Source organism: Apium graveolens, chromosome 8, assembly GCF_009905375.1.
Source record: "Apium graveolens cultivar Ventura chromosome 8, ASM990537v1, whole genome shotgun sequence".
NCBI classification, from domain to species: Eukaryota; Viridiplantae; Streptophyta; class Magnoliopsida; order Apiales; family Apiaceae; genus Apium; species Apium graveolens.
In genome coordinates, this window is record NC_133654.1 from 234,783,387 (window position 1) to 234,855,475 (window position 72,089).

General features: G+C 36.9%; 3 protein-coding genes across 4 annotated transcripts in view; 2 read left to right on the top strand and 1 right to left on the bottom strand.

Moving 5' to 3' along the window:
- Window positions 1-4,308, bottom strand: part of LOC141678086 (uncharacterized) — a 4,369-nt gene extending 61 nt beyond the window's left edge. Inside the window, exons 1-8 of the mRNA XM_074484313.1 lie at window positions 4,063-4,308; window positions 3,805-3,966; window positions 3,604-3,707; window positions 2,907-2,999; window positions 1,680-1,782; window positions 1,531-1,605; window positions 707-802; window positions 1-232 (exon numbers count right to left, since the gene is read on the bottom strand). The exon at window positions 1-232 is cut by the window's left edge and continues 61 nt beyond it. Coding sequence (XP_074340414.1) covers window positions 173-232; window positions 707-802; window positions 1,531-1,605; window positions 1,680-1,782; window positions 2,907-2,999; window positions 3,604-3,707; window positions 3,805-3,966; window positions 4,063-4,209 — 840 coding nt within the window. The 5' untranslated portion in view covers window positions 4,210-4,308 and the 3' untranslated portion in view covers window positions 1-172. The remainder of the gene's footprint in view (window positions 233-706; window positions 803-1,530; window positions 1,606-1,679; window positions 1,783-2,906; window positions 3,000-3,603; window positions 3,708-3,804; window positions 3,967-4,062) is intronic.
- An 11,678-nt stretch (window positions 4,309-15,986) lies between these two features.
- On the top strand, window positions 15,987-19,308 carry LOC141679048 (uncharacterized). Of its 2 annotated transcripts, none has more exons than XM_074485530.1 (2): window positions 15,987-17,193; window positions 18,825-19,308. In XM_074485530.1, the coding sequence occupies exon 1, from the start codon at window positions 16,102-16,104 to the stop codon at window positions 17,053-17,055; it is 954 nt and encodes a 317-aa protein (XP_074341631.1). In that variant the 5' UTR covers window positions 15,987-16,101; the 3' UTR covers window positions 17,056-17,193; window positions 18,825-19,308. The 2 variants fall into 2 exon arrangements, with proteins under 2 accessions (XP_074341631.1, XP_074341632.1); XM_074485531.1 differs by having other exon boundaries at window positions 18,901-19,308.
- A 911-nt stretch (window positions 19,309-20,219) lies between these two features.
- Window positions 20,220-28,608, top strand: LOC141677411 (putative histone-arginine methyltransferase 1.3). Its single transcript, XM_074483338.1, has 15 exons — window positions 20,220-20,576; window positions 20,745-20,807; window positions 21,345-21,447; window positions 21,784-21,927; window positions 22,075-22,178; window positions 22,300-22,398; window positions 22,476-22,545; window positions 23,817-23,913; window positions 24,673-24,727; window positions 25,672-25,755; window positions 26,162-26,239; window positions 27,118-27,221; window positions 27,311-27,483; window positions 27,557-27,708; window positions 28,163-28,608. Exons 1-15 carry the CDS (start codon window positions 20,388-20,390, stop codon window positions 28,241-28,243), a joined length of 1,596 nt encoding a protein of 531 aa, XP_074339439.1. The 5' UTR covers window positions 20,220-20,387; the 3' UTR covers window positions 28,244-28,608.
- Window positions 28,609-72,089: the final 43,481 nt, after the last annotated feature.

Genomic DNA, 72,089 nt, shown 5'->3' on the forward strand with positions numbered 1-72,089 from the left:
AGTTTCAGCTCATATGCTTTCCACGGTGCTAAAAGCTACATTTGCTACATCTAATATGAATAAAATAAAAATTTGCAGGCATATGAAAGGATGAATTATCTGACAATGTACTTTCAACAAGATTTGGAACTTTTAAAGCTCAAGATTAAGGTTCAGAAGCAAGACACGTAATTTATGAGCCAACGTTGTAGAAAACCTTTGTAACTCCCTTTTTAGTCCGAATTTGAGAAACCTGAACACGAGTAAGAAGGCAACATTAAGTGAAGCAATAAACTTATACCTATCATATCTGGCCTGCAATTCACACATATAAGCAATTCAAAGTTTCAAACACACATCTGGCACAACTTGCATAAGAATACATTGCACAGCTATAAAAAATTTCAGATTACCGTTAAAACAAGAAATTTGCAATAGGTAATATTTGCAGAGTTCTCGAAACAAAAACATTCAAGTTCAGGATATAAACGATATCAATGGAACTATGTGCCGGTGCCAAATGCATATATAGCATATTTATGGTTGCTCCTATTCCGTTTATCATACATGGCCCACAGGAGTAACCAATTAACACATGATGTGTATTTAGGATCCAATTTGAGTACTCCAGCATTACTCCAATCAATTAACCCAAAAAAATGCAAAATGGAAATGCAAAAACCTTTGGAGTAAAGCAACAGGAAGCAAGATCCAAATAAAACATTACCGTGATGCTCAAAATCTCAGAAATATCAGAAACATGGGTACCCCCGCAAGGGCAACCGGGATTATCTCCAATTTTCACAATTCGAGGAGTGCTTTCCTGCATGAGTATCAGCAGTAAAGAAGGCAGTTAATCAAATTAAGCAAATGCACAGTTAGCATCTGGAACCTTCAGAGGCTTAATAACCAAAACTGAGACCAGGTCAAGTAGGGAGTAGGGACTTGAACTCAAAAAACAGTTTGTTTACAGACTCAACTTGTGACTTGTTTGTGTGTGAAATAGGTGACCATACTGATACAAGCATGCAATCTTTCGAATCGTTCTTAGATAATTGTTTGGCAATAAAAAGTACCTTTGCAACTAAACTAATAAAATCTCTGGTTTATAGGCTCTGTTGCATTAAACTTCCTATAATTACAAAATGTTCAATCATTTCCGGCTGCTTGAAGGAGTACATATTATTAAATTAGCACATCAGGAGGTGATTCTGTATCACTATCTCAAATTTATTTAGTAGATAGTCTCAACGTCCTGGGGTCTGGGGAACCTACTTAGACAACACATAGTTATGTCCAAAGAAAACTTCTAAAAACTGATACTTCAACAAAAGTCAAGATACCTTTAAGTAATTAGTAAGTTTTTACTAATACAAGATTGTCAGTGTACTTTCATACTGGTATGTGGACACATATGCATTATTTATATAAATACATATACATATGGGTGTCCAGTTTTGTAACTGTCTGGTTTCCCCTCGCCAAAATCCAAGTAATGCATGAGAAATGTAAGATAATAATCGATGATTTACTATTTTTTAAAGTAGAGACCTTGGAAATATAATCAGGAAGGCAGCCACCACACAACTCACAAGCTTCCTCGTATGGTAAGATAGCAGCAGATATCTGAAGGAATACCGGGTTACTAGGATAAACAAAAGAAATTTGTAATTTGAATGCTAAGAGATAGGAAAACATACTTCTCCTCCCCTGGATATACAATTATTAGCTTCCTGCTCTAGCTCCTTTTGCTTGCTTTGCAATTCATCCTGTGGAACTGAACCTTTATATTCTACATATGGCCTGGTAAGTAAATTTCATAGTTGTGAATCCCTTGTGATCAAAGGAGTAAATATTAGGTAACTAAATATCAACCCCCCCCCCCAAAAAAAAAAAAGAGAATAGTGAATTGATACAAATCCTGCAAATCAGACCACCAGAAGCATCAGATCATTTACTATCTTTTATTGGTGAAAAAATACAGAAGCGTCTTAGGATTATAGTATTATTGTAGATTGATAAATGAATAAAGACATGATGTCTACGAGTTTAACAACATAATTATATCATGACGCAAGTAATTAACTAAGCTTCAAGCTAAATAGATATGGATAAAACGAAAATAATCACCAAATTTAAGATGGATTTTTTATACTTAACACACATACTTCTAGATATTATTTCCTTAATTTTTCTTTAGAATTGAAGATTATTAAAAAAAATATTCAACTATTTAGCAATTGTTTATACTAAAAAACTAAATACTGCCTTCTAATTAGAAGAAGTAATATGTAGTAGATTTAGAACATATAAGCATCATTGTAAACCTTATCATCTCCAATATTAGAAAAAGGGCATACATACTGAAACAGTACAAAATAGATTTTCAAATCAGACTGCTTTTGTAGATTTACATTGTTAATATAATATTTAACTGGAAAAAAAAAGTGGCATTACTGGATGAATGCTCTCTTAGTATTTTATTATACACAGAGCTCAAAGTATCTCAACTCCTACAATACATCAAACTTCAAGCTAATTCCACAAAGACGATCCTTCTAAAAATTTATAGCATTACAATATTAGACAAGCATTACTATGAAAATCCATATGATCCTATTAATATGAGCAAGATTATTTAAACCACTCCTGGTCTCAAGTGTTCTACTTCATGAAACTAGTAAACAGAGTAATGTGATCTTCTGCTGCTAAACAAAGTTACAGATGCATTATATGAAGGGATATTAAATACTAACAGCCAGCAGTTTTGAAAGATATATATTGTATTATACAATTTATGACTGGTTTCTTTGCATTCCACAACTACAAGTAACCAGACCTTGGCAAACCATTGAAGGTTCAAAAATGAATCACAAACATTGTTACCTAATATATACGGTATAGTACAATCAGCAGCATAATCATACCCTTCCGGAAAGTGGTAAGCTTTCCCTGGCTCCAGATGACCTAACCCCACGTCTTTCAGGCATACATCCAGCAAATGTCCAGCTGAGTGTAGTCTGAAAGAAGCCAAAGCCATAGTATGGGTACGAAGCATAAGGGAAAACATTAACATAAATAAAAAATATAAAATTATGAATGCACATTTTAGTATATATGGTAATCAATACTTTATGAATGTTTACCATCTTTTTTTATATGCAGAAATAAAGTCACAGTAACCCCTTGAACAACAAGCTAGACAAATATAGTAATGCATGTATTACAGTATCAGAAAACAAAGTTCAGGCAAAGCTCGTAGCAAGAGTGAGTGAACATAATAATCTTAAAGTAATAGACAACCACACATAGGGCTGTATCATGGTTTACAAACAGTGTACAAGGAGGGTAACATGTACACAAATCTTAGTATAAGTAGAGAGGAAACAAATAACTATACATAAGCCAATCTTGCAGAATTTGTTAGTGTATGAGCGAGCATTACACAGTACTGCTAAAGCAATACCGAGTCTGAATGACCAATTTGAGTAACTATGAGGAGACAAATTTTGTAAAGACCCGAGTTTTACAATTCAATAATGGAGACAAAACAAATACACACTAAACACATACATTCAATAAACTAAACAAAAATCTAACTCAGTCTTCTCCAACATTGCATACCTAGAATTGAGTTTTCGCCGGGGCTCATCGACTGTCAAACTCACAGGACCCCCTAACTCAACATTAATCGGCTCCGAAATCTCAAAGAACCCATAATGGAAAACCTAGACACAACAATCCACAAAAACAGGAAAAGGGGGTCAGTAATCACCAATCAAAAACAAAAATAACGGCAACAAAAAAGGAAAAAAGGATGCATACAATTCCATTCTTGGATCGAACATCCTGCACAATAAATTTAAAACGAGGAGAATCGGGAGAAGAATGAATAGCTGAAATAATCCCAACATCACAAGGCTGGCCTCCACCTTGGGGATGAAAAATAGTGGAATCTAACACCAAAGCCCATCTATAATCATCATCCTAACATGTGATTAAAAATAACTATATTATTATCAAAAGATGTAATGAAATTAAAAAGAGGCAATATTAAAAAAAGAAAAGAAAAGGAAAAGTGACCAGGAAAGAGGAAACAAGGGTGGAGGTGGATTGGAAAGTGAACATGTGATCAAAATAGTCGAGCTTGGTGGGCTTAAGAGCGTGGACATTGTGGTAAAGATCCATTGTTGTTGGTGTAAGGTTGTCTGAGCTCAATGTTGATTGCATGGCTTTGGGTGTTTTTATAGACACACACTCATGTTGATCACTGCCGCCGGGTAGGTGGAGTTCTTCCTCGTTGCTTCTTCAAGTGGCGTTTGTCATTAAATTTGCATACCACTCTTTTCACATTTCCACAACTTGTTTTTTTGATATTTTTCAAAAAAAAATTGATTAAATATTTACAATTTATATTATTATTCACAAATACAGGAACTTAAAAAAATAATGAAAGTAGAACCATCCACTTTGACTTAGTTTTTATAATTTACACACTTTTATATTGCTGCTTCTTATTGTTATTTTTATGTTAATGCACTTTTCAATGATATAAATTATAAATGATATGTAAATAACATATTTTTGGTCTATTATAATAAAGATGTATCATAGGTATTTATAATTCATGTATCATAGATATTTATAATTCATTTTTTAGCACCGATTAAAATAAAAATAATATTTCATTACTAAAAGTTAAATTATTGAAAAAATATACACAATCAATACATTTTAAAACATGCAAAATTCAAAGTAAACAATTATTTGAAACAAAAGGAGTAAGAAAGTGATAGGGATAAATAAATTATGTTTGTATAATTAAATACTGCATTAATTGTACAAACTGTGGGCTGCTAGGCCCAATAAAAAGATATATGATACTCAGACCAGAAAGGTTAAGCCTGATGGACCAGATCCGGCCTGATGGAATAAAAAAGGCCCAAAAGCCCTGATTATTAATTAAATTCGTAATTAATTAATAAGGGACAAATCAGATGTTGAAAAGAGTCCCGATAAGGATATAAATCCTTGGAGATTAGCCTCAAGGGGACCTAAAAGGATAAGGAATCAGTTTCCTACTACCTAGGACTCCAAAGTCCATTCTAATTATGAGACTTGCCCACCAAGTCTCCTATACCAAGTCCAATTCAAGGACTCCCAACATCTATATAAGGGGTCTCACCCCCACCAATCAGAACTACGTTTTTTGGCTTGATTCTCTAATTCACAAAGATACGTAGGCATCTCGTAAAGGCAGATTGAGTCACGAAACACGAGAGCAGCCATTAAAGGCCTTGAGCTCCCGAATCTTAGTATTAAATACAGCAAGTAATAACCTTGGTTTTTTATCCATAACATTTGGCGCCGTCTGTGGGAACACAACAACAACCATGGCGAGAACACGGAGAACAATTGGAGCTCTAGAGGAAGGAACACCATTAGAGACAACCCAGGTGATTTCATCAACCGTGGAGGTTCCTCCCCATTCAACTTATGCATCTACTCAGGAGGAAGCCCAGACAGGGGCAACTCAACCCCAGCTACAAGGGACAACTCCCCCGATTCAAGGTACGAATCCTCAAGTTCAACAAATACATATACCTGTGAATTCTCGACCCGTCGGGTATGAATATTCAACTATTGTTACTACTAACCCCCCTTATGGGATGCCCCTTCACCCTGAGGTTGGAGGAAGCGGATATGCTGGGCGAAGCGAAGCACGAGGGCGGTCGCCCCCCTATATACGAGGTTTGGATCCTATCCCTGAGGATCGAGAATTTTCTGGTCCATACACTGAGAGAGACTCCGAATCTTCGGATGATGAAGTGGCCCCGAGAAGGAGGCGTCCTGGAAAAGAGCCAATGGCCGATGGAAGGCAACGCCCCCAAAGCACCCCAGGGGCGAATCCCCAAGAAGTGCAGGAAAAGATCAGGGCTCATGAGGCTGAAATCCAAAGGCCGGGGCGTGATTTGGAGGCTCACCAAGCCACCAGACCCCACATACCTCCTAGGGGGAGAAATCCTCCTCCTATCATAGACCTGGATGGTCCGGTAAGAAGAAGGGCTGCTGTCCCAAGAACTGATCCAAGCAATCTCCTTCCCCTTGGGATCCTGATGATCCAACTCCACCCTTCACAGAAGAGATAATGAATGCCCATATCTCAAGAAAATTCAAGATGCCCACTATCAAAGCCTATGATGGCACGGGAGACCCCGCTAATCATGTTAGGACATTCTCTAATGCACTGCTGCTGCAACCCGTGAATGATGCTATAAAATGTCGGGCCTTCCCTCAAACCCTGTCGGGTATGGCTCAAAGATGGTACAGTCGCCTACCCCCAAATTCTATTGGATCATTCAGAGAATTAAGTCAGGCTTTTATTAAGCAATTCATCAATGGAAGAGTCCATGAGAAAAGTTCAGCATCTCTTATGAGTCTTGTGCAGGGAGCTAAGGAATCCTTAAGAGATTACCTGAATCGTTTTACAAAGGAGGCTTTAAAAGTCCCAGACCTTGATGATAAGGTAGCCATGATAGCACTGCAACAAGGAACTAGGGATGAGTTTTTCAAGATGTCTTTGGCCAAACGACCCCCTGAGAGCATGTTGCAGCTCCAAGAGAGGGCAGGAAAGTATATCAAGGTTGAAGAAAGTATGAGGAAGACCGTAGTAAGTAATGAGCCCACTGGAGGCAAGAAACGAAAAACTGATTTGGAGTATATCGCTAAGGACAAATATCCTAGAACCGAACAAAACCCTGATTCAACCCCCAAGAAGGGAGGACCTGGGCAAAAGTTCACTAAATACGCTAAGCTGAATGCTCCCATAAGTCAGATTTTGATGGAGATTGAGAAAGACAGAGATATTCGCTGGCCTAAGCCCTTGAAGGCTGATCCCGCCAAGCTAGATAAGGGCAAGTATTGCAGGTTTCACAAAGATGTTGGCCATGACACCGATGAGTGTAGGCAATTGAAAGATGAAATTGAGTTTTTGATTCGAAAAGGAAGATTGAACAAGTATACTGGAGATGGAGGGGACAGAAATAATAATGGAAGGAAGAACTTTGAAGATCGTAGGAGGGACCAAAACGATCAGGGGCGAAACCCCCAACCTAGAGGACCAGTTATAAACACCATTTATGGAGGGCCGAGACCTCGAGGGCCTGTGATAAACACGATCTTTGGAGGTCCAACTGCTGCTGGATTGTCCAAAAATTCCAGAAAGGCATATACTAGAGAGGTTATGCATATTGTTGGAGAAGCCCCGAAGAGGGCCAGGACAGAAGTAACATTAGCTTTTGATGATTCCGACCTAGAGGGTGTGAAGTTTCCCCATGACGACCCACTGGTCATAACACCAATAATAGGAAATAGCCCGGTTAAGAGGGTCCTTGTGGATAATGGTGCTTCTGTGGATATCTTGCTCCACGACACCTTTCTAAGGATGGGGTATAACGACTCCCAGTTAACACCAACCGACATGCCGATATATGGATTTGCTGGAGTAGAATGTCATGTGGAAGGGATAATCAAATTGCCAACCACCATAGGTACGGAGCCAAGGCAAGCAACGCAGCTGGATTTCGTGGTGGTAAAGGCTAGTTCAACTTATAATGCTATCATGGGGAGAACAGGGATACATGCCTTCAAGGCAGTCCTCTCTTTCTACCATTCAGTCATGAAGTTTCCCACCCGAAACGGGATTGGAGAAGAGAGAGGAGATCAAAAAATGGCTAGAAGCTGTTATGTGGCCTCTTTGAGGGCAGATGGAGTCGGGGGGCAGGTTCTTCCTATTGAAGATATGGATGTTCGAGAAAATGATGAGAATAGAGGAAGGCCAGCAGAAGAATTGGTTTCGGTTCCTTTAGACCCCGAGAACCCTGAGAGGACGACTTTCGTTGGAGCCACATTAGAGGAGCCCCTTAGAGGGAAGTTAATGAAATTTTTGCAAGAAAATAGTGATGTGTTTGCATGGTCAGCAGCTGATATGCCAGGCATAGACCCGGAGTTAATAACTCACAAGCTAAACGTAGATCCAAGTCGGAAGACAGTGAAACAAAAGAAAAGAAATTTTGCCCCGGAAAGACAAGAGGCTATAAAGCAGGAAGTGGAAAAGCTCTTAGAGGCTGGTTTCATTGAGGAGATTCAATTTCCGGAGTGGTTAGCAAACCCTGTAATGGTAAAGAAGGCTAATGGAAAGTGGAGAATGTGTATAGACTTCACCGATCTGAATGATGCATGCCCCAAAGACTGTTTTCCGCTGCCTAGAATTGATACTTTGATTGATGCCACCGCTGGACATGAGATGCTGAGTTTCATGGATGGGTTTAGCGGATACAACCAGATCAAAATGCATAAGGATGACATTCCAAAGGAATCATTTATCACTGACTTTGGTGTTTATTGTTATCTTGTTATGGCGTTTGGTCTCAAGAATGCAGGAGCCACCTATCAAAGGTTGGTAAATAGAATTTTTAAGGATCTTATTGGTAAGACTATGGAAGTCTATGTTGATGACATGTTAGTCAAGAGTCTAGTAAAGACTGATCATATAGCCCATTTAAGGGAAGCTTTTGAGGTCCTGAGGTACCACAAGATGATGTTGAATCCGACGAAGTGTGCTTTCGGAGTAGGATCTGGAAAATTCTTGGGATTGATGGTCTCGAAGAGGGGAATTGAGGCAAACCCCGATAAAATAAAGGCAATCCTGGACATGGAACCCCCCAAAACTGTCAAGGATGTTCAGAAGCTCACAGGAAGGGTTGCTGCGTTAGGACGATTCATCTCCAAGTCAGGAGACAAATGCTTGTCATTTTTCAAGTCACTAAAGAACATCAAAGACTTTGTATGGAGTGAGGAAAATCAGAAGGCATTTGAAGAGTTAAAGAAGTATATGGGCCAGGCCCCGTTGTTGGCCAAGCCAGTTCTGAATGAAGTTTTATTCTTGTACTTGGCTGTTTCAGAGAGCGCCTTGAGCGCCGTGTTGGTTAAGGAGGAACTGAAAGTCCAGAAACCCGTATACTATGTCAGCAAAATTTTGCATGGTGCTGAGTTGAATTATTCAGCCATTGAGAAATTCGCTTTAGCCTTGGTAATGGCTTCAAGAAAGCTGCGTCCTTATTTTCAAGCTCACCAAATTGAAGTGCTAACAAATCAGCCACTGAGAAATATCATTCACAGTCCCAAGGCAAGTGGGAGACTGATTAAGTGGGCAATAGAGTTGGGAGAGTTCGATCTCAAGTATAAGCCACGTACGACCATAAAAGCCCAGGCACTAGCTGACTTCGTGGTGGAATGTACCATACCCAACCAAGAAGTCGGGGGGTAGGAAGATACCATACCTCAAGACAAGGGAGTCGACAATGGGGACAAGTATAAAGAATATTGGGTTCTCTATTTTGATGGAGCATCAAAAATAAATTCCAGTGGAGCAGGGTTGGTTTTGCAAAGCCCTGATGGATTCTTAATTGAGTATGCTATGAAGCTAGACTTCCCAACCACAAACAATGAGGCAGAGTATGAAGCCCTGATTGCTGGCCTTGGTCTAGCTGGGACACTTAGAGTCAAAAACTTAAAGGTCCGTGGAGACTCGAAGCTGATCATATCCCAGGTAAAGGGAGAATTTGAGGCAAGGGATGATACGATGGCTAAGTATGTTCGCCTAGTAAGGGCTGTGATGACCCAATTTGATGAATGCCATGTTGAACACATTCCAAGGGAAGAAAATGCTAAAGCAGATGCGCTATCAAAGTTTGCTTCATCTGAGATTGAAGAAAGTTCAGGAAGTGTGTACTTCCGTGTTTTGAAGACACGAAGCATAGATGTTAAGCTTGTGGCTCCCATAGGCTTGGGGACGTCATGGATTGATCCCATCAAGGCTCACATTCAGACCGATTGGTTGCCAAGCGATGCAATTGAGGCACGGAAGTTAACTGTTCGAGCACTAAGGTACTCTTTGATAGATGGGATTCTATATAAAAGATCTTTCGTGGTTCCTTACTTGAGGTGTCTCAGGCCCGATGAGGCACGCTTAGCTCTTGAGGAAGTGCATGATGGTATTTGTGGGCAACACTTGGGGGGCAGGGCCTTGGCTCATAAGATAACCCGTTTAGGCTTCTATTGGCCAGAAATGATGGCTGATGCCAAAGAATATGTAAAGAAGTGTGATCGCTGTCAGAAGCATGCACCAGTCGCCAGACAACCCCCCGAGATGCTGACCTCTATCAACTCACCTATTCCCTTTGCTATGTGGGGGATGGATATTCTAGGGCCTTTTCCTATGGCCACAGCACAAAGGAAGTTTCTGATTGTAGCCATTGATTATTTCACCAAGTGGATCGAAGCCAAACCTTTGGCCAAAATCACAACTAAGCAGGTTGCACAATTCCTGTGGGAAAACATTATGTGCCGATATGGAATTCCCCGTATCCTCGTCACTGACAATGGAACACAATTCAACAACGAGGAATTCAAGAAGTATTGCGAAGAAAATGAAATTGAGTTACGGTTCACCTCTGTGGCTCACCCGCAAGCCAATGGGCAAGCGGAGGTAGCAAATCGGATAATCCTGGATGGACTAAAGAAGAGGATCGAAAAGTCAAGAAATAATTGGGTGGATGAGATACTTCCCATATTATGGGCCTATAGGACTACCTGTAGAGTCACGACAGATGCAACTCCTTTCATGTTGGCATATGGGGCAGAAGCAGTAGTTCCCGTGGAGATATCACATTCCTCTCCAAGGATTCAGGCTTTTGATGAAAAAGAAAATGAAGAAGGGCAGAAGTTAGCCCTGGATTTAATCGATGAAGTGCGAGATAAAGTACATGCGAAGATAGTAGAATATCAGAAAAAAGCTTCATTCTACTACAACTTAAGGGTTAAAGAGAGGTTTTTTAAACAAGGTGATCTAGTTTTGAGAAAAATAGAGGCTTCTGGTGTTGGACAGAAAGGAAAGCTCGCCCCAAATTGGGAAGGGCCGTACAGAGTCAAGAGCGTTCAGGGTAGAGGAACCTACAAGCTGGAAACAATGGATGGTTTTGAAGTCCCGAGGACCTGGCATGCACAAAACCTGAAGGTTTACTACGTGTAAGATAGGCTAAGTACGATTCTCACTTGTCATTGTGACAAATAGATTTAAAAGCACCTGGAAGCTTTGCTTGCGTAGAATTTTATATTCCAGTAGAATTTACGATGTCTAGTTATTATTGATTAGGGTCGAACCCATGCTGTGTAAGGTTTTGAAAAACCAGACTTCATATTAAAGAGCTTGAAATTATTTCAATCCAAGGATGTTTAAGGTTCAAATGCATATTAAGATTGTAAAGTTAAAACAGAAAAAGGCTAAGAAAAGCAACGTATAAAACATAACCCCGAAGGGTAACAAGTGCTGATATAAATAAAGTTCAAAAAGAAGGTATACAAAAAGCTAGGCCTTGGAAGGCTGAGATTCCTCAGAACCACTATCCGAAGTCTCTTCGGAAGTTTCAGTCGTTTCTTCGGACGTCTCGGTCGTCCCCTCCGAAGTCCCTGTAGAAGTTCCCTCAGCAGGAGATGATGGCTGTTGAGGCGCTGCTTTGGGAGATTCTTCCACCCTGGCCTTCTTAGCGACAGGCTCGAATTCCTCCTCGGAGGAATCTTCCTCCTCTCCATCCTTGATCATGCCAGCAAGCTTTTCAGTAACACCTCCAAGCTCTGGAACCCGCACTGGGCAAGGAAAGGGCGACTGCTCAAGGACCTCGGGAAACTCATCCTGGATGGCCTCCACAGCAGCGTCCCAGCCTTCCTTATAGCTAACAGGATGAAGAAGGGCGTCATGCTCCACCATCAAGTCTTTGAATTCTTGAGTGTCCATCCAGCCATCAAAGGCTTTTTCCTTCTGCGCCTTCAAGATGACATTTTCAGCCCGGGCCGTCTCCAGGTCAGAAGTGGAAGAGGCCAATTGAGCTTCAAGGGCCTCAATTTTTTGATTGGCCTCCTCCAACTTCTTGTTGGCATCTTCCAGGCCAACCTTCCAAGCCTTGGCTTGGTGAATTGCCCCTTGAAAATGGGCGTTAGCCTGCAAGAGAAAACAACAAAGGTTTAGAAAAGAAAGAAAAGAGAATTGTAAAAAGCATAAGTAAAGTACGTACCGTCGCCAGAGCTTGGGCTCCAAACAGCTCATTCCCCTCCAAGTCCTGTTGAAGGACAAAATCTTGATAATCCACCGGGGAAATGGAATGCTTAGACCATTCCTTGGACAGGGCCGTGCTGCCCACAATTGAGTCATTGCCCCGGATCCCCCAAGCAGGTTGAAAATAGGCACCTGGCCTCTGCTTGGTGCGCAGAACTTGGCTGGGGCCTTCCTCATCTGGCTCCGTCGCCTGAAGAAGGAACTTCGGGAAGCGGTCACCCAGTCGAGGGTCCTTAAAGATCTTCCCGGCCCTCTTCATCCTGGTTGTCTCCAGGTCCTTCGGCTTGGTAGCCTCCTCAATCTTCTCAGCCACTGCAACAAACAAAGTCAGTTGAAAATCAATGAAATAAAAGTGCAGGAAATAAAGGAGATAAGAAAGGGAACTTACTTTTCTTATTAACGGGCGAAAGGCCGCGTTCTACCAGGACGGTCTCCCGGATAAGGTCCCAACAATGGGAAGTGCCGTTGTCTTGCGTAAGGAGGTTGAAACCTCTAGCCTCCTCCTCAGACAAAGTTATGTCATTCGGGCTCCCGTCTACGGCCAGCCCAAAGGATGATCGAAACAGGGAGCCCCAATCTCCACCTTCCCAAATAACAAACAAAAAATCTTTCTTCCACCCCAAGTTGTTATCAGGGATGGACTTCCCATTCACGATATGGGGGATAGTGGGGCGCTGGTTGATAGAAACCCAACCCGGACTTTTATCAGGGCTGTTTTTAAACTGAAAAATCTTCCTGAAGACAGCAACAGATGTGGGGACGTTGTGCTTGGCGCATTGCGACAGATAGCACAGAATCAACCTCCAGGAATTAGGGGGAAGTTGGCAAGGGCTGATGCCCACATCAACCAGTAGCAAAGGAATGAATGGATGAAAAGGGAGTCTAATACCTGCCCTCAAAGTATCCCTATAGACGCATAGCGCGTCCTTCTTCCACTGACAGGCCCTGTCGGCCGGACCCGCAAGAACCAGCTTAAAAGGCTCCTTAATTTTGAAGCAGCTGCTCAACTTTTCCAGCTCCTTGGGATCCCGTAAAGCACTGATATGATCGTGCGCGTCCAGATGCGCATCAGACGGATACGCGTCCCCTCGAGTGTTGATCATGTCGATTAAGGAAATATACCTCGATCGAATAGGAAAATCATTGGACTTTCTAGCCACGTTCATCTTTGCCAAACGAGTCATTCTTTTGTCAGCCATCTGAAAAAAGTATGAGGCACGTAAATAGGCTATCTTAAAATGACACACAATGGAAAAATAGAAACGAAAAGCAAAGGGAAGAATCTTACCTAAAGAAGCACTCCTGAAAAAGGCTTTGAGCTCCGACTTGCTGTTATTGCTCTGAGAATCTTAGCAGGAGGATAAAGAAGAAAACTAAGAAATGAGAAAGTGAGGAGTAATAGCCTTTCCTCATTCCTTTATATAGGAGGAAAAAGAAGTTGAAGGGACGAAAAGCCCATTAAGAACAAAGGCCCATAAGAAGAGGCCCAGAAAAAAGAACATTCCAGAATATACCTAGGAATTCTAGGGCATTCTAAACAGGGTGTGTTAAGCCCAGCAATATTTGATAAAGCCCAATGAGAAGGCCCAGTAATATTTGACAAAGCCCAATAAAGAGGCCCAACAATATTTGATAAAGCCCAATAATAGAAGCTCAGTAAAATTTTATAGGGCCCAACAAAAAGGCCAGGCCCAAATCCAATTAGGATTTGGAAAATACAATACCCTAAATTAAAGCTAAATAAAGAAGGCTAGTGAAAGACCAGGAACCAGGTCGAAATCCAGGTCGTGAATCCTGCCCGAAATCTTTCGAGCAGACACCCGAAAATAACGGGTAAAAAAGACCAGAATCCAGGTCGAATTCCAGGTCGTGAATCCTGCCCGAAATCTTTCGAGCAGACACCCGAAAATAACGGGTAAAAAAGACCAGAATCCAGGTCGAATTCCAGGTCGTGAATCCTGCCCGAAATCTTTCGAGCAGACACCCGAAAATAGCTGGAATAACGGGACTGAATTGAGGTCGAAGCTTCGACCAGGAATGAGGTCGAATAAACCAAGCATCTTTCAAAAAATGGGGATTAAAAACCCAGGTCGAAGTTCGACTAGGATCCTGGTCGAATTTCAGGTCGTGGATCCTAGTCGAAATCCTTCGACCAGGAAACAAGAAAATCAAGGAATTTTCGAACAGAATTCAGGTCGAAATATCGACTAGAATCCTAGTCGAAATCCTAGTCGATAGGCATGACAAGAAGCTAAAAAAAAAAAAAAAACGGGGTGGAATTTTCGACCTCGATCCAGGTCGAATTTTCGACTAGGATCCTGGTCGAATTCCAGGTCCTAGATCCAGGTCGAAAATTCGACTAGGATCCTGGTCGAATTCCAGGTCGTGGATCCTAGTCGAATTCCTTCGACCAGGATGACAAGGCTGACCCCTATTTTCGACTAGGATCCAGGTCGAAATTTCGACTAGGATCCTGGTCGAAAAAAGGGCTGGAAATTTGAAGAATCCAGAAAATAGGGAAAATTCCAGAAAATAAGGAAAAAATCCCAGAAAATCCCAGAAAATTAGGGAAAAATCCCAGAAAATTAGGGAAAAATCCCAGAAAATTAGGGAAAAATCCAGAAAATAAGGGAAAAATCCCGGAAATAAGGGAAAAATTCCTGGAAATTAAGATAATTCCTGAATAAAAGGAAAAATTCATTGTAAATGTGTAGGTCGCTCCACACTTTACGAAAAAATGAAACCCTGTAAGGGAACAAATAGACTTAACTTCTGCGAAACCTAATCAATGTTTCCCAAAAGTTGGGGGCAAATGTTAGGGATAAATAAATTATGTTTGTATAATTAAATACTGCATTAATTGTACAAACTGTGGGCTGCTAGGCCCAATAAAAAGATATATGATACTCAGACCAGAAAGGTTAAGCCTGATGGACCAGATCCGGCCTGATGGAATAAAAAAGGCCCAAAAGCCCTGATTATTAATTAAATTCGTAATTAATTAATAAGGGACAAATCAGATGTTGAAAAGAGTCCCGATAAGGATATAAATCCTTGGAGATTAGCCTCAAGGGGACCTAAAAGGATAAGGAATCAGTTTCCTACTAGCTAGGACTCCAAAGTCCATTCTAATTATGAGACTTGCCCACCAAGTCTCCTATACCAAGTCCAATTCAAGGACTCCCAACATCTATATAAGGGGTCTCACCCCACCAATCAGAACTACGTTTTTTGGTTTGATTCTCTAATTCACAGAGATACGTAGGCATCTCGTAAAGGCAGATTGAGTTACGAAACACGAGAGCAGCCATTAAAGGCCTTGAGCTCCCGAATCTTAGTATTAAATACAGCAAGTAATAACCTTGGTTTTTTATCCATAACAGAAAGTATTTCCCCAACATTTTTTTTGAACATAAGTACATAATTCACATTAACCTTTCATACTGAACTACATTAACAAAATCTATAAAATTTAATAATTATTATTATGAAGGATTTGATGGTTCAAAGCTCACAGTCAATAATCAAATTAAATTAAACTAAACAAACTATAACCAATATGTCACATGATGCAGAGTCTAGAATAAAATATAACTAGTTTTAACCTCATGTACAAAAATAAAAGATTATTTTTATACAGACCCTTACTTGTGTGAAAATTTACATAATTACAAAATTTATTTATTCAATAAAACCTACGACTTTAATGTTAAAATACACTATATTCTAAGGCTTATGTACGTATTTAATTATTAATTTTTTTCAGTTATTAATTTATTAAAAAAAATTCGAACTTTATTAAAAGAATAATGGCAACGAGTAGCACACAGGAAAATATCCATGTTAAGAAAACCGTAAAGCAACTGTAATGCCTCATTTGAGAGTCTAGAGAAGCAATTGGATGCCCAGGTATATAAAAAAAATTTAATTCACACACACACTAACAAACTATGTTGAGGATTGTAAGTAATAGTGCTGTTTTAAATCCTCTTTACAAACAAAACATGTATACAATTGTTAATTATCATGTATATTGTCATTTTAGCTCAACCCCATTATCTAATTTAGCTTCTAGTGTGTGCCAAACCAATGTTGCAATTTTCTGGGACTTAAATAACAAACCCCCCAAATCAATTTCAATTTTCGATGCTGCGTTTAGGATAAAAAAGGCATCTTTAACATTTGGGGTTGTTAGGTATATGGCTGCTTTTGGTAATCGAAACTTGTTGAATTCTGTTAAATTAGAGGGTAATGTAGTTAAGGGAAATGTGGGTGATGTGAGTGGTGGAGGGGTTAAGCCGGAGCCGAGTTTTTGTGGGGTTTGTGGGAGGAGGTTTTATAATAGTGAGAGGCTTGTTAATCATTTTAAGCAAGTTCATGAGGTGGAGCAGAGGAAGAGGGTGAGTCAGATTGAGTCAGCGAGAGGGAGTAGGAGAGTGAAGTTGGTGGGGAAGTTTTCGATGAAAATGGGGAAGTATAGGAATGCGGTTAGGGAGGTTTTGAGTCCGCATGTGGGGAATGGTTTGTCGGATGATTTGAAGAGGGCGGGGTTTGGGGTTAAGGTTGTGTCGGATAAACGGGATGTGGCGGGTGAGGAGTTGGGTAAATGTGTATCGAATGTGGTGGATATGAGGCAGGTTGAGTGTGTGGTGATTGTGTCTGATGATCCGGAGTTTGTCAATGTTTTGAAGGAGGTCAAAGTGAGGGGGGTGAAGACTGTTGTTGTCGGCGATAAGCAAGATGGAGAGTTGAAGAGGGTTTCCGATGCTGCTTTTTCTTGGCAGGAGATCATCTTAGGAAAAGCGAAGAAAGAATCTGTGTCAGTTGTGGGGCGTTGGAAGGATCGTGATGTTTTGAAAAGTTTGGAGTGGTCGTATAATCCAGAAACAGAGAAAACTCAGTAATGTAGTGCACAGGTGGGATGCAGAGAGCTAGAATATGCAGTATTTTGGATGAGGGCAACAAGAAAACTGATGAACTACTTTTTCTATACTAGGAATTGTATTGGGAAGTTGCTGAAAGCCAAATTGACTTACCAGAAGGTATATACTAATCATTCTGGCTCTGCAGTGCACTATATTATAGTCTATACTCAAATGTGAAAACTTTATATTTGCACAATGACAAATATTGTTCTTTGAGAATATGTAACGGCAGTACTTGAGAAGCATTAATTACATATTTGGAAAGCAGGGTCTGGATCAACAATGTGTAGAGTTTTTATTTCATTATAGCCCTATATTTCAAAATATAGCATTAATAATTCATTAATATGCTCCTATAGCAATCACTTGTCCCTTTGACATAGTTATTAATTATCACTACACTCACACAATATTAATAGGTAGTATTTTTTACAAGAATTAATCAATTATTGTTTAATGAGGTTTTTCTAATATATGTAGTCGATAAATTGTACATAGCATTTGTAGAGTTGTGATTATAACTTGTTTATCCAAGAGAACTTACTTCAAATATGTATCAAATTCTACAATACTCAAGCTTGTTATTTTATAATTTGAATGAATTTGTAACTCAGCTTGAAAATAGGGACTAATTGAACTAGGTGGGTAATTATTTTTCGAATGAGATCGAAAATCGGATAAATAAATATTTGAAAGTCAAAGTCAAAAGGGGAAACATGAGAAACTTCAAGTACTTGTGCTGGACAGCTTAAAAACACTTTGGTTGTATAGAAGGCCAAAGGGGTGCTGGTGCACAGAATTGCCCTGGGTGGAGAGAGCTTGTTAAAGTTGGCATGGGGAGAGAGCTTGTTAAAACCAAAGTGTGAATTATTACAAGTTATATACCTGTTTTCTGTGCCCAGTGTTTCTCCCTGGGTGGAGAGAGCTTGTTAAAAGGAACAAGAATTATTACAAGTTATATACCTGTTTTCTCATTCAAACTGATAGTTCTGCTAGAATGTTGGCATATTGCAAATGCACTCTATATTCCTAAATATGAGTTGAAAAACAGGGATAGTATAGTTTTTTACCTAATTAGGGCGTAGAAAGGGATCCCAATCTAGGAAGCAGGGATTCTTCGGTCACCCAACGAATCCCCGTATCCTCACGCACCCCCGTATCGGATACTCGGATTCTCGGGAACACTCCGATGTTCAATATTCTTAAAAATTCTCAACTAAAATACATATTTTTTTAATATTTATACTACATATATAAGTAATTTTAGTTTAAATTCTTGTTTTATAGATGCTTATATCATGTATTTGATACAATTTGCATAAAACTATTAGTTTTGTTAATAGATTTCATCATTTATAACATCAAAAATATATATTTATAATAAATATATGTGCCGTATCCCCCCGCACCCGAATCCTCATATTATTTTATTTACCGAATCCATGTATCCCCGCACTACGCACCCGCATCCCCGCACCCGTATCCTTGCTTCTTAGATCCCAATGCTTTGCAATACTTAGCTGATTACCTATGTCTATATTGATTTGTAATATCATTTATGCTTGTGTGCACACTGAAAAGGGGTTTCACTTATTAATAAAGAATGTAGATTTATATTTACATGAATTCCAGTCTTTGATTAATATTTAAGATATATATAATGTGGCTTTTTGTTATATCTATGTAGCAGATACATTCTTGATGTGTATGAGATTTTGCTTGATATTGGTTGGACTCTATCTTTGCAGGTTTTATATAATTAGATCAACTAGTATTGCTTAATACTGTCTTTAACATTGTGGTACCTTTCAATTTCTTTAAAAGATTGCCATCAAGAACTACAGGCATGTTATAAGCACAAGTCGTTTACTATGTTCCTGGATTAGCGACTAAACATGTTGCTGAAAGTAGATGGGACAATATCAAAGAAGGTGAAGCATCTGCATACTAATTCTGTAAAATCTTTTATAATTTGGCGCACAGTTAACTGCTGCCAGCAAAAGCCAGGGACATTGATCAGAGAACCATTTTAACTAGATGGCCTTGGGTTTCAGAGTTTTACATTTTCTTGTATTTGTTATGTTTACAAGGTTGGATCATGTTATGTTTCTTTACAAGATAGATAAATGATGTTTAGTGCTGAGGTACATTTAATTGCATTTCCGAGTTTACATATATTCTCAGATTATGAGATTGGATGTTCAGATTATATCTTTTTGTTTATGTTCTTCATTTTATCTTGTTGTATAGGTTTCTATACACATAGATGTGTTAACCTTATTCCATTATGGATATCGTTTTGAACCAAACAGCATGGCAACAACACTGTAGAAATTGGCTTGAATGACCAAATGTGATCAAAGTCTAATTCACATATTCCCTTTGTCCCATTGAATTGTGTACATTACTTTTTGCATACTTTTCGATACTCATTTAAAACATAATTTTATAATATTTTTTAAAGAAAAATTTCCGAATAAAAGTTTAATGTTTAAACTTTTATTCAAAAAAAAGTTAATTTTTTTTATGAAATTATACATTATAAAAGTCTCGAAATACGTGCAGATAGTGAACATATATTATTCAATGAATATACGGAGCGGAGGTAATATTATAATTAAAAAGTTCAAATTTTCTATTAGAATAAAATGCCATATAGGTCTTTATTTATTTGTCAAAATATAGCTCTTTGTTTAAAACTATTGTAACTCTACGTAGTATACTATGAGCAATTAGTAAATACAATTGTTTTTGTTTTATATTCAATGAATACTTATTAATAATCTAAAAATCCATATGATGTAATTGAAGCTACTACTAGTACTAGTCCATATTTAAACTTTAAAAAAAATATTATAGAATATCTGAATAAATTTTATTTCATTATGTTTTTTTTTTGAAATATTTCATTATGTTATAATATAATTATAGTAACAAGGAAGCTTAAAAGCTTAATAATTAAAAAAACAAGATAAATATTGATAAATCTCGAACGGTCAAGATTTAAAATGGTCCCCAAACAAGACAAAAATGAACGGTTATAGATCTATCTTCATCTCACCATCCCTTTCAATGCGCACTTAACTCATTCACCAAAACAAACACGTCACCCTGTAAGTATAAGTAATTTTGCTATATCCAGCAAAGCACAACTGAGTCACTTGACACACTCACACTCACCCCCTATTTATACATATCGGTTCTCTTACTTATTGCGGCTTTATTTTCCCCAAATATCTCTCTCCTAAACCCTAATCTCTCTCTCTCTCTCAAACTGTATACATATAGGGAGAGAGATTGTGAGTATAGTTATGGAGGCTCCTCAAGCACGTAAATCGATGCAAAACGAATTCACACTAGCTTCGATTTCTCATCTCTCTTCGTCTTCTTCGCCGCCGAACTTATCTCCGGTCGCTCGGTTCTGCTCCGATTCGGGAGTTTCGGAGCTCCGGTTTGAGCAAGGTCATGAACCGCTTAATTTTAACCTTCACACATCTCAGGTTCGTTCTTTATTTTCTAATTTACTTTATTTATTTATTTTTTTCAATTTGTTGTTTGTGATTTTTAATTTAATAATTTTACTTTTATGTTCTGATGTGAATTTGATTTATGTGTAATGATGGTGCGTTTTCAATGTGGAAGTTTATATTTGTTTTCGATGTTTTCAGCTTTTCAAGTTGGGGCCTATGGAGTCTGTATGCATATCGGAAGGCTCCGAAAGTGGCAAGGAGGTACGACATTGTAGTATATGTGTTGCTTTCCTGGATTATGACTGTGTAATGTTGATTTTCACGTTTCTTTTTGTTTTTAATTGTGCACATATGTGTCTGTCATCTGAAGTGTTATGCAATGAGTTTGTTTTATAGGGAAATAATTAAGTAGCACTGATCGTTGTGTGTCTTTTGTTTACATTTTCCAAATATTGAGCTAATAAAGCTCAAATGGAAACTAATTAGGACTGCTAGGGTATTGGGAGGTGAATTACGGAAAGTTCTCATCGTTAAATGTGATTTAGACATGACTTGTTACCTTCTTTGCTAGTAGTACGTAGCGTCGTATTTTGCTAAAATCATTCAACAGTTGAATTTTAGTGCATTAAAATCTATTAATCTAGCTATACCTCACATACTTAATAATGTATGTACTGTAGAATTTGGTAAAATATGTTATACTCTAGTTAATTAAGATCATCTTGATCAATTAATCAAGTAATTGTGAATGTATTACAGTTTTGTTTTTCTGTCGGTTAACATATTCTTTTGAATCAGCCAATTTATTCTAAGGGGACCACCATTCAGTTCAGAAACGAGGAAGAATCTAGAAGTTTCCATTGTGCATTTGAGCAGGGCAAGAAGGAGGTTGTCGCTCAAGGTCCTAATTTGACATTTAATTGTAATTTGTTTGAAAATGTTCACCGTGTAATTCAATTTTCCTTCTACATATATTTCTCTTTAGTATAAAGCCTCGCAAAATTTTCTTATATATCTGTTTTGTATGAACTTTTGCATTTATTGCATAGCATTGTTGATCTTATCACTTATTTTCGTCTTTCTGCATATTATCTATAGTTAAAACCACTATAGATAGGATACTGAATCCGTACTATTACATCTTGTATCTAAAGAAATTCAATTTATACTATAAGCCAATTAACTAGTAATGAACAATGTTTCAATGATCTTGCCCAATTTTTTACTTTTTTTCCAGGGTCAAATTTACCTAATGGTACAGCATTGGAATCTAAAAGCAAGTTCGATGATAAAATAGAAGCATCTTCCGCAAAAATGTACTTCCATTACTACGGACAACTACTACATCAACAAAATATGATGCAGGACTATGTGAGAACAGGTTATATCACCATACTCTAGTTCTGTCCCTCTTTATATTAACTTTTGAGATGTTTGATGCTCATTTTCCAAGCAGTAATAGAAATAAGCATGTCTCTTTACTTTACATACTTGCACGGTGAAAGTGGAAAATATTTGTTCGTTTCAGGTTCTTATTACGCTGCAGTGATTGAGAATCGTGCTGATTTTGCTGGTCGAGTAGTGGTTGATGTTGGGGCTGGTAGTGGCATTCTGTCATTATTTGCTGCTCAGGTATAAATTTGTTGTAATCATATTCTATTGTGAATTTGAGCAGAAATGTACATGTTCTGTAATCTTAACTATTTCTCTTTTTCTGCGTGTCTTCTATCGGTCTGTATGCCAACAATATTAGGCTGGCGCAAAACATGTTTATGCTGTGGAGGCATCTGAGATGGCGGAATATGCTCGCAAGCTTATCGCTGGAAACCCAATACTGAGCCAAAAAATAACAGTAGGTCGTCAGTTTTCGTACAAGAAACCTAGTTGCTTAGCTTTACAGTATTATCTCATTCTTTGATGGTATTATAGGTCGTCAAGGGTAAGGTTGAAGATGTTGAGTTACCCGAAAAAGTAGATATATTGATATCGGAGCCAATGGGTAAGCCGTGCTTCATCTTTCGTAAGATAAATTTACAAGCATGCTGTATTCATTGCTTCTCTCAACCTGATAAGTCAAGAATTGAAGTTGTTAATCTAGTAGTAAAAAATGATTACAAATTCTTATTGGTGCTTCTAGGGTCGAAATGAGTTAATGATACACCAGACTTGATACCAAGTGAGAGTCGGAAAATTGTTACTTGCCACTAGTGAATACCTCTTTTATGCTCTGCAGTAGAGGTTTTGCAGTCTTACTAAATAGTTTTGGATTGAGGGTATTTATTTTGGCTTTATAGACATTATTCTTTTCTTAATTATGCATTAAGAATTTTAGTTGTGATGAGCGAAAGACAATATAAACACTCTTACGCTCTATTTGGTTAGAAGGAATGGATTGAGGCAGGTCGGAATGAAATGGAAGAATGTGCTCGAAATAATAAGTTAAAGAGAAGGGTGAAAGAGTCCTCTTTCAATGGTGGCTGTTTCTAGGAAAACCTCCTGGCTGTTTCTGAGCCCCTACCTCCTTTATCACTGAGCGTCCATTTAGGGGCCTTGCTGGTGATCCGGGCTATTTCCCTCTCGATGAGGAAGCTTTTACCGCATTGTCTCACTGGCCAACCTTGACCCCTCTTACTTTATTGTAATTTAATTCTGTATGATGAGGTTTGTGAATATGCATGTAAGAAGTAGAGATGAGAATTCATCCCTAGGTTGATGGAATTGAGCTCTATATAAACTTGTACACCTGTTATTCCATTTGACTCTCGCCAAATTTCATGCCAACTAAGCAGAGTGCTATGTTTGTTTGTGAGGATTGTAGTCCTTTCGGAGATCGTGTATTCTGTAAAATTAATATAGACTGTTGGGCATTGTATTGACATGATAACAAATTAATTACTATATTTTATATATTTAGGAAGTTCTGTGAGAGAATTGATTTTTTTTTTTTTTTTTTGCTTTTACAAATGCATTCGCAGATATATGATTGATTATGTAAAGAAGAACCTTTTTCTGATTCTCTTGTTTAAGGTTACCAAGTTTCCAATTGGTAGATCTGTCCTTTGCTAGTAGATACCTATTGCACAAGCCACTTTACTTCTTGTATAGCTAATATTACCTTTTTTTTGTTATAAACATTCACCTCTGTTTCCTGTTATACAAGGATCTATATTCACATCAATAGTAAAAATAAAATTTTAAGGGTGTTTTAATTTGATATCAAAATATGTTGAGAATGTAAAGAAGGTATTAATAATTTTTATCTACATGTAGGCACCTTATTAATCAATGAAAGAATGCTCGAGTCGTATGTGATTGCAAGAGATCGGTTTCTTGTTCCTAATGGAAAAATGTTTCCTACACTGGGGAGGTGAGTTTACTTATAGTTCCTTTTTTACAATGAGGTGTCATCTTTGCAACATATTGACGAGGATCCAAGGCTGTTTATTAGATAATTACATGCAAGAACGAGAAGGCTTTTACTGTTTTTTTTATTTGCAAGACTAAACATTTAGAACAGTCTTCATTTTTACCAAGTGACCGTCGTATTTTCAGTGTTTTTGAACTTATACTTATTCCATTTGTTAAAGATTGCAAGCTTTGGTTGGTTGAATTACTTCTGTTACAAATTATGTTTGATTCACATCAAGTATCACGGTAAAAAAGGTTTATATATTTTGAAGTATAAGGTGTAATCTTTCAAAAACTGTAGCTAAACGCAAAGCACATTGTTGTTTAATGTTATGCTCTCTGTAAAACTGTAGCTAAATGCATAGCACACTGTTGCTTAAATGTTATGCTTGTCTCTGAGGCCTATAATTTTTTTTTGCATGGTTTTGATTTACCTTTAAATATTGTGCAATCAATTGGCAAAATTTAACATCTGCTTCATCTGCAGCTTAAAGTGCATGTGCATCGTCTTGTTAAAGTTTCGTCTTGCCCCTTTTCATGTCATTTCAATTTATCTGATCAAGATATTTCTCTGTATAGAATTGTTTTGTTATTATACAGTGTGTTATGTTGTGATGCACTTCTCTCGTCTTTTGGTATGTTTTTTGCAGTTTTGCTGGTCCTGCAAACATGTGCATCATTGTCATTACCTTTCTCATAATTGTTTTTGCTCTTTTAGAATACACATGGCGCCATTCAGCGACGAATACTTGTACATTGAGATTGCAAATAAGGTGAGCAAATATTTTTAGTTCTAATTTCTGTACAGGTAATTGATTTAAGTTTTTTTTTCTTTGTGTGTGTGTTTATGCATGCTGCTTTGTTGCAGGGATTTTGTTTTTTCTTTATTATAATAATTTGCACACAAGATAGTGGCACCTGTATCGGTGTATTGTATTATCTCATCATACCTCATCAGGATTACATTTGTTAATTGTGAATATAAGAATATGTGTTTGAGCAACTCCACTGGTTGACATCCTTCAAACATTTCCAACTTTGTCACATAAATAAAAATATTACTTTTTTATGATCTTCCACATCATTTTTAGCACCCTTCTTCCATAAAACACTCCATTGTTTGGCAGTTGGCTCCCAAGATGCCAACTTCACTAACTTAACAAAAAAGTGAATAATATAAATATATTAGAGGAATAATACTTTATTCATAAATGGGACCACAAATGAAGTTGGCACCCTACTTAATGGGATGCCAACTTTTGGCACCCCCATGCCACCTCACTTGGCACCTCAATGTCATCCAAACAACTCCAATAGAGAGTGCTAACAAGGGTTTCAAGCCACGTCATGCCACATTGCGTTGGCTCTTGGCACCCATTGTTGGAGTTGCTCTTGGTGTCGAGAGAAATTCGTGTACATTTGAGATTAGATATAAGTTGACATTTGTATAGATAGTTTAGTAACAACCAAATTGGTCCATGCACAAAAAACATCTATAAGTGAATTCACTGTACTAGCAACTTTCTTGACATTTTTTTTTCTGTCATATTTAATTTAGTAATAATGATTTAAAGATCACATGCACTAGCCAAGTATAATTCTCTTATTCTAATATGCTATTCGTCATTTATCAAATTTATTATATCCATTAGTACAATATGTGGCTCTAAATTCTGATCTCATAATAGAAGTCTGAGATTGCTAGTCTTTCTTTCAGGCCCTATTTTGGCAGCAACAAAATTATTATGGGGTTGATTTGACAGCCTTACATGGAACTGCATTTCAGGGATACTTCTCTCAGGTCAATCTTGCTTATGTACATACATATCTATGTGGGTGTGTTTTATTAAACATTATGGATTGCTTGTGGTTTTGTCCAAGAACTAAAAGCATGCCATATTATTATCCTTAAGCTTAAGCTCAAGCAGGCTGTAAGACCCTGATATATTTGGATAAGAAGCCATTGGGAATTCAGTTCTAAATTACCTCTCGGAAAATATTGGAATTTTCTTCAAGTTGTTCCATGAAGCTGTAATATATTGTAAAGAAATAGCTAGATATATTATTAATTACAACCATTAGTGAAACAGGCGGCTCCCTTTTTTAGTGAATAGTTAATATCTATTGATATAGGTCAATATTGATTAATTGTATGAAACTGTGAATTATTGTATTACTTACGTTCCAATTAATTATTTTCCATATAGCCAGTGGTGGATGCTTTTGATCCTAGGCTGCTTGTGGCTCCTGCAATATCCCATGTGATAAACTTTACGACTGTGAAGGTATTGGTCAACTGTTGGATCTATATTTAAGCTTGCTACCACTGTACATATTTCTATTATCCACGAAGGTGCATTTTAAAAATATTGCGGTGTTAGAAAATGTCCTGTAATGTGTTCACATCACCAAGTGGGTTATATATAATATTATACTATATAGTAAAAATTCTGCAGGCTGCAGCCTACAGCCTAAATCGTAAAATCATGTTACTTACCTGTAATCTTTTTTAGTACCTTATGTTCTAATTTCTGAAGGTTGTAGACTAGTACTCTTTGCGTTGTATTGCATGAAAGTTTTCAACTTGCTCAATAGTAGAAATGTTACTAACTTGAAATCATTTCACAGATAACTGCAGTAGAAAATAATGTACCTAAATCGCTGCTCTTTCGAGACAAGTATGATTTTATTTACCTGTCTTCGCATGGCGGAAATGTTGGCTATAAAGGCTGATATATGTAGTCGTTAACAGTAGAGGAGAGCCTTTTTCCTTTTAAAAAATATCATTAAATAATGTCACCTAAACTCTACACTGGATCCACTAGGTCCACTACTTGATCACATGCCCTGCTGTTCGAGTGTTTACTATCCATCACATGTCCTCTTCTCTTCAAGTTTTTTTCATCTCCTTATTTCATACTTCATAATGTTTACAGATTGTTATATGACGGAAATGATTGCAATAGTAGAGAAGTTAGAAGTAGAATAAACTATGGTTGTCTTTTGAAAATTCACATACACGGGGAAAAAAGCTAAAAGTAGCAGTGGTTCGACATGGTTTTTTAGAGCTTTGCAGTGCTCAACGAATGCATATATCTTCATTACTAACTTCCTGTGTTTGACCAGTACTGTTGGAATTATATTACTTGTTTTCATCTTACAGGAGGAAGATTTGTATGAAATTAATGTACCATTAAAGTATACTTCATCCGTGGGTACCAGGATTCACGGATTGGCCTGCTGGTTTGATGTATTGTTTGATGGAAGGTTCTCTACATGATTACTATTTTTTTTCAACATCACTGGACTTTGTAAAGTTGTAATTCCTTACGGAAGTTGAAATGTTTGATCCACAGCACGGTTCAGAGGTGGCTGACCACTGCTCCTGGTGCACCTACAACCCACTGGTACCAACTACGCTGTGTTCTTTCTCAACCACTGTATGTCATGCCAGGACAAGAAATAGTTGGTCATCTTCATATGATTGCTCACAGTGCTCAGAGTTACACAATCAATCTAACTATGTCAGGTTGGTGTTTTCTGTATTGGTGTGATCAAGATACTTGATCTAATCTGATGTGTTATCAAATGTCTCTGATTAGTTAAAATGTGGGGCCCTGGTGCTGAACAAGGAGGAATTCTGCAAACATCCTCTTGCAAGCTTGATCTTAAAGAACCTTACTATCGGATGTCTCAACCGCAAGCCTATTCACTGACACAAGATCAGCAGCCACATCAATTATTGCAAACACAGGTATCTAGTTCTGTCATCATTATCTTATTTTTAGAAAGGTGTTATGGAAAGATTTTTATAGTGACCATAATGGAACTATTTGGATACATGCGTGTTTGTGGATACTCTTGTTTAATTAGATAAAATTTGTCAAAGCATGAGGAATCGAAAAATTTAGGTATGCGCTCAAGATCCAAGTGTACTTTTTGCCGTCGCCAAGGGCTTATCGGCAAAATATAATAAGGTCATCAGTTAATAAAGTTTCTTTGGCAAGTGAATACCTTCACATTCCCAGATCGAACCGCTTTCTACCATGGAAAGCAGGGAAGTTGTAGCATCTTGTGTTTTGGTGTTGAGGACTGTTCTAGATTTTGGTGCTTTTACCTTCCAACTTCTTTTAGTGTTTATCATGTACTTTCTAAACCTTCCTCACTGCAACATGGAGCCCGCGTTATTAATTGTTTTCCCTTGCCAGGACATACAAATACAACAGGATGAAGAAGTATCCGAGTTGATGCAACAAGCGATGAAGGATCCTGTTTCTGTGCTCCATTGATTCGATTTATGGAGTTCAAATCACAAGCTGTGCAATGTTGAGAGTAATTGGATGTCAGTTGGGAGTATCGAGTGCGTGGAGTTTCGCGTTTCCAGATATCCACCAAGTGCTAGCTGTTACTTGTAAATCTTAGTGATTAAACTCTTCAGACTGCCTAATAGGAGCTCAGTGATTCTGTATAAATGCCTCCAAATTTAATCTGATAAAATTATTGGTAGGTCAATATTGTTACTTCTAAGTGATGAATCATTAATAGATTATTAGCGGTGTTTGTTAAATCAACATTTCTCTACACAAAAACGAAAAAAGTTATAGTGTGTGAAAATGCTATGTTCCGGCTCTTTAAGAGGTTGTTTGGTTTGTCATGTTTGGGTATTAGGGGTTCTGTTCACAAACTCATATTGGATGAGAAAAAAGGCAACTTCAAGCCCAGACCTCAAATACCAGAGTCGGGGATTTTTTATATCAAGGGTGCTCATAGCCTCTGGATTGATAGATCAAATATATTTATATAATTTTTATCTCTGTATATACAAAATACAAATACAAGTAATTGGTAAACACCAAACTAAAAATGATTGAAAAATAGTAAAGCAGTTAGTTAATATTTAAAATTAGTCACTCAAAAAAACTAAATATAATAATTCCATCATCCAATTAAACACAGAAATGATAGCTCGATTTGATACAGGTGGTTCGGTTGTTTTTTCCCGGAGAAACTTGGGTGGTTCTGTTTATTCACTCCAGTTGGTCGATTGTGTAAAAAAGGAATGGAAATGTTCGTTTCCAGACTTTAAAAATCGTAACATTTCCGAGCCAACTTGAGACACTGCAAGTCTGCAACCAATGCAAAATCTTCGCATTCGGATTCCTCTCAACCGCAACATCTGTAACCGTAATCTGAACCGCACCTAGTGTTAAGTCACAACTCCAACTTGAACCAGAAGCCAACGAATCCGCCACCTCAGCCATGTGTCCAACATCTGTCAGGTCACGTCGCGAAAAGTAAGGCAAATTAATGTGATTAAGCCAGAGAATACAGGGAATACAGAGAATATGGTCGGGAGGGGAGTGAGAGTAAAGTAAGGCTGTCAAAAAAATTCAAACAATCCCATATTTGTTCGAATAATTCGTATTTGTATTTGAAATAAAGCGGATATTATCCGTATTCGAATCCGAAATCCGTATTCGAATCCGACGATTGCGGATAGGGATACGGAATCCGTATAAATATATTTTATATTTAAATATTTAAATAATTTAAAAATATATTATATTAAATTTATGGTGTGTTTATGTATATATATACATATATATATTAAGGGTTAAGTTCTATGAAAATCACTTTTTTTTGAGACCTTGGAGACCACTTGTGCTGCAAAACATGTTAAGTTTGAAGAAAATTTGTTCAGCTTGCAGAACATATACATTCTACTTATTAAATTTAAATGATCTTCAATAATTTTAATATATTAGTGATATCCGTAAAACATACTTCACCAAATAATATATTTTATAGTATTTTGATTGCAGAACATATCTGGTCTCCAAGGTCTCCGATAAAAATGTGGTCTTCATAGAACTTTCCTCTATATATTAAATATTATATTTATAAAAATTTTATAAATATATAGAAAAAAAATCATTTGAGTTCAACAATTTAAAGATAACGATTATATTGAAAAGAAAAATAAAAGTATTTTTTTGAAAATTAAAATATGATTAAATCACTTTATCTCTTATTTTAATTTTTAAAAATGAATTTTTAATTTTTATTATAATTTTTTCCAAATTTTTTTAAAAAAATTAATATAAAATAAAAAATCTGATTGAAAATCGGATTCGGATCCGGATATCATCCGTATCCGGATAGTATCTGTATCCGGATAGTATCCGTCGAATCTGGATTCAAATATTATTTTTTAAATATTTTCGGATACGAATTTTCGAATTCAGATCCGGATACGAATATAGGCAGATCCGTATCCGAATTATTCTTGTGGCGTGAGATTACTTATTGTGATTCATGAGAATTATTTATGTGTTGTTTGCAAGCCCAAGTGTGTAAAGAAGATAATTGCAAGCTATATTATATTATGTCCAATGTTTAGACAGTAAGAATCCGCAGTAGCTCTTGCTAATATATTCAAAATTTGGTGAATTAATCCGGGTTCGATCCCCGGCTCCTGAATTTTTGTTTTTGTTTTAATAAAAAAAAAATTAACTCCCAAAAATACACTAGTATCTTAAAACACTCTTTTGGCTGGTGCCTGGACAAGGAAAAACACTAACTATGCAAAACTTGTTTACAAAAGCCTGTAGTACCGTACCACTTTAGATGTTCAAAATATAAAAATTAATGCAGACACCAATCACAGCAAAATGCATATGAACACTTGCAGAACTTAAGGTTTATCAAGTAGATGACATTAAGTTCATAACCAAGGAACAGCAGTGGTTGAATTATGTCGCAAGATGTAGCAGTAGCACAAACCAGACTACGGAACAAAGGAAATCACCAAACTTGACCGACTTGATGCATATCATTCATTCACATAGCAAATAAGAGAATACAGATTTTTACATGTCTCTAACAAAAAGGTTACTTGTATATCATTCATCATAACATCATAACAATATATCAACCATATAACAAAAGGTGAACGCTAGCCATGTACAGACCCGATGTTATAATCGATGTAACTAAAATAGGGTGATTAGCCAATAATATTGTTTATCACCTCCAAAAGAACCTATAATTGATGTAGCAAATATGGGGTGATTAGTAGATATTGTTCGTCACCTCAAAAAGAGCCAATTCCAAGATAAAACAGCTCCTTAATAGTCTTTACCAACACTAGCAAAGAATTTTGCTGAAGATGCTGCGCACAATAGAAAGAAGAATCGCCAAAGGCATATGAAGCTGCTCTGAACTGGAAATTCTGACTGAGACCTCACTTTTCTTGTTTAATCCAGCACACATCATCAATTCCGTGTTCCGTCCTACCAAGACTGATCCTTTCCAAAATGTAGCTTCCACTTTACATTGGTCAGCAGAGAACTTAAGCTGATCACAAGACTGCAGCAGAACAGATAAAGAGCGGGGAAGGGGTGGTGAAGGGACAAGGAAGTCAAACGGCGTATTAACATTCAATGTTTTGTAAGCTTTAATGGTGGACTTTAGTTCAGATAAAATCTTCACCGAGTAGCATAAAAGCAGTAGTTGGGGTTTCCATGCTTCGCCATTGGGAAGCAAAACTTGTTCATTTCTACTCTTTTTCCACCAACCCTGGTTTTCAACAAGGCATACTGGATTCACCGCATCTTCATTAATCATATTCTGCTCACCAATGGCGTGACTGATCAATTTCTGAATAACATGCGATCGTAATGCAACATACTTCTCATAGTCTATAGGTTCTTCGGAAGGTCCATCGGGGGGAGTAGAAGCAGCATGAGTGAGAGTGATAATAGTTTTGTGCCATAATGACGAACCAAGGGACCTGGTAATCGACCTTAACAACGGCAAATCACTATGGTCTTGGCTTAGCATGTCCAACCTATCAACATAAATGACAACATCTGGAGGATAATTGTTCATGAATCTTTGGATAGACTTCAAAATTTTCTTGTTTAGGGATTGATCTTTCAGAGAAGTACCAAGGCCAGGTGTGTCCAAAACCCTTAGTTTAATCCCATCAACTGTTCCCACTATCTCTTTCACAAATGTCCTAGCAGGTTCAAACGGGTCAGTTATGATTTTTTCTTCGCCAAAAATTGAGTTGATAGTTGCACTTTTCCCAACTCCAGATTTTCCAATAATCAAGATGTTCAAAGAGATGTCCAAGTCTTTTTTATCATTTGCTTCAAATTCTATGGTTTCCATTTTGGCAGTTTCTTGACTGAACCCTGGTCTGGATGACTTCCCTTTAGCAAGGTCCAGCAAGTATAGAACCTGAGCAGCTACAGAATTCTCAGTAGACAAGCCTAGCCTCCGCACAAGTCTCAAATATTTTGCTTTTATCTGTTGCACATCAAGCTTATTTATTTCTTCTTCAGCTAAGATTTTCTTCTGGTCCATTTCTCCAAGAGTTGAAACAATTAAATGGTCTGATTGAGAAGTCAGTTTTGCAGAGCTGATGCTGGAGTCAAGATCAACAGAGTTCTCAAGAGGTAAAAGCCCTGAATCATCAGAAAATGTAATTGCAACACTGTTAACAGTTTCAGAACTTCTTGCAACATCCGGAAGCCCTGAAAATGATGTAGAATCAAGTAATACTTCTTTTCCACTTTCCTCAGCTAGGCCAACATCCTCATCTAGACATGTAACAAAATGTTCATTAATCGATTTTGGATGAGATGTCAATTCTAGTTCCATTTCACATGGAATGTTCTCCAATCTGTTGGATTCTCCCAACTTTAAACCCTCCACGTAATCTTCCTCCCCTTGTGTTTCTGAAACATTTTCATCCTCTACCCTTTTTACAACATCTGTTCCCAATTCTGTTAAATCAACAAAGTCCGTGGAGTCAACAACTTTGTATGTTTCTAGATGAGAAGTATCTATAGGAAAATATTTAGCAGAATTCGATTCATCAATTCCATCATCTTCAGTTTGACCACCTTCCACTCCCTTTCCCTTGAAACTATCAATTGCAGTTCCTCCTTTAGTTGTAGAAGTACACACTGCAAAAGCAATATGACCCTTATCCATACTATCTGTGTGATATAGTTCAGCCACCTGTTCCATATTTTCAAGTCCATCAATTTCTTCAACTGAATAGTCTGCAATCTCATCCATTGTTGAACTACCTGATATTAATGAGACTTCACTCTCCACTACAGATGTAGCTTTTGCATCACCTCCAATATGAGAGCCCTCGTCTTTAACCAAATCACCTAAGTTGTCATTCTTAAGAGAATCACTTTCAACTATACTCATCCCCTCATCACCACCTAAAAATGCATTCAGATGTTTGGACGGAACCAGACCCTTCAAAACCTCAGATTCTAAAACAGAATTGAACTGCAACTCGTCTTCGTCTATATCTCCATCTCCAACTCCAAAGACCTGACCTTTCAGGGTGCTAAGCTTCTCTAAAGTCTCAAGAACGTCTTCCTCAAACCCATTCCCAACTGAATCTTCATCACTGTCTTCAGATAACTTAGCAACAGGTGTGATACTTGTGCTTGGCGATGACAAAATTATATCATCTACCAATTTAGTTTTACCAACATCCTTACCATTCTCTTCTGGTACAAGCGGACTAACCAAACTTTCACCATTTACAGCTAAAGAACGCCTAGAAACAACCCTGTTCAGTGTAATTTTATTATCTGAGATTGACAAATAAGGCACGGAAACAGCCTTTCTCTCCACAATATCACTGCTATTACTACCACTACTACTACTCTCTTTCTCTTTACTAATTTTTTCATTTGGGTGTGTTGCAAAAGGTCTAGAAACAACAAACTCCTTGTCCCCACCAACAACCTTACCATTCTCTTCTTTTACGAGCGGAGTTGTTGCAATAGACAGGATACCCGGGCTTGCCACTGACAATGCTTCACCACCAACATTCTTACCCCCCTCATCATCTATTAGCGGACTCGCCAAACTTTCACCATTCACCGCTAAAAAACGCCTAGAAACAACCCTCTTCATAGTAATTATTCTATCTGGAATCGACACATTAAGCCCAGAAAAAACCTTTTTCTCCACACTACTGCTGCTACCACTACTACTCTCTTTCCCTTCACTAACTTTTTCATTGGGGGATGTCACGTAAGACTTGGAAACAATTTTTCTCTCCACATTACTAATACCAACACTCTCTTCATTAATTTCTGCACTTGGGGTTGTCACAAAAGGTTTTGAAACAACTCTATTTTCCACAATACCACTACCAACACTCTCTTTACTAATTTCTGCACTTGGGGTTGTCACAAAAGGTTCCGAAACAACTCCATTTCCGACAATAACACTACCAACACTCTCTTCACTAATTCCTGCACTTGGGCTTGTCACAAAAGGTTTCGAAACAACTCTATTTTCCATAATACCACTACCAACACTCTCTTCACTAATTCCTGCACTTGGGGTTGTCACAAAAGGTTTCGAAACAACTCTATTTTCCACATTACCACTACCAACACTTTCTTCACTAATTCCTGCACTCGGGGTTGTCACAAAAGGTTTCGAAACAACTCTATTTTCCACAACACCACTACCAACACTCTCTTCACTAATTCCTGCACTTGGGGTTGTCATAAAAGGTTTCGAAACAACTCTATTTTCCGCAACACCACTATCAACACTCTCTTCACTAATCACTGCACTTGGGTTTGTCACAAAAGGTTTCGAAACAACCTCATCTCCACTAATTTCATCATTTAAACTTACAACAACAGGCTTTTCAACAACATTATCAAATTTAACCTCATCACTTAAATACCCACCATTATCACTACCATAACCACTAGCATCACTATCAGAATCAACAGTAAGAGGAGCCCTTATAGGAAAAGAAGAAGAACCTGAGGAGCTTGAAAGCAAAGAAGCCCTTGGAGAAGCTTGTGCTGCAGAAACAGGCACACCCTGAGGCTTTGTAAATGAGTCCATTGCCATTCAAAATATTTGTGGTTCTTCAAGAAAATGAACAGATAATATGTAATGAAATAGTACTAGTAAAATGAACAGATAAAAAATCTTGAAATGAAAAGACAAAACCAGGGGCTTAAATTTGTGGGTAAGTATATATGCATTTGTCTTGTTTGGAGATGATGTGGGGATGAGAGTTTAGGGTTTATCTAGGAAGTTTGTAAGTATGTTAGGGTTGATTTTGAGGACATGATTGGTTGTTAGGCTCTTGGGGTTCTGGGAATGGTGACAAAACTTACACATTCATGTGTTGTTTACCCTGTAGTTGTAATAGTCGTACTTGATTGATTAGATAAGCCAAGACTTGTTCCCTCGTGATGTTGGTACTTTCAATTTAATGCGACTTATATTTGTTTATGTTTGACTACTTTTGCAGGTAAATTTTATGTTGCAGCTGCTTCTTTCGTGTAATCTCGGTAGCGTTTCATTTTTGCAAAGCAAAATAATTTTTGTTATTTTTGGCCAGAGATAAATATTGTTCTTTTCAGGAAAGTAATATGATATAAATGAGAGATAAATATGTGGGCTCGTTTGGTAATTAGTTGTTTAAAATAATTGTATTGACTAATTGTAATTGTATTAAATAAGAGAAATATTTGTCAAAAAATGTTAAATAAATATGTGGTTTGAATTTGGGCAGAGTGAAACAAGTTAAATATGTTTTAATAATACAGTAAGACTAAAGGTTTGCACAATTTATATCCGTCTGCCCTTATGTTTAGAAAATATTCCTTTTTTCTGAATTACTAAAAACTGATTATTACCCTTAGACCAGAAAAAAATTGATTTACAGAAAAAGTTGATATATATTAGGTGTCCAAGGATAAAAGATATGTTATGTGTACTTTATGGGCAAAAAAGAATATTTTAGAATTATATGGGTAACCGAATCGAGTCGAGCCGAATTTCGATATAAACGAGCCGAGCTTTATTTTTCTAACAAACAGAGCCGAGTCGAGCTTTCTTATCGAACAAAAAAAATATGTTCGAGATCGAACTCGTTAACTAATGAGCCGAATACGAGCTTGTTTGTGAACAAATACGAGACTAGACGAGTTTAAGCCGTAACCAAACAGCTTGTTAATAAACCAACTGATTGAAGGCCAGCACAAATTTAAGCCCAACCCAATAATTAATAAAGCTAAACCTAAATTATGTATGTTTCTCTCAGTCCAGTCCTCATCTCTTCGACCCCCCCCTCTCGTCGTCATTTTCTCTCCTTCCTCCTCTAGAGTCTCTAGATTTTCAATTAAATAGACACACAAACACAATTAGACACTACTTATCGAATACACACAAACACAATCTGACACCCATTACATACAATTGTATCAAAAAAGTGTGTCTTCAAATTCGGGGTTATCAACAAGTGTATGGAAGTGGGATGTTGTTTGTAAGATATTGGCTTGATGGGGTGTGTTTTTAATCGCGACGATTTGGTTGTCATGTGTGGGAATAGATTCTTGTGTGGTCCTCATCTCTCTGTCTGTATATCTATGTATGTATCTAACCTAAATGGTTATGTATTGTAAAAATATTCTGAAAATTTGTATTTTTTCGAGGTTTATTAAACCGAGCTCGAGCCGAATGAGTTCGAGCCGAGCATACAAAAATTTCGGCTCGAGCTCGTTTGCTTAACGAACATATTTTTGTATTCGAGTTCAAACTCGAGTTCTTAACAAATCGAGCCGAACTGACCCCTTACCGAGCCGAGTCCGAGCTTGTTCGCGAACAACTCAGTTTGTGAATAGCCCTATACATGGGCAAATGAGTATATTGATGTAAATCTTAAAACTTAAAAGGTCATTAAGCCGTTAAATATTGGTTGTGACTTGTTACTCCCTGTTTCATGTAATATATAGATTAAGGGTTTGATTTTCATATCCAACAATAAAATGTTAAAAGAGGAGTGTGATATGCTCTCTTTTTCCTTAGGCTGCCACTTTTTCTCAATCATTCTTTGGCATCAGGCGTGGCTGAACCATCTGCGATGAAGGCATTTTCCTTCCCCCGCTGCGTCCCCACGGGTTGTGGGGGAAGCATTCCATTATCTGAAACTGGTGGACATTGTTTCCTGCCTACCACAAATAGGGGTGGTTTTTAATTTTCCGCTGGGGAATTCACACGAAAGGGAACGACAAATTCTAACAAAAAAAATGCTCTTCAACCTGAACGTGAAAGTCATTTTCCATCAGATGATCAAAACCCTGCCCTTAATTATCAACATAGTCGGCAGGGCTTCTACTAGTAGAGAGACCTGTTTTTTTTATTCAATAAACTTCCTCTTTGGGAATAATTTCTACCCATTTAGTTTATTTTGTTTTTTTTAGATCCAAATTATCGTAGTACAAGGCTTTTCGTATTCGACTCAAGCGGATCTTATTCGATTCGAGAGATCAATTATCTTTTTCTGTGATTTTTCCTTGTGTATATTTTTTCATATAGAGATTACCTCAAATACAATAAGTGCATTGTCCATAAGTAATCGTCCTTCAATGAACACACTTTGTTTATATGATATAATCGACCTTAGAAACGTTTTTATTCTATTTTACATTGGATAAACTTCGCACCAACACGTCGCATAACAAAATCGGAAGTAGGTCTACCATTTTTTAAGGCACATTCACTTCAATTCTCCTATGTGCAAAAACTTCGGGAAAAAATGAACTGTATTTTTTGCCACCACGCTCCAAAATGATTGGAAAAAAGAAGGATTCAATCAACCTGGACATGAGGACTTGTCCGGATGCATTGAAATAACCTTTTTAACCTTTTCTGTTGTGATCTCAGCTATCAACTTCAGATTATTCTGCTAAATATTTGTGTCATTGTCTCTACCTTTCTGCAATATTCCATTCAATGACTATGCTCTAAAAAATGTTGAAAAATAATCCTCGATTACCTCATGTATCTCCTCTGTTGTTTCACGACATTCCCCATTCACATCCTTTATTCTTTGTAACAAATTTGTCCTCCTCCTTCTCGATGCATATTTATGGAACAAATGTGTATTTTGGTTCTCCTCTCGTGGCCAAAATTGCTTTGCACATTATTTCTAATAAATCTCTTATTTTTCCAAAAAAAAAAATTATACCCCCACCCTACTACATTTGAAACTTGAATTCCATGATCTCTTTTAGATCTCAATCTTCTTAAACGATCACTACAACACATGATCTTCTGCCTTATTCAGTACTAATGCCCCCTCTCCACTCTTGTAACTTAAGTCCTTAAAATTTTATTTTCCCTGTTATCTCAAGTTCCACTACACTTTCCAACCATCTTTCAACACGTTCTTACCATCACACTACTTAAGTAATGCATTTTTAAACCGAAACTGTTGTCTTATAGAAATATACACCTATTTATGAAGTTATAATTACAACGACAAATACATGATATCGACATATCCATCACTCGCATATATGTTGTAGTAAATAATGCTCTCAAGTCTTGATTAGCTAATGTCATGTCTAATCTTTATTGAATCCAATTGTACTAGTCAATCAATCCATCAATCATAATATGAGTGCATATGAGGCTATCAAAGTTCCAATATTGAAGATTCATGAGTATTCAATCTGGAAAGTAAAGATGGTTATGTGTCTGGAAGCAACAAATCCTGAATATCTGAGCAGAATTTATGATGGTCCACACAAGCCAATGAAACTAGCTGTTGTTGTTGCTGCCAAGAAGAAAAGATGGTTGATAAAGATAAGAAGGACTATTCTCCTGAGGATCTTTCATCCATTATTAAAAAGATGCAAAAGTAAGACATATTCTTCACAGCAGTCTTGACAGTGTTATATCTAACAAAGTAATTGGATGTAAAACTACCAAAGAAATTTGGGACACCTTGGAAGTTAATTGTCAAGGAACTACTGTTATCAAGAAGAATAAAAGGACAATACTCACTCAATAGTACGAACACTTTGACTCAAGATCTGATGAGTCCTTGATTGAAATCTATGACAGGTTTTAAAAGTTAATCAATGACCTGTCTCTGGTTGATAAAGAATATGATCTTGAAGACTCTAACTTGAATTTCCTTCTTGCACTCCCAGAAAAGTGGGACGTAAAAGTCACATCAACCAGGGATAATTATGAATTAGATGATGTATCCCTAAATGAGATCTAAGGCATGTTGAAGACTCATAAACTGGAGATGGAGCAAAGAAACAAGAGGAAAGGACCAAAAGCAAGACAGGTTGCTCTCAAAGTTGAAGAGAAGCCAAAGGAGAAAGCTATAAGAAAAGGCCACTCCAAAGGAAAGGCTATGATTGCAAAGTCTGATACTGAGTCATCAAACTCTGATGATGACTCAAACTCTAATAGTGAATTAGATACTGAAAATGATCATGATGAAGATATTGAGCAGATGGCGGCTCTTTTGGTTAAAAACTTCAAGAAGATGGCCTACAAGAACTTCAAGAAAGGGAAAAGGTTTTCCATAAAGGGTTATAGTTCCTCAAACTCTGATAAGAGGAATGACAGAAGAAATACTGATTGGAAGGAATCAAAGTCTGGAAAATTTGATAAGTCAAAGGAAAGGTGCTATAACTGTGATGGAGGTGGACACTTTGCAGATGACTGCAGAAAACCAAAGAATGAGAAGAAACATGCCTTGATCACAAAGAAAAAGAACTGGGATGATACATCAGAATCAGATGATAAAGTCAACTATGTTCTCATGGAAAATGCTGACACTGAGGATAACACTTCTGAATTAAAGGTACATTAAACCACACTTGCTTTCGATACTGATGATATCTCTGAATTAAGATTGTTTCTTAAATCTATGCATGTTAGTTATAGGGATCAAACTTTAGATAATAATAGAATCAAGAGTGAAAACTTTGAGTTAAAGAAAAGGAATGATCACCTAGAAATTGAGTTACTTTCCATGCTAGAAATTTATAAAGAAAGAGATAATGTTGTTTATTTTAAAGAGAAACTGTTAGAAATGCATGCTTATCTAGAAAAGGAGTTAGCTAAAGAAAGAGATGTTATAAGCTTTGGACTAACTCAGGAAAAACAACTCAGGAAATTTTAGAGAATGGCTGTTGGGGATCAGGATTAGGATATACAAATAGATCTAATTTTGATAAGAAAAATGGAAAAGAAACTGAGAAGGTTAAACCAATAAATACTGATAATAAGGTTATACTAAACAAAGTTCAGTTTAAGCCCATTAAGTTTAATTCAAGTGTTGATGTTGTTAAGTCAGTTTATGAGGTAGGTTCAACCTCAGCACCTAAATCAAACTTAAATACCGATAAGAGTGAACAAGTTCACACAAGATCAGTAAATATTGGTTTAATGACTCAGAAACTACTTAAGAAAAAGCTGAAGGAATTACACATGAAAGACAAGGAAAAAAAGCCTAGGAAAAACAGGAATGGTAAAGTAGATGTTAATGAAAATGGTACTTATAAAATTACTCCCAATGCACCTAGAAAGACATGCTTGAACTGTGGTAGTACTAATCATCTTACTAATTCTTGCAGGAAGAATAAAGAGATAAATATTGTTCCTCCCAAATCAGAGTTTAGGAATAGAACAGTTAGATATAAACCACAGAATCCTTGTTTTTATTGTGGTAGTGTGTGGCATTCTATTTATACATGTAAAGAGTATCACAACTTATACTATGATTATTATAAATTGAAACCCTCTTTAAATAAAGCAAAATCTATTTCTGCATGTGTAAATAATGATTGTAAGAATGTTAACATAAACTCTGATATGAAGTCTTCTACTGCATATGTTAACCAACTTAAAAAGGCCAAAGGATCCAAGCAAGTCTGGGTCCTTAAAAATACTAATTGATTTAAATACTGATTGTAGGGTAACAGGAGAAATTCTCTGTTAGGTCACACAACAGTATAGAAGGGGGTTGAATACAGTATTTAATACAATCAAATCGATTTTAAACACAAGTAATAGTAAAAAGATATATTCAATATAATAAACTCTATTACAATGGAACTGTTCTCTCTCAGTGATGAACAAATATCACGAGAGCTGCTAGGTTACAATGTATGATCTTCTCGATAATGATAACACATATAGTGTAAACCTTTGTCTGTGTTTATATAGTACACAGTTACAAGATAACTTCTAATTGATATGGAATATAATTCTGTCTCCTAAAATATATCAATCAGATATCTTATACAATTCTTTCAGTCCTCTAACTCTTTCCATTCATATCCTCTTTTGTATTAGTCTCGATCTTCTTTCCTGTAAATCAGCTTCCTTCCTTAACTGTAAGTCCTCCCGTACTTAAGTTCTGATATCTATTTTCTGATAACCTAATTCTGATATCCTTAAGTTCTGACTTCTAGTAAGTACTGATTCCAGTAAGTACTGGTATTTCCTGTTTGTTAAGATCTGAAAACTAAACATGAAATATATTAGACATGACATCTTAAATATATCTAACAATCTCCCCCAACTTATAAATTATGCAAAATATACAAGTTAATAGATTTGATGATGTCAAAAACATTTAAGTTCAAATGCAATAAGAGTTTAATAAGACTATTAACTACAACTTACAGTCCTTGTAGCTTTACCAATATCACTGGATCATTCTGAATCCATAATGATTCTTAACAAAATCTTTTACCAACTTATATTCAGCTTTTCTCAGAACTTCAACTAATTGTGCTTTGACCTGCATCAGTTCTTCATCTTTACTGTCACCAATTTGATAAATGGCTGTTCTGAGAGCTTGAATTGATGTTCTTTCAAGTCCATCACCAAGTCTGATAACTCTAGGATGTGAAGAGTTTTCATTATAACATAAGCATCTTCCTTTCAGAATAACTTCAACTTTAGCAGAGTTCTTCAGCATAGGAATTTCTCTTCCATCACCTTCAGTAATCATTGGTATATACTGAGAAGTCTTTGTACCAGATATTCTAAGTAGATCTCTTATAGCCTTCAAAATGTATTCTGACCATCTTCTTGTAATATCAGATTTTACTTCCAGAAGATAGTGAATATGTTGAAGCTCTCTAACAGACTTTTTTAGCACATCAGTATCAGCTAGTCTGTAAGTTAATCCATCATTGAGAAATAAGATCAATTTCTCCTTTAGATTATCCTTATCATGAGCATCTATCACAATTTAAGCAGACATCACTTTGTCAAGGTGCTTTTGTTTGATTTGTTCATATGGTTTGTCTATTAATATGAAAGGATCTCTTAGAGTAACTTCTAGTCTTGTTTGTATCTTCTCTTTATCAGAACCTAATCCAGCTCTATCTCTAGGTTGCTTGGCTCTCAACCCAAATGTTGCGAGTTGATTAATCATAAGATTGGTTTTTGGTTCAACTGGAGTAGATTCTCTCCATAACAGCTTCTTCCTATCAGCAATTGTCATCTTTTTCAAATCAACTTGATCAGAATTTGTTGTTTCTTCTATAACTTTCTGTTCTTCATTCTGAACAACTTGAGCAGTGTTAGAGGTTGTTTTAGATTCTTCAATTATCTTTCTTCTCTTCAGAATTTGAACAGTTTCATCTTCTATCAAATCATCATCATGCATTATAGTTTGATAGACTGGAACATAAGAACTTATCTTTTTCTCAATCTTTAAAGGTTCACCTACCTTTTGTTTTCCTTTTGACTTAGGATCAATCTCAGTTTGTGATCTAGTCTTGGACTTTGAAGTCTCTGAATTTGACTTTTCCCTGATCACAATGCCTTTTTCCTTAGGCCTTGGAGGTTTCTTTGCATCAAAAGCTTTAGACTTAAGATTTGTCTTCTCAGCTGCAAATCTAGCTTCTTCCTCCTTGAGAGTTTCCAAATCCACTCCTGGATTTTGTTTCAGAAATAATCTTCTAGTTATCTCCTCATCAAGTGTCTGGATTTTAGGATCTTTGTAATAAACAGTAGTCTACTTCCCTTTTAGCTTCAGAGTTTGTAAAAACTTCTGAGAGTCTTTAGATCCCGACTGAATCAGAATATCAGAACTTGACATCAGACTTTGTTTATCAGATTTTGACTTGTTCTGTGTAGAAGATTTGATAACATCAGAATTTACTTTCTGGTGAAGATTTTCCTTGAACTTTTCCTTGACCTCTGCTCTTATCAGAGTGTCCCTGGTCATCACCTTTATCATCATTTTTCTTCAGTATTTGAGTAGGTGAGCATTTGGACTTAACTACCTTCTCCCCTTTTTGGAATCATCAGGAAGTAAGAGAGAGAGAAGAAGTTCAACTGAAGATTGGATTTCATCCATTTGAGCTTTCTGAGAAGCTTGGTTAGCCAGAAGCTCATCAATTTGGGCCTGTTGCTTCTCTTGAATCTTCTCAATGGCTTCAACTTTCTCAAGAGTAGGTCTGATATACCTATTCTTGTCAAGATCTGTAGAACTAGCTTATCAGCATGTTCCTTTAGTGTATCAACCTTTTCACGAGTAGAAGAATGTAGACCTTGAAGATGTTTGGTAGACAGAGCTGTGATCTTGAGTTGTGTCTTGAAATCATCATTTGTGAGCAACTCATCAGCTTTAGCAATAATTTTAGGGCTTGGAATAAAATATGATTCATTCCACTTCTTGGTCCACTCCACACTTCTGTGAGGATCCTCCCAAGGAATAGGTGCTTCCTTTTTAACAAATTTCTTCACCAATGCTTCCTTGCCTAGTATGGGAACTGGAGTCTCAACAGAAACACTGTCTTCAGAACTTGAGGAAGACTCATTATGCTCTGACAGCACAATATTATATGAAGCAACTGGAGATTCAGGAATAACATTATCTAAATTCTGAGCATCAAAATTTATCTCCAGAGCTGGTATGGTTGGTGTAGATGGTCTCTCAGCATCTAAGATTGGAGAGTTGACTGTAGATGGATGAGCTTCTGTAGATGGAGTTTCCAGATAAAGAACAGTTGGTATATTCAGATTATGAATATCTATTTCAGAAGTTGTAGCTTGTTCTTCAGCATCATCTGTAGCTTTAATAGGAGATACAGAAGGTGTTGACACAGTATCCTAAGCTTGAGTAGGGAATGTCAGAGCTTCAATTACCACAGGTTCTGATGAGATCAGAGATTCTTGATCCCCTTTCTCAGCTTCAGTTGAATCCTCAGATATAGGCTTGGCCTTGTACCTTTCTGCCCTCATTTTCTTTAGTCTCCTTTCCAGTGAAGGAGTTGCTTTAGCAGCTTCAGAACTTACAAATTTCCTCTTCAAAGTATTAGAACTTTGAGCTGCAGTTTCTTTATGAGAAGTAAAATTCTCAGCTCCGACTGTCACAGGTTATGATGCATGAACCTGTGCTTCAAATGTGTCCTCATCACTATCAAATTCATCTCTGAGAATCATCTTCCTTATCTTTTGTGGAGGTTGAGGAACAAACTTTGTCCTCTTTGGTCTGGAAGATGAAGATCTGATGGTATGTGCTGATGATTCAGGTTGAGATGATTGAGTTGATGGTTTGAAAGATGTGCTGATGGTAGATTTTGGTTGTGGTTGAGAAGTTTGAGGTGTTTGGGTAGTGGTGGTAGGTGCTGATGATTGAGGTTCAGATGGTTGAACATCAGGATATAGTGTAGTGTATGTAACTAGATCATAGGTTATTAAGGCTTGTTTGACAAATAAAGGAATTTGTAGGGATCTTAACACAACCTTCTTATTATCAGTAGATAATAAGTCATTAAAAGCTATTTTAGCTAGTCTAAATGGTGAAATTGATTCACTAGCTAATTGGTTCTTATCAGAACAACAAACACTATAAATAAGCTGACAGAATCTAGCAAAATAGACAGTATTCCTATCTTCTGTCATCCTATCCCCAATAAATCCTAAAACAACACTTGCATAATCAAAATCAGTTTGATTAATGAGAGCATACCCGATTTGTTGACTGAGTATGGGGATTGTATCGAAATTAGAACATTTGTTGGCGAAGGCCTTTATAATGCAGTCAAAGAAGAAACTCCATTCCCTCCTTATGTAAGGTCTCTTCAATTGACCCAGCTTTGCCAATGTCTTTTCATACCCCAGACTGGCCATCATATTTTGAAGAACTGGCTTTTCCTGTCTATTTTGCATCCTGCAAAATCTGCATCTGAGTAACCTATTAGCTTAAAATCTGATTCTCTAGGATACCACAATCCCAGATCATCTGTACCCTTAAGGTACTTGAAAATTCTTTTCACAGCTATTAAGTGAGGTTCTCTTGGATCAGCCTGAAATCTTGCACAAAGACAGGTAACATACATGATATCAGGTCTACTTGTAGTTAAATAGAGTAAAGAGCCAATCATACTTCTATAGTAAGTAATATCTACTGATGAACCAGTATCTTTATCTAACTTGGTTGCAGTGGCCATGGGAGTGGATGCAGTTGAACAATCTTGCATTCCAAATTTCTTCAGTAAATTTCTGTGTACTAGGATTGACAGATAAAAGTACCTTCTTCATTTTGCTTGACTTGAAGTCCCAGAAAATAGCTGAGTTCTCCCATCATACTCATTTGATATCTTAACTGCATTAGCTTTACAAACCTCTCACAGAGATTGGCATTTGTAGAACTAAATATGATATCATCAATATATATCTGTACCAAAAGTAATTCCTTTCCATGGTTGAGGTAGAACAATATTTTATCAATTGTACCTCTGTGAAATCCACTTTCCAGAAGGAATTGAGCTAAAGTCTCATACCATGCTCTAGGAGTTTGCTTAAGGCCATAAAGTGCTTTGTCAAGCCTGTAGACATGATTTGGAAATTTTGAATCTACAAAGCCTGGAGGTTGTTCAACATACACCTCTTCTTCCAATTCTCCATTGAGAAAAGCACTTTTTACATCCATTTAAAAGACTTTAAACTTTTTATGAGCAGCATAAGCCAAAAAGATTCTTATGGCTTCTAATCTAGCAACTGGTGCAAATGTTTTATCATAATCAATACCCTCCTGTTGAGAGTAACCCATAGCAACCAGCCTTGCTTTATTTCTTGTAATTATACCATCACTGCAGTTTTATTTCTGAACACCCACTTTGTGCCAACAACTGATCTGTTCTTTGGTCTTGGCACTAGGGTCCAGACTTTATTTCTTTGAAATTTATTTAACTCTTCAAGCATTGCTTGCACCCAATCAGTATCTTGAAGAGCTTCTTCCACTTTCTTTGGTTCAGTCTAAGATAGAAAAAAATAATAGAGACATTCATTTGATGTTGTAGTTCTAGTTTCGACACCTGCTTCAGGATCTCCAATTATTAAGTCAGGTGTATGTGATTTGGTCCACTTCCTTGCAGATTGAAGTTGACTTCTAGAACTGGATCCTCCCTCATGATCCATGATGTCTCCATCAGCATTTTCTGATGCTCCCCTGTAGTTATGCTCTTTGAGACTTCAGAATTTGACTTGGATCCTTCAGGATTTGAAGTATCAGAGTTTCCAGAATTATCAGAATTTGGCTCATCAGAACTAGATGAATCAGAACTTGAAGAGCCAGTGACAGGTTCTGATGCTTCTTGAGAGTCTTGAGATGTGGTAGGATCTTCAGCTTGCTCCCCCTGGACAGGTGCATTTTCCTTTGGAGTTGTTACCACAGATTCAATGACATCAGTACTTACAGGATCAGAGTATAAGTCATCAGAATTTATAGAATCAGAATTTAAGTCTTCATTTTTAAATCTCAGCTGATCGTGATCATTGAAATCTTCAAGTCCAGTAAGCTTCTTATCATCAATAGATACATTGATAGATTCCATGACCACCCTTGTTCTTAAATTGTAGACTCTGAAGGCTTTTGTGGAAAGTGAATATCCAACAAAAATTCCTTCATCAGCTTTTAGATCAAATTTTGAAAGCTGTTCAGGATGAGTCTCAAAAACAAAACACTTACATTCAAATACATGAAAGTATTTCAGATTTGGATTCTTTTTCTTCACCATCTCATATGGTGTTTTTCCTTGCTTGTTTATGAGTGTAGCATTCTGTGTAAAACAAGCAGTCTGCACAGCTTCAGCCTAAAAGTAGGTTGGCAGCTTTGCTTCATCAAACATAGTTCATGCAGCTTCAATGAGAGTCCTGTTCTTTCTTTCTACAACTCCATTTTGCTGTGGAGTTCTAGGTGCAGAAAATTCCTATTTGATTCTATACTCTTTGCAGAACTCTTTCATGATTGAATTCTTGAACTCAGTGCCATTATCACTTCTTATAATTTTAACAGAATCTTTGACCAACATAACCAGCTGTCTGACATGATCAGTTAGAGTTGATGCAGTTTCATTCTTCCTGTGCAAGAAATACACCCATGTGTACCTTGTGAACTCATCAACTATAACCATAGCATATTGCTTCTTTGCAAGAGACATGACATTTACCGGACCAAATAGATCAACATGTAGTAGGTGATAAGGCTCAAGAATTAATGACTCAGTTTTGCTCTTGAAAGAAGATTTTCTTTGTTTTGCCTTTTGACATGAATCACAAAGGCCATCAGGAGCAAATACTGATTTTGGTAGTCCTCTCACAAGATCTTTCTTTACAAGCTCATTTATGTTGTTAAAGTTTAAATGAGAGAGTCTTTTATGCCAATTCTAGCTTTCTTCAATTGATGCTCTACTCAACAGACAGATTGCAGAACCATCAGAACTTGTTGAAAGTCTGGCTTCATAAATGTTACCATGCCTGTAACCTTTGAGAACCACTTTGCCTATAGAATTGCTTACAACTTCACAGTGTTCTTCAAAAAAATCCACATGATAACCTCTGTTACAGATTTAAATCACACTCAACAGATTGTGTTTAAATCCTGAGACAAGAGCTACTGTTTCAATGATGACATTCCCAAGATTAATATTGCCATATCCCAGAGTTTTTCCCATATTGCCATCTCCATAAGAAACTCCTGGGCCAGCTTTCTCCACAAAGTCTGAGAGCAGGGCTTTATTTCCAGTCATATGTCCTGAACTTCTACTATCCAGTACTAGGATGTTTTTTCTGTTCCCCTGCAATCACAAAGACCACTAATGGTTAGTTTTAAGGACCCAGACTTGCTTGGATCCTTTGGCCTTTTTAAGTTTGTTAGCATTTGCAGTGGATTTAATATCAGAGTTTATGCTAACATGTTGTTTATCAGAACTTATATCAGACTTTGCATCAGATTTTACACTAGAAGGAATTAAAGTAACTTTCTTCAAAGAAGGTTTTATTTGATAATAATCATAGTACAAACTATGATATTCCTTAAAAGTATAAATGGAATGCCATAAACTACCACAATGAAAATAAGGATTTTGTGGCTTAAACCTAACAGACTGACTCTTAACTCCTGACTTATGAGGTAAAAAGTTTATATTCTTATTCTTGCTGCAAAAAGAAGCAAGATGGTTAGAGTTTCCACAGTTATAACATTTCTTTCTAGGAGCATTAGGAACATGCATATAATTATTGCTTTTATTCACACCTTCCTTTCCATTCCTATTTTCCCTAGCTGCCTTTACCTTGTTGACATTCCTTATTTCTTTCAGCTTATGCTTAACCTGCTTCTTAGTCATTAAGCCTATGTTAACTTCAGCTTGTTTATCCTGTTCTAATTTGTCAGAAGTTGACTTTTCCTTAACTTCTACTACAGACTCTTTCATCTTTTCAGAATCAGACTTTACAGTTTTAGCTACAAACTTAACAGGATTTACCTTTGGCTTAACAGTCTGTTTAACAACAATAGGCTCAATTTGTTCAGTTCCTTTTTCACTTTTATCATCTCCATAACCTAAACCCTCTTTCCAGTTTCCACTACTTAATAAATTCTGAGTTGTTCTGCCAGAGTTAGTCCAAGTCCTAATAATCTCTTTTTCTTTTTCTAACTCAGTTTTTAGAGATTGATTCAATTTTAGCACTTCATCTCTAACATAAAAAGCATCATCTCTTTCTTTTTGAGTTTGATGGAACATAACTAACTCTTTTTCTAAATAATCATTCTTTTTCTTAAAAGCAAGATTTTCAGAAGTTAATCTTTCACATGTTAAAGTTTGATCTCTGTAGCTAATAAATATGGTTTTAAGATATAGTCTCAACTCAGTAATATCATCAGTATGAAAGGCATAAGTTGTTTGAGGTACCTTTAATTCAGCAGTTTCAGGGCTGCCATCAGCATTTGCCATTAAAGCATAATTCACCTCATCTTCAGAATCTGAAGAGTCTATCCAACTTTTCTTCTTTGTGATAAGTGCCTTGCCTTTGTCATTCTTTCCTTTCTTGCAGTCAGGAGATATGTGGCCTCTTTCACCATAATTATAGCATTTGACATTTGAGTTGTCTCCTATGTCAGACTTTGCATTTTTGCCTTCATACTTTCTGAACCCTTTCTTTGAGACAACCACTTTGGGGGATTCCTCCTCAGCTTTAAGAGCAATTGTCCTTGACTTTTTCCCATGCCTCTTGCTCCTTTGATCTATCTCAAGTTCATAAGTCTTGAGCATACCATAAATTTCATCAAGAGTAGTTTCATCAAGAGCATAGTCGTCTCTTATAGTAGTAGACTTCAAATCCCGACTTTCAGGAAGAGCTAAAAGGAATTTTAGATTTGAATCTTCAAGATCATATTCCTTGTCCACCAGTAACAGATCATTCAAGAGTTTGAAAAACCTGTCTTATAAGTCAGTTAATGACTCATCAGCTTTTGAGTCAAAGTGCTCATACTCTTGAGTGAGTATAGTCCTCCTGTTCTTCTTGTTTGCATCAGTTCCCTTGCATCTTGTGTCCAAAGCATCCCATATCTCCTTTGCAGTCTTGCAATGAATTACCCTATTTGACATGACATTATCAATGGCACTATGCAGCAAATGCATTACCTTTGCATCCTTGGCAATGGATGAGATATCTTCATCTGTATACTCACTTTTCTCTTTTGGTATGGTCTTTGCTGGCTGATCTGCAACTACAACAGAGAGCTTGGTTGGCTTATGTGGTCCTTCATTAATTCTGTCAAGGTATTCTGGATCTGTAGCTTCCAAAAACATAGCCATCTTCACTTTCCATATGGGATACTCAGAAGGTCTCAGTATGGGAACCCTAATAGTCTCATATTGACTGTGGGTTTGAGTCTTTTGAGTTTCTTCAGTTTTAGTGGGCTTGGTTGGAGTTTCTGCTTCTTCAGACATGATTGTTTTGGATCTTTACTGTATGTGTGTTAACAGATAAGCTCTGATACCAATTGTTAGGTCACACAACACTGTAGAAGGGGGTTGAATACAGTGTCTCAAATCGATATCGAACACAAGTAACAGTAAACATATATATTCAATATAATAAACTCTGTTATAATGGAACTGTTCTCTCTCAGTGATGAATAAATATCACGAGAGCTGCTAGGTTACAATATATAATCTTCTCGATAATGATAACACATATAGTGAAAACCTATGTCTGTGTTTATATAGTACACAGTTACAAGATAACTTCTAATTGATATGGAATATAATTCTGTCTCCTAAAATATATCAATCAGATATCTTATATAATTCTTTCAGTCCTCTAACTCTTTCCATGCATATCCTCTTTTGTATTAGTCTCGATCTTCTTTCCTGTAAATCAGCTTCCTTCCTTAACTGTAAGTCCTCCCGTACTTAAGTTCTGATATCTATCTTCTGATAACCTATGTTCTGATATCCTTAAGTTCTGACTTCCAGTAAGTACTGATTCCAGTAAGTACTGATATTTCCTGTTTGTTAAGATCTAAAAACTAAACATGAAAGATATTAGACATGACATCTCAAATATATCTAACATTCTCTAGTCTTGGACAGTGGATGCTCAGGACATATGACTGGTTATAAATCCCTACTATCAGAGTTTGAGGAGAAGGTTGACCCAAGTATTTCTTATGGAGATGACAACTGAGGAAAAATTTTGGGATATGGAAAAATCAAACTTGGGAATGTCATCATTGATGATACAACTCTGGTTGCAGGACTCAAGCATAATTTGATTAGTGTGAGTCAGATCCGTGACAGAGGTTACCATGTGAACTTTTATGAGGAACATTGTAAAATTGTCAGTAAGTCTGATGGTAAGATTGCAATGACTGGTGTAAGACATGGTAACTTATATGAAGCCAGGGTCTCCATAAATACTAATGGATCAGAAGTTTGTCTACTTAGTAGAGCATCTATGGAAGACAGCTGGAAATGGCATATAAGACTTTCTCATCTCAATTTCAACAATATCAATGAACTTGTGAGGAAAGATCTTGTGAGAGGATTTCCCAGTGCAGTATTTACTCCTGATGGCTTATGTGACTCATGCCAGAAAGCCAAGCAAAAGAAAATATCTTTCAAGAGTAAAACGGAATCCTCTATTCTTGAACCATATCATCTACTTCATATTGATCTCTTTGGACCAGTAAATGGTATGTCAATTGCCAAGAAGAGGTATGTAGTTGTAATTGTTGATGAATATACAAGATACACATGAGCGTATTTTCTGCACACCAAGGATGAATCTCCATCCATTCTTCTTGATCATGTCAGAGAGATGGAAAAAGGATCAACATACAAAGTGAAGATCATTAGAAGTGATAATGGAACTGAATTTAAGAACAGTTCTATGGAAGAGTTCTGCAAATACAAGAAGATAAAAAATAATTTTCTGCCCCTGCAGGAACTCCATAACAAAATGGAGTTGTTGAAAGAAAGAATAGAACTCTCATAGAAGCTGCAAGAAGCATGCTAGAGGAAGCAAGATTTCCTACCTACTTCTGGGCCGAGGCTGTGCAAACTGCTTGTTTCACACAAAATGCAACATTGATCAATAGGCATGGAAAAATACCATTTGAGATGGTGAAGGGAAAGAAGCCAAATTTGAAGTACTTTAACATTTTTGGCTACTAGTGTTTTGTTCTCAAAACTTATCCAGAACAGCTCACTAAATTTGATCTAAAAGCTGATGAAGGCATTTTTGTTGGTTATCGACTTTCAACAAAAGTTTTCAGAGTGTATAATCCGAGAACAAAGACAGTCATAGAGTCTATAAATGTATCTTTTGATGATAAGAAAATCACATGTCTAGAAAATACAAATAACCTTGATGAGTTAAGATTTAAAAATGAAGTACCATATGCTGAACAGTTAAATCCTGATATTCTGACAAATCCTGATATCACTCTAAACTCTGATGATCCACATGACAGTGGAAATTCTGCAAATACTAAAGCACATGTTGAGGGAGCAACATGATTCACATCATGAGTCTTCTACAAGTGATTCAACTCAAGGAACATCAGTAAATAATTCATCAGATTCTGATTCCTCAAATTCTGATGGGTTAAATACTGATAGCACTGGAAATACCGATTCAGGGGGAGCATCAGGAAATGATAGTGGTACAAGTCAAAGAGATACTAGATAGTTCATGGATTAAGGGGAGGTTCTAGTTCAATGAGTCAATTCCCATCTGCAAGAAAATGGTCTAAGTCACACACATCTGACTTAATCATTGGAAATCCTGATAGTGGTGTAAGAACCAGAAAAGCCACTCAAAATGAATGTCTCTACCATTCTTTTCTATCTCAAACTGAACCAAATAAAGTGGAAGAAGCTCTTTAAGATGCTGACTGGGTTACAATAATGCAAGAGAAGCTTAATGAATTTGAAAAGAATAAAGTCTGGACTCTTGTGCCAAGACCAAAGAACAGATCAGTTATTGGTACAAAGTGGGTGTTCAAAAAAAAACTGATAGTGAGGGCATCATTACAAGAAATAAATCAAGTCTGGTTGCAAAGGGTTATTCAGAGCAAGAAGGCATTTATTATGATGAGACTTTTGCTCCAGTTGTAAGGCTTGAGACAATCAAAATTTTCTTAGCCAATGCTGCTCACATGAAGTTTAAAGTGTTCCAAATGGATGTGAATAGTGTATTTGTATATGGTGAACTTGAAGAGGAAGTTTATGTTGAACAGCCTCCAGGGTTCATTGATCCAAAATATTCTGATTATGTCTATAAAGTGGATAAAGCACTCTATGGACTAAAACAAGCTCCAAGGGCCTGAGATGAAACACTTGCTCTAATTCTATTAGAAAGTGGTTTCACAAGAGGTACAATTGACAAAACTTTGTTTTATAAATACCATGGTAAGGACTTGTTATTAGTAAAAATATATGTTGATGATATCATTTTTGGTTCTACTAATGATAAACTCTGTGAGAGGTTTGCAAAGCTAATGCAGTCAAGATATCAAATAAGCATGATTGGAGAATTGAGTTATTTTCTGGGTTTATAAGTAAAACATACTGATGAAGGGATCTTCATAAATCAATCCAAATACACAAGGAATTAGCACAAAAGATTTGGAATGCAAGACGGTTCAACTGCAAAAACTCCAATGGCCACTGCAACCAAGTTAGATTTAAATACTGGTTCATTAGTAGATATAACTAACTACAGAGGCATGATTGGCTCACTCCTATATTTGACTGCTAGTAGACCTGATATCATGTATGCTACCTGTCTCTGTGCAAGGTTCCAAGCTGATCCAAGGGAACCACATCTATTAGCTGTGAAAAGAATTTTTAAATATCTCAAAGGCACCTTAAATCTTGGATTGTGGTATCCTAGAGATTCAGACTTTAAGCTAATTGGAAATTCAGATGCTGATTTTGCAGGTTGTAAAATAGACAGGAAAAGTACTTCTAGAAGCTACCAATTTCTGGGTGGCAGGTTGGTTTCTTGGTTTAGCAAGAAACAAAAGTCAATTTCCACATCAACTGCAGAAGCTGAATATATTTCTACAGGAAGTTGTTATGCTCAAATTCTATGGATAAAGAATCAGTTACTGGATTATGGGTTAGGGTATTCTGCAGTTCCTATATATTGTGATAATCAAAGTGCTATTGCAATGAAAGGAAATCTAGTACAACATTCAATGACTAAACACATCAGTATTAGGTACTTTTTCATAAGGGAGCATGTGATAGAAGGTACAGTGGAATTGATCTTTATTCCAATAGATCAACAATTAGCCAATATATTCACCAAGCCTCTCTGTGAAGCTACCTTTACAAGATTGGTGAATGAACTGGGAATGATATCATGACATTTCTCAAACTTTGATAAATTGGAAAAACTGCTAATAATTAGAGTATGGTATCTTATTATTATGTATTAGTACTTGCTAAATACTGATTATAGTGTTAAACTTTGATGCCATGATAGCATGTAATTAGCTTCTATTAATCCCATCTAGTAGCTGCATGTTAAACTTTGATTGTCTGTATAAGCTCTGATATTGGTCAAACTTGTGTTGACTGATAAATCCTGATAGTAGTTGATTAAGTTCTGATATTGGTCAAACTTGTGTTGACTGATAAATCCTGATAGTGGTAGATTAAATACTGATATTGGTCAAACTCCGATTGACCATTATATTTTGATGATAATTTTTGAATTTATTTAAATATTATTTTAATCAGTATTTTAATTACAGGTGTGAAGTTATTTGCAAATTGGTAATTTTTGCATGATTACAGTTATTTATTGATGGCGTGAGGATATGAAAAATGTTTGAGTATACACAAAACATTATTCTAGGGAACTGCGTGCGCAATAACTACCATTACTACACGTTTACATGATTGCTTTTACAGTTAATTATATGCTGCCACATGTCCCACTAAACTAAAATGTTTTCGAGTTAGTGGAGTGATGTGTTATACAAAATTAACATCTTCTTCTTCTCTGCTACTTTACTCTCTCTCTCTCTCTCACCAGTTAACTCTGAAACCCTAATTTCTTCTCGAAAACTTTTTCTTGCAAAATCACCATGACTTCACCAGTTGCTTCAAAACCTTTTACCTATGGTGGTGCAAAGTTTGTGACTAAAAATTATTCTGCTATTTTGGATAACAACAGTGTGAATATCGATTTTCACATCTTTCAGGACTTTCTCAAATCCAGCGAGATTGGGTTTGCTCTTATAGCTCCACCCACAATCTCAGGTGACCAAGTACTCTCTATCTGGAAAACTGGAGTTTATGATGATAGAGGTCAAAATGGAACTCTAAATCTTGTGTTTGAGTTTGACAACATGACAAGGATTATAACTCCTCAGACTGTAAGGGATGCTTTACAGTTGCCTGCTCACGGTTCCTACACGACTTTTATGAGAGATACTGAAATGAAGAGGTTCTTTACTGAGATAGGCTATGAAAAGGATTTGATTAATCTTGGTTAGTTGAAGAGGAATGGGCTCAGGAAAGAATGGAATTTCTTCTTTGACTGCATCACAAAGGCCTTCGATAACAAATCTTCAAACTTTAATGCTTTGCATATCATGACACGACAAATAGGGTACTCTCTAATTGATAGTGCAAATTATGACTTTGGTAGAGTAGTTTTATCTTGTATGGGGGATAGATTAACTGCTGATAGGAAGACTATTTATTATGTTAGATTTTTCAGTTAATCTTTAACTTCTGTTTCCCTGATACCCCTATCCCTGCTAATCAAGTTGTGTCAATATTCAAGCTTCCAAAAAGGGCTTTTTCTGATCTTATCTTACAAGATGAGAAGAAGGATGATTTAGCTCCCTTGAGGTTGCCACTGGTTTCTAGGAACTTGCTTTTTGCAAGGCTCCCTGTGGCTTATGGTTTGCCCAACAGACAGAGTGCTAAGCTACATGAAATCACCATTAGGAACCCCCTTGTAGCTCACCCCAGCACAACAACTCAAACACAAACCCAAACACAAACACAACCCTAAACACAAACTCAACCACAAACAAAAACCACCTCAGGTTTCTCCCAAAAGATATTTGTTATAAAAAAGAAAGAAACAATTGTCTAAGAGGGCTACAAATCATGATGTAGCAAAGCCAAAAGTTGATGCAACACAAGTTCCTCATTCTTCTAAACCTTCAGAATCTGTGAGGAGGAAACTTGTGCTTGCTGGACTAGAATGAGATTCAGATGAGGACAATTCTACCTTATCTTCTAAATTTCCAAACCTTCCATCTGATTCTTCTCTAAAACCAGTTATTCTACCAACTGAAGAGGGCACAACTACTGATGTTGTTGAAAGTGCCAGGAATACTGATTCTGGTACAAGCCCAAGGTCAAAGAAAAAGAAGCTGACCAAAGTGTACTATGCTCGAAATCTGCTTAAAATCAAGAAGGAAGTTGCTGAGGAGACACATGGTGCTTACACTCCAAATCCTGATTTCCAGACAAATCCTGATGCACCTGTGAATTTTCCTGATTCTCCTGTGAAGCAGCAAAGTAAGAGAGCAAGAGAAATCTCTAATGAGCAAGTAGAAGAGACTGTCAAGAGGCTACAAAGGAAAGGAATTTTCCCTGGATCAAGCATATAAGAACTTGTATCTCAAAGGGATACAACAACTACTACTGATCCAATCTAACAAGAACTTGTACTTCAAAGGAGTGCATCAGATATTGAAGAAGTTGAGCCTCTGAATGAAAAGTCTACTCAAGAATGGCATGAAACTGAAGCTGCCAAGATTCATGCAGAAGTCTCTCAGATCAAGGATTTATGTAAGCAAATAGATCCTCAAAGATTTAGTCAAACAACTGCTTTTCATGAAGAGCCTGCACAGGAGTCAAATACTGCAATTATGGAAAAGAGTACACAAGAACCTGGATGTCAAAGTCATCCAATAACTTTTGATTCTCCAGCCACACAAGAACCATTGCATTAAAGTTACAATGAAGGCTTCACTCCTGCTGCAGTGACACTGGTAATAGATGCTGAAGGAAGAATTTATCCCTCACCACTATCTACTGATATCTTATAAATACCTCCACTGAATGTTTGCAAAAAAGCTGAATCTTTAGATTCACAAGGTATAAATACTGATTTCACCTTATCAGCATTTATTTTAAATACTGATTTTATATTATCAGTATTTATTTTTTAAGTTATAAATCATGTTGGTATGATTATATCTAGACCTTATTTAAGGAATTCCTCTAGTTGTATGACCACATATCACCTTTCTTTAGCCACCTCTTATTTCTGTAGGATTGCATATTTATCTGAGCCTTTTCTGTGAGTTGTGTGAAAATATTTAGAGAAAAAATAATTAAAGAGAGGCAGGATCCTTCCTGGAAAAAGGAGAGGTAGATGAAAGTCAAGATTTAGTAATCCTTGTGAGGAAACTCTAACTATCAAAAGTTATGAGCTGTGTGGTGTGAGGAATAATGAGACTACTTTAAAAGAACATAAAGATTAAGTGTTACTTGTTACATTTTTAGGTGAACATAGTACAAAATAAACAGTTGTTGAACAACAGTCTGTAGACCTTCGGTTAAACTCTGATGTACCAAGTGCTGAGAATCTCCCTGCAGGTCTAAGTATTGATACTTTCCTGCAATACACTCACTCTACTACTCCATCACTTGCTACTCTCCCTGTTGTTGTTGAAGATATAGTAGCACAACAGTCCATTCATGAAGATCTACTTCACTACAGGATCACCACAGCACTCCACATGTACTGAGGTTTTGGAGGTAAATCTTGAAGTTCCAGCTCATCTGTCTAAAATTCTTGAAGAGGTGGAGTTAAATGATGATGGCATGGAAGTTTCTAAGGCAGCTGGATCTCATACAGCCCCAATTTCTGATTCTATTTTAAATGTTGAAGCTGGAGTTGAAGTTCAGCCAATAGTATCAGTTCCAGTTTGTTAAATATATTTGAGATGTCATGTCTAATCTGTTGTGTTTAGTTTCAGAACTTAATATCAGGACTTACTGGAAATCAGAACTTACTGAAGTCAGAACTTATATCAGAACTTAAGGCCGTCAGGATTTATATCAGGACTTAAGTGCGAATACTTCAGATAAGGAAAGCAGCTGATTAACAGGAAAAGATCGTGACTAAAACAATAGAAGATATGCATGAAGAGTTAGAAGACTAGAAGACTTGTAGAATATATTATCTGATTGATATATTTTAGGAGACAGAATCATATTCCACATCAATTAGAAGATATCTTGTAACTGTGTACTATATAAACCCAACTTAGGGTTTACACTATATGTCACGCCCCCAACTTAAACAGCAAATTAAATATAGCTATTACAAAATTTTAAAAGAGATAACATAATCAAATCCAAGATCTTACAGTTTAGGGTTTGGAACAGCCCAACACTGCCATCTATTACAACTGATTATAAATACCGAGTCCTCACACAAACTACTATCACTTATTCAACCTGAGCTCGAACATAAGCATCAGCATCACAGGTCTTACGGGCAGTCTGCTTGAATCTAACCATAGCTGCTAGCTGTAATATCAGGGTAAAGCAAGAAGTGAGCCAAATGCTCAACAAGTGCCAACAGTACGATACAAAACATAAATCGAGATATTCATTAAAGAATGACAATGAAAAGACATAACTAATGATAATGCGGGATAAAACTATGAGTGATGGCATCATTTGCTTGTATCAAAACAATTTCAAAATCATATCTTAATCAAAATCATTTTATGACGCTACGGATTACAGCCGGTGATCAGCCGCGAAGTAATCCCGAACCTCGCTGGGTTCTAAAACATTAATGGGAATCCCTAGGCAACTTTTAAGCCTAATATAAGTGTGGAAAGGACTCGCGTCTCAGTCCAGATCCACCATTCAAAGAAAAACATTTATCCCCCTTTGGGACTGAAAAACCCACATTTTATTTATTTCAAAAACTGATGCCGAATTATGATAAAATCTCTTTTTACAGTAAACATCTTTATCAAAGGATTATAGATCAACTCGAAACACGGGGAAATGGTGCTAACTCTCAGAGCCATGAATCACAAAACTAAACTCTATTAAGGTAACTGAATGGTTTTCATGTATCAAAGTTTGGACAAGGGAATTTAGTGAGGCTATTGGATATCATGAAAGGAAGTGCCAATTTGGGCTTAAAGCAATGGTTTCTCATCAAGGTTCAAGTGCTGGATCATCAAGAATGTAAGCTTCATGAATACTAAGGGTGTTAAGGTATGAAGAAATGATTTTTAGCTCAGGATATATCAGAATTGACAAGTTTTAGGATAAGAAAGAGGGGTACCAATCAATTAGGGACAACTTTGATAAATATCTGGCTTTCAGGTATCAAGGTAAGGTTCTATAGGGGTTCAAATATCAGAATGAGATATCATTACTTAGGAATCATTAGCATGGTAATCAAGAGGATCAACCGAGTGCTATAACAACTCTTTATTTTATCATGGCATTCGAATTACTTTAATATACTGTCATGATAAGACTTTTGAACTACTTGCAATACGTACTCGAGGGTTCATGGCATTTCTATATGATTCAAAGATAAACATAAGATACGCTTGATTCAAATATAACAACATGACTCATGATAGTTGCAACAATGTATGAACCATTAGCAGTAAATACGAAGGTCAAGTTGAATCACTTGCCTTGAGAAAGGCTGATCTGGTCTGACTGGTAGGAGCAACCGGAGCTTCACTCGACCTTTATGGCAAGTTTTCCCTCGTCTCGAGATCCTACATAAATAATAATAATCCTCATTATAATATATTCTTACCATCTTAACCTATTTACAACTCGAAATTAAACACGGATGACACTTAGGCCTATATGCACTTAATTTATATTCACCTTTAAATTACAATTATACACACATAGCCACATATTCTCATATCATATATTAATACCAAATAACAACATATATACCATAATGCAACACTAGGCTTGGATGATCTCGAATCACAACTTAAGTCACTTGGTCGCTAAACTAGACAAGGTGTTCTAATTTTGGCTTCCTAACTCGATGTGCCTTTCCTAAACTATCCAAAACCTATTGACCCTCACTTGTGCCTTTTGCTCTACTAACCTTATACTATCTTACAACTATGGTGGTCGACCTAATACTCACTTCTAAGTGTTTTAAAACTATGTGATAAGTGAAAGTGCTCACTGGTGCAAATTTCAGAATGACAACTATGGTTTCTTGAGTGCATTACACACTCTTAAACTACTAGTTTTCCTTCAAACCTTTTACACAAGACTCTCCTGACCTAAGGGCATCTCACAAACTTGATGTGGCTCAAGGGCCTGGCTTGGGCCTTCTTGGGCCTAAGCTAAAAGTCCAAGGTTCCCCTGTTTTTCTGGGCAGAAAATGCCCTGACTTGAATTAACTTGTGACACATGGTTCTAACTCATATCCTATGAAATATGGTTGGAAAACCTTCTCTGACACTCCCTCTAACTAAGGCCCAACAGGGCTTAATGAGGGCCTACCCATGACATGGTCAAATCTCCCTATTTCTAAGTTGCAACAAAACTGTTCCCTGCTGGACAGATTTTGTTATTCTACTTGTGCACCTAACCAAATGACATGAAAACCTCCAACCAACACCTAAAACCTTTTATATACTCCCAATACTAACTTCTGGTGGCTTGGGCCTCAAAGTGCACATCAATGACATGGTCAAAACTCACTCTAAACCTCAGGGTACTAAACTGATTTTCTGCAGAAACTATAACTCTCATTTCTCCAAGGTTTTTGACTTGACAAACTCAATTACCAACAACCCAATACTCAAACCAAGACTTGAACATGGTAATCTACTGAACTAACTCCCTTATTCTCAAAATAACCTTGGGTGAGATCATCCTTACCTAAGGTACAATTATGGCAAAACAAAAGAGATCACATTTCTCAACTCACCAATCATTAAGTTTTTGAAACAACAAGATATGCATTTTTATAAAAGATAACCATGAATTATTACCATGCAACAAGAAGCATAAATCAATATTAACACATTATTCCTACTGAAATTAAGGCTCACTAACAAAATCTTTCCAAATGATCAAAATCTTATAACATTCTAAGAGAAATCCACATGCATGCATGTCTTCGGGTTTTTGTAAACCAAAACAACACATTTTCTACATATATTCTATCATAAAATTGACATTCAAGCCTAGCATAAGCTATACCTAGATGATCACTTAGCATGCAAAGAGTTTTATCAAATTTTCACCACAAAATTCAAGTCATTATCACATAAACATGCAAAAATTGAGTTAAGCAACAAGAATAGTCTTAAGGACCATTCATTCGGCTCCCATATGGTCATGGCCGAATGAAATGGATGGGAATAGCCATTTAATCATCAAGAGTTTCCCTCTCAAGACTTGGCACTTCTCCATTCCTTGTAGTCCTCTAAAAAATAACCCTAAACTCACAAGAATCAAGGTTGTATTTTGAGTTTCACTAGAACCTTTACATGCAACCTTTAAACTTAAACTTTCTACTCAAAAATCTTTGAAATATGAGTGATCATGGTATTGGATGTAACATTTACTTGTGTAAAGAGTGGAATCTTGGTTCTGGAATGAAGAAAAATGGGGAGGGGGTGGTTCTCGGCTAAACCCGAGAGTGAGAGAGGGAGGGCCGAGAGTGAGGGAGGAGGAGGGAGAGAAGAATGAGTGTGGTGTGGGTGATGAGTGAAAATGATCATGTCTTTGCTTGTTTTATGGTTTTTGTATTGGCAAAAGTGAGTGGAATTAGGAATTGATATGATTAGCCTTCCACTTGAACTTGGTTCAATTTGCATGCAAGGGTAAATAAGGTATTTGGCTAGGAAATAAGAGTTAGTGGGGTGGTTATTGACTCTTTAGCCCTTTTGGAATGTATGGAAGGAATTTGCATGCAAGGATAACTATATAATTTGCTAATTATATTTATAAAGATTTATTTTTATAAAATAAAACACAAGTTCAAAAATTATACAATTTATACCATAAAATAACTTGGATTTTTAGAGACTTTATAAAATCATTTTCAAAATTTGTGACAAAATACCTTTTAAAAGAAAAATTTTCCAAGGCTTAGAATATTCCTTATAAATCAAAAATAAAGAAATTAAATAAATTCTTGCTTTGAAAAATCATATACTACATGAAGCAGATTTATAATGCAGAAATTTTCACTCACACAAACGTATAATCATTGAATATATTTTCATTCGGCTTTAATATTATACCAAATCCACAAATAATATTACACGAAAATACTGGTTGTAACATCCTCTCCCCGGATTCTGTCCCCAGAATCTAAGAGAACAGATGAGGATACCGGGAACGCATAACAGACTCTAACTCCCAAGTCGATTCTTCGACCTTAGGGTTCCTCCAAAGCACTTTTACTAACTTTACTGACTTATTTCTAAGGCTTTTCTCTTGCCAGTCGAGTATTTTAACCGGTTGCTCCACAAATGACAGGTCTGCCTGAATTTCTACAGGTTCATATTCTATAACATGGCTAGCGTCAGGATTGTACTTCTTAAGCAACGACACATGGAACACATTATGTACATGCTGATACTGAGGTGGTAAGGCCAACTCATAGGCCACCTTTCCCACTTGACTCAATATTTCAAAAGGACCTATGTATCTAGGTGCTAACTTCCCTTTCTTGCCAAATCTCATCAACCTTTTTCTAGGTGATACCTTCAGCAACACAACTTCACCAACTTGGTATCGAACATCCTTACGCGCTGGATCCGCATACTTCCTCTGTCTATCTTGAGCAGCAAGCAACCTTTTCTGAATTAACTTGACTGTGTCATACAACTGTTGTACCAATTCCGAGCCGAGAATTCTTCCTTCTCCTACTTTATCCCAACTTGTTGGTGATCTACATTTTCGCCCGTACAAAGCTTCGTATGGTGGCATGCCGATACTGGAATGATAGCTATTGTTGTAAGAGAATTCAATCAACGATAAATGGTCGTCCCAACTACCTGCAAAATCGATTGCACAACTGCGTAACATGTCTTCGATTGTTTGAATTATCCTTTCACTCTGGCCATCAGTCTGCGGGTGATACGCCGTGCTCATATTCAACTTTGTGCCAAGACATTCCTGAAATTGCTTCCAAAATCTCGAGTTAAATCGGGGATCTCTGTCTGAAACTATTGATACAGGTACTCCATGCCTTAGTACGATTTCGCGCACATACAGATGAACCAACTTGTCCAATGACGACTTCTCGTTTATTGGAAGGAAATGCGCCGAATTCGTAAGACGATCAATTATAACCCATATTGCGTCATGCCCGGATTTCGTTCGCGGTAGTCCTACTATAAAGTCCATAGCGATATTTTCCCATTTCCATTCTGGAATCATCAGGGGCTGAATTAATCCGCTTGGTCGTTGATGTTATGCCTTCACTTTCTGACAAGTATAGCACTTCGCAACCCATTCTGCCACGTCTCGCTTCATATTTGGCCACCAAAAGTTCTTCTTTAAGTCTCGATACATCTTGGTGCTTCCCGGGTGGATTGAAAATTTCGAATTGTGGGCTTCATGGAGGATCTCATTCTTTAATTCAGGTACATGAGGAATCCACATTCTGGATGAAAACCTTAGTATCCCTTGCTCATCCCTTTGAGTATTAATCTCCTCTCCAGATAACTGATTCTTCTCTTTCTCCATTACTTCTTCTTGACACTTCTTTATCTTTTCCACTAGTGTTGGCTGAAAGGTCATTGCACGACAAACTTCCTCGACTTTTCTGCAAGCACAAAGTTCCAATTCCAATCTCTCGATTTGTTCAGATAACTCTTTTGATGTTATTATCATATTCAGTCTCTCCTTCCTACTCAGAGCATCGACCACTACATTCGCCTTTCCAGGATGGTAATTTATCGAACATTCATAGTCCTTGATCAATTCCAGCCATCTCCTCTGCCTCATATTGAGCTCTTTCTGAGTAAAAATGTACTTTAAACTCTTATGATCCGTGTAGATTTCACACTTCTCTCCGTAGAGGTAATGTCTCCAAATCTTAAGTGTGAATACTATGGCGACTAGTTCCAAGTCATGCGTCGAGTACTTTAACTCATGCGGTTTCAACTGTCTTGATGCATAAGCGATCACTTTACTGTGTTGCATCAACACACAACCCAAACCCTTATGTGAAGTGTCGCTGAATATTACAAAGTTCCCTTGATCATCTGGTAGTACTAACACCGGAGATGTTACCAACTTCTGCTTCAACTCTTGAAAGCTATACTCACATTCTGCATTCCATTCAAACTTTTGATTCTTTCTGGTTAACTTGGTCAATGGCGTGGCGATTTTCAAAAAATCCTTGACAAACCTTCTGTTATAATCTTGCCAATCCTAGAAAACTTCACACTTCCGTAGGAGTCTTTGGCCTCTCCCAACTCATAACTGCCTCAATCTTTGCCGGATCCACTTTAACTCCTTCATTTCCAATGACATGCCCCAAAAATTGAACTTCCTTTAACCAAAACTCACATTTGGTAAACTTGGCATACAACTTCTCTTACCGAAGTATCTCCAATACTATCCAGAGGTGCTGCTTATGTTCTTCTTCCGACTTAGAATAAATAAGGATGTCATCAATGAATACCACAACAAATTTGTCCAAATACTTCTTAAATACTCGATTCATCAGATCCATAAATGCGGCCGGAGCATTGGTCAGTCCAAACGGCATTACTAGGAATTCATAATGCCCATATCTGGTCTTGAATGCGGTCTTGGGAATATCTTCTTCTTTGATCTTTAATTGATGGTATCCTGATCTCAAGTCAATCTTTAAAAAGCATTTTGCTCCCTTCAACTGGTCAAAAAGGTCATCTATTCTTGGTAGCGGGTAGCGGTTCTTGATCGTTACCTTATTCAACTCCCGATAGTCTATGTATACTCGCATACTCCCATCTTTCTTCTTTACAAACAGAACAGGTGCTCCCCATGGCGACGTACTTGGTTGTATCACTCCTTTATCCAATAATTCTTGTAGCTGGCTTGCCAACTCTTTCATTTCTGCTGGTGCCATCCTATATGGGGCCTTTGAAACTGGTTCCGTACCTGGAGCAAGGTTGATCTCGAACTCGATTTGTCGATCTGGTGGTAAGCCTGGTAGTTCGTCGGGAAACACATCCGGGAACTCGTTAACTACAGGGATATCTTCCATGCTGGGGCTGCCTTTTTCCGAATCCACTACATAAGCTAGGAACGACTCACAACCTTTTCTAAGTAGCTTCTTAGCCTGAACAATTGTAAGAAATAGTTGCTCTTGCCTCTGCCCCTTAAATACTACCTTCTCTCCACTCTTCATCTTTAAATACACTTTCTTGGTCTTACAATTAATTCTGAGCGCTATTCTCTCCTAACCAATCCATTCTTAAAATTATATCAAACTCTCCCAACTTGAAGAGTATCAAGTCGGCTGAAAACTTATACCCCGAAATATCAATCTCACACTTTGGACAAAATTGATTCACATGAATCTTCTCTTGGTTCGCAATTACCACATTTACTACCTCACTCATGATCATTTTCTCACATTGAAGCTTATCAACAAAAGATTCTGATATGAAAGATCTTGTTGCTCCCGAATCAATCAATACTTTAGCTTTGACATTATTGAGTAAAAGTGTACCTGCTATCACCTCAGAATTCTGAACAACATCCTTCATCTTTAGATCAAATGTCCTTGCTGTTGCTTGCGGGGTTGGTGCGGGTGGTGGAGGTAATGCCAATACCTCAGCTGGCACGCTTGCACTGGTACTTGCCACATTCATCAGAGCTTTGACTGGTCCGGGTGCCTTGCACTCCCTAGCTATGTGTCCAGTCTTCCCACATTTGTAACACGTAACTCCTGGCTTCGGCATCTTGCACTCATTCGCCAAATGTCCCTTCTGATTGCACCTGTAGCATGTCATGCTCAGCTTATTACACACTCCGGGGTGCCTTCTTCCGCAGTGCTTGCATTCTGGCCTCTGGAACCTATTTTCTCCAACTTGCCCTTGGCTTGCCTGATTGTTCCCCTTCGATTCTTGCCTTTTGCCCAAATTTCCTTTCTTTTGAAAATTTCCGCCCTTCTGGAAACCAATACTCTTTACATTCCGATCTTGTGAACTTCCTGCTTCAGACTTTTCTCCATAAAATGGAACCTTCCTCTTCTTGTTATCCCTCTCTTTCCTTGACTGCATCCCATTATTCTCAATCAGAGCAGCTTTCTGTACTACTCCCGCATAAGTTTCAAGCTCAAACATAGCCACTCTATCTCTGATCCAAGGCTCCAATCCTTGCTGAAATTTCTTTGCTTTTTCCTCCTCAGTGCTGGTATACTTTGTCACAAACCTTGACAACTCAGTGAACTTCTTCTCATACTCCAATACAGTCATGTTCCCTTGCTTCAACTCAAGAAATTTTAGCTCCATCTGATTCTGCATGTACTTAGGGTAATACTTGTCCAGAAATAACTTCTTAAATCTCTCCCAAGAAACCTGCTGAGTGACTTCCATAGCTTTTACTGATTCCCACCAATAGATGACTTCTCCCTTCAAGAAGTAAGTAGCATACGACATCTTCTGATCGTCTCCTAACTGTACCAACTCAAAAGCCCTTTCCATCTCCTTGATCCATGTGTTAGCTATCACTGGATCAGTGGTATCATGAAATGCAGGTGGATTCACATTCTGAAAAGCCTTGAAAGTGACTGTAATAAACCAAATTTTTGGAAATTTTTGAAACCCTTATGAATAGTGTTTTGCTGAATGAGAAAACTTTTCATGCCACACTATGTAGGGGTTCTGTTATGGATATTCTGAGATTTTATTAGTACTTTATATGGGATATAAGTGTATGTAAAGATCGTCAGAATCCAAATTTGAACACTTTGATTTTTCCCGGAAATCCACTAGATACAAAAAGAATTGAGTATAAGGTAACAGGATAAAAAAGATTTAAATTAAAGGATTATAAGAGAGGATCATAAAAGGAATATAATGTATTGAGAAAGGTTAAGGAAACCCAAGTAATAAGATCCCGGATATGATCTCTCAAACGATAAACGAGAACGAAAGATAAGCGAACCGTAAAACAAATAAGTGACCAAGAGACAAGCTTGTACAAGAAGCCAAGGATTGTGACATCATCAAACCACAAGGTGTGGACAAGTGGAAGCATTATGACATGTGTAAGGTGACATAAGCATGACATAAGGGGAATGAGATGTGGTTGATTTAAAACCACACAAAGTCAAGGTAAGAAAGGTAATTAACCAAAAACAAAACAAAAGCAACCAAGGCAAATCAAAACAAATCACAAAACACTTCTTTTCTTCATCTTGCTCTCGGCCCCTTTTCTTAAAAAATGAAGATCCAAGCTCCACCACTTACTATTTGGCAAGGTATTTATCTAAGCTTCCCCATAGATAGTTACATACTTCCTATAAGTTTAAGCTTCTAATTCCAAGCCAATCTTTTTTTATAAATCAAGGAAGAAGATGGTGAATAGTACTTCTTGAAATTAATTTTTGTGTTCTTGATTTCTTTGAAAGATCAAGCTTGTAGGAGGTTAGATTAAGGCTTCCATGGGCATTCCAAGGATCTTTCATGGATTAAAAGCTTCAAGGAAGGTATAACTCTTCATGATCTTAGTTTTAGGTTTTGTTGTTTAGATTTCCTAATGTTTAGATGCTGGGTTAGTGTAATGGGTGTGTAATCATGTTTAAAGCTTGTTATGAGTAGTTTAGTTGGTGAGAGGCATGATTATTGTGTGTTTAGAGATTGGTTGATTTTGTGATATTTTTGGAGTTGGAAATCTTGGTTATTAGTCAATGAACTTAAGTAAACTCTTAGTTCATAATTGAGAAATAAGTATGAATTGGTAATATTGATTTGTTGGGGCTGTTGTAGTATGGTATGGATGGAGTTTTGATTGGATTGTGAATTGGGATTGATTGGTGGTTGAATTGGTTTGGTAAAATTTTGGGAAATCGCGTAAACATAGCCGTCGTAATGTCCGATTTACTTTAGACTGCTTTTGTTCATAACATTAGGACCCGAGAACTCCCTGCTAGGTTTTGACCATTACCATGTTTAGATATTTCATGTTACGAGCTTCGTTTTGATATGTAGTTCGTTTGATTCCGATGTATGGTTTAGGAGAAACGGCCGTTTTAAGTAACGACGTTTCGCGAACGAAACATTACCCCTCGCCTTACTTTGAAACATAGGTTAAAGACCTAAAAAGGGTTAATTAGTGTATGAATCAATTATGTTAAGTGTGTTAGGCAGTTGGTAAGACACTCGCGAAGGAATCGCCTTAAAACTCGTAATGGGTAATTTATTAAAAATGGTGGAGCCGAGGGTACTCGAGTGACTTAAGAGAATCAGTAAGCGCAAAACGAGCGTCAGAGTCTAAGTTGGTTAGAGTATAGATTTACAAGTGACTTTGGTTTAATTCCAACTTACTTGTTGTTTATAGGTTACCAGACTCGTCCCGAGCCATTCGTAACCCCCAGTCGCTCAGGCAAGTTTTCTACCCGTTATACTGTTGTTGTGATGTATATATGTATATGCATGATCTTGCGATAAATGCATATTTGTTATTAGCAAATTCTTGCGATATATTGTAGCATGTGATATGGTATATATGCATGCCTGTTTCATATTCTTGAATTATATATCTGTTGGTTAAAATGCTTATAGTTGCATAATACCTATGCTAGAGATAAGCGGTATTCGAGTTTACCCTTAGTATAGGGGATCAAAAGGTTAACATATTTCTAAACCGGGAGTCGATGTTCCCGAGTATAATATATATATATATATATATATTTATATATATATATGGTTATAGTTTTCAAAACTATTTAACTTTATTCTATTTAATGAATATTTATTTAATGAATATTATTTTGAATATTCATTCGAGGGCTTATGACTCAGTTATATTATTTAATGAATATTATTTGAATATTCAATTGAGGATGTATGACTCACTTTATTTTATTTAATGAATATTACTTGAATATTCATTCGAGGACTTATGACTCCTTTATATTATTTAATGAATATTACTTGAATATTCATCCGAGGACTTATGACTCATTTTATTTTATTTATTGAATATTATTTTGAATATTCATTTGAGGATCTATGACTCCGATTATTTGCTGAGATATATTCTTTATTTTATTAAAGAATAAGGTGTCGATAATCAAACTTATTTTTGATTATTCAAATAAAGATAGTACTTTCGAATAAGTATATCTTTGGTTATTTAATACTCGTTTCAAGTATAAAGTTTTACAACTTCTACTTCAATTATTTTTATAAGGATTATCATTATGGGAATATTATTTAAATAATAATATTCAGATATTTTCTAATATATCGGGACTGATTTACTTTATTAAATCAGCAGTATTCCAAACACTCTTTAAAGTGTTTTTGAGTCTTCAAAATAATTTTTAAAAGTTAGAGCGGATCCCAAAACTCATTTTTACATTTAAGATCTTCCTTTCAAAGGGGATTTAAATATTCGCTCAAAACCCGGGGGATCCGGCTTAGTGGTGTATTTTACATTCGCAACGAGGTTGCTGTTTTGATAAATTAATTGATTACTTACCCAACGTTCGGGAAGTAAGTCCATCTATCGAGTCGGCATAAGCAACATGGGCTCGGTGGGCGTCCATGAAAGTGTAAGTGGCTCAGTGGGAGTCCATCAAATGCGTAAGTGGCTGAGTGACAGTCCAGCATAAGGTCCTATTGCGACCAGGGTGATGACCAGTGGGGAATTCGTCCATCTACTAGTAGAAAAGGTTACTTATTGGTATCTTTGCCTGATCAGCAAGAGATCAGGTTTATGCCAAGGTTTTCTCCTTTCCAAATTCATTGGATATTGCAACTCTGTTTATAATTTTCATAACAGAGGTTTTCAAGGAGTGTATGAAATGTATATATATATATAGGTGTATATATATATCGGGACTTAATGAAGTATCTCGTAACTTCATTATTTATAATGATGTTCAAAGATTGAATCTATTCAAGTCTTATTTTGTAGTCTCATCTGGGTGATGAACTTTTGAAACTGATTATAACTTGAACGGTGGTAGTTCAAGTAGTATTCGGATATAAGTATATTGGAGTATCTTGTAACTTCATCTTTTAAACTTATATCTAGTAAATGATTATCTTAGGCATATCAAAGACTTTCAGAAAAACGTTGAGACAAGGTTAGATATATGAGATCACCTTGCAACGATATTTATTTTTTATACAGTTATAAACTGGAACTCTGTGTATATTATGCATGGATGAGGACTTCCAAGATTTTGAAAAGTATATATGTATGTATACTGAATATTTTGCGACTTCATCGCATTAAGATATCAAACTTGGTTCATTTCTTTTGACCAAGACTTTCATGAGTACTATGAGAAGGCTCATATATTGTTAATCATTATACATATTATTTTGGTGGGCTTGCTGCTCACCCTTGCTTTCTTCTTTCATCACACAACAACAGATAGAAAAGATGAACAGGACCAAGCTCCCGATTCGCAAGCGATTAGGAAACGTTCCGCAGTTTCCTATAGGCGTTGATGTCGCTGTAGCTGAGGTAGGAACTACCAATAGGCTAGGCTTCAACTTTTGATGTACCAGATTTATGTATATTTATGAATTGTAATAATGGAAAAGAAATGTAAATTTATTCAGAAACCCTTTTAAGGTGTATTGGCAGATAATTGTGGAATAAAATGACTTGTGATTATTTTTTGGATATTCATCTCTGAGACTATAACTTGTGGTGTGTGTGTTTATTTTGGGGTCACAGTACAGAGTAGTTGATTATTTATTAAGATTGGGTGTTATTAAGGGAAATGGAACTCGTGACAACCCGGATCCCCGACCCCGGATTTGGGGGTGTTACAGAAGTGGTATCAGAGCTAAGCGTTATAAACCTCAGAGATGATGTGACGTTAAGATGATAAGTTCACAAAGATAATAAGAACTCTTGCGAAGTTCATAGTCGGGCTACCTAACGTAGTACTGACAGTTAAAACCCTTATGGGAACCCTTATAAATATCGTGATAGAAGCGTAGTTCGTTATCGTATATGGTAGCGGGACTCCGAACCCTGAGGCTGAGGAGCAACAACACGATGATATTTTATTAGGTATTGGAGATCAGATTGTGGATCCGATAGAGCGTCCTAATGAGGGACCGGATGATGTTCATATTGAGGATGTAGCGGTTGAGGATGTTGTCCTAGAAGGGATTGTTGCTGAGGAGGATCCCATGGGGGATCCTAACAAGAATGAATAAAGGACCATTGAGGAATTGATAACCATGGTTTGGGAAACTACCAGAGGTAGGATTGGTGGGTCACTACCGGAGGTTCATTCAAGTTTGTAGAGATAGTAGCCCCTCTAATGCGGCTCACTCATAAGACTGAGTAGTTCGAATGGATAGAGAAATGCGAGCACAACTTTCAAGAACTGAAGCAAAGGTTGGTGACGGCTCCTAGGTTGGCATTTCCGGATGGAAAATGAGATTTTGTGATTTGTATTGACGCTTCGCATAAGGAATTAGGGTGCTTCTTATACAGCACAACAAGGTAATCGCGTACGCGTCAAGAAAATTAAGGGAATATAAAATTCGATATCCCCACCTATGAGCTTGGGCTCATGGCAATAGTTTTGCCCTAAAGATTGGAGGCACTACTTGTATGAAGAGATGTGCGAGAATTACCTAAGCCATAAGTGCTCTAGTACATTTTCACGTAGAAAGAGCTCAACATACGCCAGAGGAGGCGGTTAGAGCTAATCAAGGATTACGATTATGAGATTCTTTATCATTCGGGGAAAGCCAATGTGGTGGCTGATGCCCTTGGTAAAAAGGAGAGACTCAAGATGATAATGTCTTTGAGAGAGTTTATAAGAGGTTTTGAGAAAATGGAAATAGAAGTGAAGGTAACCGGAGCCGGTACCGAAAAGCTGTTTGAGATTGCAATACAGCCTGAATTATTGGAAAAGAACAGATTGTGCCAGAAAAAGTGATGAATGAAGGCAGAGAGCCAACAAATAGATAAGAGATTAATACCGAGAAAGATGATAAGGGAATAATGAGGACACAATTTGGGTTCCAAATGTTCAAGAACTTAAAGATGAGATCTTAGATGAAAGCTAGTTTGAGGAATAAGATTTAGAGCAAACCCTGAACGTGATAGTCAGGGAGGTCGACATCAACATAGAAGGAACCCATAACATAATGAAGTGGAAAACAAGGATTTTTAACGTATAAGATAACCCCGATTATGGGAGAAGGTTGGAACATTTCATACTGAGAAAACAGAAGTTGAACAAGATAGGGAGAATCAGGATGGTACT

Bases quoted from the DNA above. Each gene is read 5' to 3' on its own strand.
- LOC141679048 (XM_074485530.1), top strand. From the start codon at position 16,102: ATGTTGAGGATTGTAAGTAATAGTGCTGTTTTAAATCCTCTTTACAAA.
- LOC141677411 (XM_074483338.1), top strand. From the start codon at position 20,388: ATGGAGGCTCCTCAAGCACGTAAATCGATGCAAAACGAATTCACACTA. The intron at 22,399-22,475 runs GTAGGTCGTCAG...ATGGTATTATAG, and splicing joins TACTGAGCCAAAAAATAACA to GTCGTCAAGGGTAAGGTTGA. The intron at 23,914-24,672 runs GTGAGTTTACTT...TTGCTCTTTTAG, and splicing joins ATGTTTCCTACACTGGGGAG to AATACACATGGCGCCATTCA.